The sequence below is a fragment of the Phascolarctos cinereus genome, unplaced genomic scaffold (genome assembly GCF_003287225.1).
Source record: "Phascolarctos cinereus isolate Bilbo 61053 unplaced genomic scaffold, phaCin_HiC Scaffold_2;HRSCAF=192, whole genome shotgun sequence".
Classification (NCBI taxonomy): domain Eukaryota; kingdom Metazoa; phylum Chordata; class Mammalia; order Diprotodontia; family Phascolarctidae; genus Phascolarctos; species Phascolarctos cinereus.
This window is the reverse complement of record NW_027555625.1, coordinates 304,595,317-304,656,183: the sequence shown is the minus strand read 5'-3', so window position 1 is coordinate 304,656,183 and position 60,867 is coordinate 304,595,317. Positions and strand designations below refer to the sequence as shown.

General features: G+C 42.2%; 1 protein-coding gene across 7 annotated transcripts; it reads right to left on the bottom strand.

The window, feature by feature from the left end:
• Window positions 1-23,790: 23,790 nt before the first annotated feature.
• PHF19 (PHD finger protein 19) lies at window positions 23,791-56,993 on the bottom strand. Of its 7 annotated transcripts, XM_078150168.1 has the most exons (16): window positions 56,277-56,754; window positions 54,394-54,654; window positions 49,528-49,719; window positions 47,239-47,320; window positions 44,380-44,475; window positions 41,929-42,029; window positions 40,926-41,074; window positions 39,266-39,361; window positions 38,175-38,243; window positions 37,582-37,702; window positions 36,085-36,152; window positions 31,904-32,080; window positions 31,128-31,209; window positions 29,130-29,215; window positions 28,060-28,155; window positions 23,791-27,733 (listed from the first exon to the last, which is right to left on the bottom strand). In XM_078150168.1, exons 2-16 carry the CDS (start codon window positions 54,445-54,447, stop codon window positions 27,391-27,393), a joined length of 1,812 nt encoding a protein of 603 aa, XP_078006294.1. In that variant the 5' UTR covers window positions 54,448-54,654; window positions 56,277-56,754; the 3' UTR covers window positions 23,791-27,390. The 7 variants fall into 7 exon arrangements, with proteins under 7 accessions (XP_078006294.1, XP_020846244.1, XP_020846240.1 ...); XM_020990585.2 differs by lacking the exons at window positions 54,394-54,654; window positions 56,277-56,754 and adding an exon at window positions 56,816-56,993; XM_020990581.2 differs by lacking the exon at window positions 54,394-54,654.
• Between the last annotated feature and the right edge of the window lie 3,874 nt (window positions 56,994-60,867).

Genomic DNA, 60,867 nt, shown 5'->3' with positions numbered 1-60,867 from the left:
GAGAGGGCAATGCTGAAACCAAAATAATACTTTTCAGGGATTCCTGTGGTAGATGAAGGAGGACCTTTCCCAATCTCTTCAAAATGCCCCTGCCCCTGACAGACCTCATCCTCATTTCTTACTGATCCTAGGAAGTAATGTGGGCTTTCCTGGACAGAAACCCACATCGCTAAAAAGAGAGGATATTGGTAGCAATCTAGGAGAAAAGGAAGGACATCTCTAGCAAAGAAAGAAGGGCTAGGGTTTGGCATATGGACTCCTCTCTTCCTGTGCTGGGGATAAACCAGTTATCTAGGACCTCCAGAGTTATATATGACCACTTTCTAACCTTGTGTAGCTGACATAAGGGCTCTTATGGAAAAGAGAATTTATGTTGGATTTGAAGAAGACAAATGGCCCCATCCAAATATGGACAAAATAAATACGAGCAATGCATCCAATGATAACCTTTGGTTTAGACATTGCACCTGAGAATTATGGAATTAGAGCATGGTAGAGACTGAAGGTACATTAGGGGTTAACTAGGCCAACTTTGTCACTTTACAGGTAAGAATCCTAAGGCTTAGAAAGATGGGGTGACAGATTCAGGGTTACCCAGCCAGTAAATGCAGAACTGTTACTGAAACCCAGGTCACCAGACTCCCAGGCCTGTGCTCTTTACTTTCAGGGAGGGATCTTAAATCTAGGGCCCATGGACCATAGGGAAGTTTTTGGCCATTCTAGCTTTCCTTACCCCCAGGTTTATTATTATATAATTCCTTGTACACACGAATGGGCATTCAATTAAGTGTACATGAAGAAAAACAAGGATTTAGATATTGTGTAAAACAAGTAATTTTATACATTTAAAACAAACATGAAATTTACATTTGAAACCATTACAGAGTTGTTGTTGTTTAGTTGTTTTTTCAATTCTGTCAGACTCTGCATGACCTCTTTTGGAATTTTTTTTTTTTGGTGAGGCATTTGGGGTTAAGTGACTTGCCCAGGGTCACACAGCTAGTAAGTGTCAAGTGTCAAGCATCTGAGTCCAAATCTGAACTCAGGTCCTCCTGACTCTATCTGCTTCAGCTACCTAGCTGCCCCTCTTTTGGAATTTTCTTGGCAAAGATACTGGAGTGGTTTGCTATTTCCTTCTCCAGTTCATTTTACAGGTGAGGAAACTGAGGCAAACAGGGTTAAGGTACTTGCTCAAGGTCACACAGCTAGTAAGTGTCTGAGGCCAGATTTGAACTCAGGAAGACTAATCTTCCTGACTCCAGGCCCAACATTCTATCCACTGTACCATCTAGGAGCCTGTCACAGAGTATTTGGAGCATTTAATTGCTCACCAAATGATCTGTAATTCTGATGATAACAATTGACATTTATGTAGGATCCCTTTAATACATTATTTTACTCAAACCTTAAAGCAACCTGGTGAGGTAGGTACTACAGGTATTATATCTGTTTTACAGATGAGGAAACTGAGGTGCAGAGATGAAGTCAGCTTCCCATGGTCATACAGCTAATTAAATATGAGCAGCAAAAATCTAAACCTAGGTCTTCCTGACCTTCTCTACATCTTTCCTTACCACTATGCTGCCTCAAGGTATTAGGGCATTTTTTGATTATAAAAGATGATGTTGGAATTCTAGCTCAACCTCCCTCTGAAATTCCCATGATATTAAACTCCAAAAGATACTGCCTTATTGTGAATATTGTATCAGGTTCTGCTTTAAAAAGTACATGGAGAGTATGGAGCTTTGCCAATGTAGGGTTACCAAGGTAGAAAAGGATATTAAAACCAGCTCTATGAGGAATAAACTAGTATATTAGCTTAGTGTCTCCTTTGTGAAACCGTCCCTGGGCTATCCCCAGTCTGTCTTGATCTCTTCCTCTGATCTTACAGTATTTATTGTCTGGATCATTCATTAGCCCCTTATCACATGTTGCCTTGAATTGTCATTTGCCTTTTCATACACCTTGGTCTTGACTCCCTAATTAGACTGTAAGCTCCTTGGGGGCAGGAACTGTTTTTCTTAGCTAACTTTTTTCCCCCCTAGATTCTCCAATAATGGATAGCACAAAGAAGGCACTGAATAAATACTGCTATTTAAATTATTTTCACTCCAAAGGTAAATGAAGAAGAATGGAAATTACGGATTATGGTTTGTTCTGTTAAAGTTTATATGTGTCGTGTTTTTTGTCAAGCTGTGATTTCCTAAGTCGTATTTGTGCTGAAGAAAAAAAGGCAAGGAAAAGAACTGAGAAATAGGAGGGCTTTGTTTTTCTCATCATTCCTTTCAGAACAAGTCAACTGAAATACAGGAATTTATGGTGTACAAATTTTCCATCTCTACCCACTGAGACACCCCTCTCTCTCCTACTCCATTGTCTTTTATGGATTCTGGATCCTCAAAACTTTCATCTTCTCCTTCTCTTCACTGTCTTTATTCTTCCTTCTTATTCTCTTCTTCTACCTTCCCTGGTCCTCTCTTTCGTCCCCAACACATCTTTTGGGAAAGTAAGCCTCTTGTTTTGTGTTTGAAGTGATTATGCTCAACACCGTTTAAATTGCCACATGCTTTAAAACGAAGAGCTAATGGGGCCACTCTCTTGTGAGCACCTGGCTTCAGCATCTGCAACAGCATAACCAGGGTGTTCACCTTCTGACCAAGGGAAAGGAAGAGCCAAAGGCACATTCAGCTGGGGGTGAATGGTGGCATATCCTGCCTTCATTTATATGTTATTTTTAAAAATTTACTTATATCTTTTACTTTTAAATTACTTTCATTTCTGAATATATCTTCCCTTTGCTATCAAGTAGAGGGTTACCCTTGTAACCAAAAATAAAAGAATATATTTTTATTAAAGTCTAAGAGTTTTCAACAAAGCATATTTTAGGCCTGTATAGGCTTTTCAGTGACTTTAATTTAAATTTGTTTTTTCTTGCCGTTGTTTTTTAACTTTACAATTGTAGAGATAAAAATGCTCATTACAGGATTATATCCCTTGAGTCGTATATATTTTATATGTATACAATATATATGTATACACATTCATATGTATGTGTGTGTGTATATATGTACATATGCATGCATATATATCTATTTTAGATATATTAATATATCTATATATAGTATATAAACTATATACTAATACTACTATGTATAACACATAGTAGATGACATAAACATATATATAAATAGACATGGTATTTATATAAATATATAAACAGACATGGTATTTATATAAATATATGTGTACATGTGATATAGATGTGTATGTTGGACAGATACTGGAACTGGACAATAATCTGGGCCCAGAATTGAATAGGTCTTAGGTTGTTAAGTTTAGAGCTAGGAGAGGTCTTTGAGGATATGTAGTTCAACCTCGATTTTAGAAATGAGGTAAAAGAGATGGGTCTAAATCACATCTAAGCAATTGCATGGCACTTTCATAATCCCACATTCCTTCAACTGCAAAAGTCCATCTTTTTAAAGACCAATATTTACCCAGTGATTCTCTACAGTCTAGAATCAGATGATCTATAGGCAATGAAAAGATTTGTGGTGGATATAAGCAGGCTGTAATATGCTGTCTGTGATGACACGCATAAGAAGTGGCATGGGAAACATCATGAGGAAGCAACATAGAACATGGAAAGACTTGCATGAAATAATGAAGAGTGAAATGAGCAGAACCAACACAAGAATGTATACAGTAAAAGCAATATTGTTCAAAGAATAATTATGAACAACCAAGTTATTCTGCATATTATAAACACTCAGAACAACTACAAAGGACCTATGAAGGAAGATGCTTTCCATCTCCAGAGAAAGAACTAAGAAATAGAAGTATGCATGGTATAGTTTGACATATATACACACATACATATACACATATTCATATACATATACATACACACATCTGTGTCAAATGGTGGCCTTCTCTAGTGCGGGGCGGGGGGATGGAGGAAGGGAAAAAGAAAAAGTAAGTAGCAGAGAGCAAAGGAAAACTCAGAAGGAAGCACAAAAAGCAGAGTAGTCTTTAAAATTATGTATTTATTATGTAGGCTTTTTAAAAAAAACTGAAATGGTGATTCATGGTTTCATACTGAATCCTCTTTTTGTGCCGTGCTGTGTACACAGAAATGCTTTTTTTTGTATTTAAGTTCAAAATGAATTAAAAAATTAAAAAACAATTTTAAAAGCAACATAGAATAGTGAAATACATGCTGACTTTGGAATCAGAGAACTCGCATTTGTAGCCTACTTTTACTATATTCTGCTTGTTTGACTTTGGATGAGTCCTGTGACTTCTTTGGGGCTTAGCTCTCTCATCTGTAAGATGAGGGGAGTAGACTATCTGTGTTTCCTAAGATCTCCTTCATCTCCAAATCCCATGATCCTATGACTAGAAAAGAAGGTGAGCTGCTCAAGTTCAAACAAGCAATGGAGCCTGCTCCAGTGTGTCAGCCACAGCTTAGTACATATAAGGAGCTCATTTAGTTTTTAGCCTAATGGCGCTCGGATCCATGTGGTCCCTCCTCTGATGTTTTATGGAGTTTATATAAGGTGAAAAATCAGTAGTATAGTCATAATAGTTCAGAGCCTTCAGGTAAATTCCTTCTTGTTCAGTTGTGTCTGACTCTTAGTGATCCCATATGGGGTTTTCTTGGCAAAGATACTGGAGGGGGTTGCCATTTTCTAGATTAAGGCAAATAGATTAAGTGACTTTCCCAGGATCACAGCTAGCAAGTGTCTGAAGCTGGATTTGAACTCAGGTCTTCCTGACTTTAGGCCCAGCACTCTACCCATTGAGCCACCTACTGCCTCCTAGGCAAATTCCCAATAAACGGTAAAAGAGGCTCCTTGGCATAGGTTAGGGAATAGGACTTTGAGTCAGGAAGACCTGAATTCACACCATACTCAGACACTTGTTAGCTGTGCAACTTAGGACAAATCATTTAACCTAGCTGTGCCTCATTTTCCTCATTTGTAAAATGAAAGGGATGAACTCAGTGTCCTCAGTGTCCTTCCAGTTTTTAATTCTCTGATCCTATAAACTTTAGTGTCCCAGGTCCAGATCTGTGGTCTTATGATCTGAAAACCTTAAATTTGTCAAAGCTTTACAGTTTATAATGCTATTCTGCATTATCTCATTTGACTCTCACAACAACTCTGTGGTGTATTTAAGACATTTATATCTTACAGGTAAGGAAACCGTGCCTAAGAAAGTTGTTATTTTCCCCAAGATTAATTTCGTTTTCCAAACCCCAACATTGTGGTATCACTGTTAAAAAATTAAAATAAGAGAATCTTTGATATTTTGATATTCAAGAGTCCACTGACTTCACTCATGTGGGTACTTCCTCTTCTAGTGTGGACCGGAACCCCTTCATGCTACAGTAGGAAGTCTTCATGAGTCACTGTGAATAACTTTCGGTGATGAGCATCTCCTAAGACAGGCTGGGCTATAGACAACAGGTCCCAAGTAGGGCCTATCAGATCCATGGCCTTCATGCATTCAGGGTTACCTAGACCCCACAACGAGACTCCAAAAGAGGACTCTACTTAGACTGTTTAATAAAAAGCATATTGTTCAGAAAAAGTAAACAGTCGCACTATACTTTGTTCCGGTCAGATCAAATAGGATTAAAGATCTAGAACTAGAAGGCCCCTGAGAAACTATCTAGTCTAACTGTTCCCATTTGATAGATGAGGAAACCAAGGTTCCAAAAGACTAAGTCGCTTGCCTAAAGTTACATAGGTAAGTGGTCAAATCAGGATTGGAACTCAGGTCCTGTGACTTCAAAATTCAGAGTTTTTTGTTACAGTATGCTACATCATGTGGAATATTGTGTTAGGTTCTGGGCAATATATATATGTATATATATGAACATCTATATATATTATTATATATATGTGTGTATGTGTATATACATGTATATGTATAAATATATATATATATCTACATATATATATACATATATATATACATATATATATATGTATATATATATATATATATATATACATATCAGTGTTTCCTAGGATCTCTCTCATCTCCAAATCCCATGATCCTATGACTAGAAAAGAAGGTGAGCTAGTCAAGTCAATATATATATATATATATATAAATAGATGTTTGGCCACTAAAGAAGAAGACTTTGGGGGAATTGGGTAGCTATCTTCAAATATCTAAAGTGCTTCCATGAGGTAGGGGAGGGTAAACATGTTCAGAAAGAGAATTAAAATCAACTTTTGAAAGTTAACAGAACAGAGAAAGGACTATATGGGGAGAAAAAGTAGTGTGGTTGATTGGTGGTTTCAATTTTAGTCAGGAAGCTGGGCTGGAAGTGCTGGAAGTTGGCTCTGTTTTAGGAACCTCAGGAAACATTCAGGAAATTGTCCTGGGGTGAACAACGACCAGGGAGAGAGAGAGCAGAGACTCTTGGGGAATAGGAATTGTAGGGAGTGTAGCTAAGGCTATAGGAGAGATCACCAGAAATAAGAAATATTAACATTTAACCAATTTCCAGGAAATTATTTTAACACTCCTTTCAGAATTCTACCTTTCCTGTAATTGTCTGTTTTCAACCTTGGAAGCCACTTCTGATGGTAATTTATTTTTCCATACAATTTCTTGGTTGAATGGCATTTAGCCAGATAGATTTATCTAGAGAAACTATATCCCTCATATTTAAGTGGAAGAAACTATTTAGCAGTTTTGGTAACTGGAAAGCTGTGAGGTACACTACAGTGTACTCGGTGGCAAAAGAAAAGTATTAAAGACAAAATAAAACTTTGAAAGTTACTGTTAGAAATCATCCCATGCCAAAATTTGCTGGTGATGACATATTGTAAGGATTTTAAAAACAAGATTAGGGTTATTAAAAATATCTAAACTGAAACAATCATAGATTTGGAATTAGAAGAGATCTTAGAGCTCATCTAGTACAACTCTCTTACAGAGAAGGAAACAGAGGCCCAGACAGATTAAATAACTCACCAAATATCATACAGGTAGTAAGTGGGAGACCTTAGGATGTGAATCCTGGTCTTCTGACTTCAAATCCAACATATTTTCAACTCTACCATAGAACTGGAGGCAGTTTACAGCACCTGGTTCCTAGACAATATTTGTAAGTGTGAAGAGAAGGGGGAATGGAGGCTGTGGGGGAACACCTGCCTTAAGAAGATACAAGCTACACAAAGGAGGCTATGGGGCTGAGGATACCAACAACAATAGTCTTTACAAATTTTTACCTGTTAGAACATCTTGTTCTCTAAAATTGAATCTTTTTTTGGAGGGGGTGGGGAGACAAACAGAAGTTAAGTGACTTGCCCAGAGTTACACAGCTAGTAAATGTCCGAGGCTAAATCTAAACTCAGGTCCTTCTGACTCCAGGGCCAGCGCTTTAGCCACTGTGTCACCTAGCTGCCCCTTAGATTGAGTCTTAATGAATTTTGTACCTTTTACAAAGCAATGACTTTGAGGTTCTATGAATATCTATGTTTGCTTCAAGAGATACCTCGTTTTGAAAGCAATTATTATTAAATGATAATCAAGCAATCAATTTAATAAGCAATTATTTTTCTCAGGAATTTTGCCTAATTCCTCTGTCAAGCTTTGGGGGAGATGCTAGCGCCTAGAAGAACTGCCCTATGAAACTTTAAATAAAATAAGTGCTAAGTCACATTTTTTTAAACTTGTCCTATAGTTTCATTGGTTTAAAAAACTCCCAGTGAGGAAAGTCTCTCTACCAAAGCAAATTGGTTCTTGCTCTGCAACTTATAATCTTAATTGCTGGGACACTTCGAGGTTAAGTGACTTGCCCAGCATCACAGAACCAGTATGTGCCAGAGGCAGGTCTTGAACCCAGGTCTTCCAAAAGCCAAGGCCAGTTCTCTGTCCATTACCATATGCTACCTCTTATTATAAGATACATCTATATATAACTTGTTTTACGTCTGAAATACTATTAGAATTTTAGGGTTGGGGTTTTTTGGGGGGAGGGGAGGCAATCAGGTTAAGTGATTTGCCCAGAGTCACACAGCTAGTAAGTGTCTGAGGTCAAATTTGAACTCAGGACCTTCTGACTGCGGGGCCAATGCTCTATCCGCTGTGCCACCGAGCTGCCCCACAACTTTAGCTTATAATAGTTTGGGGAAAATAGTTCACATTTTAGCTCTGATTTTTGACAAAAAATAGATAGCCTGTTATTTCACTCTTGTCAGAGAATGGTTGGGAAACGCTGGGAATTGACCCCACCCCGTTTCACTCAGGCATCTCCTGAAACATTTATGATGTAATTCCTTGGTGTATAGAGCACTGACAACTCTTACAATATTCTTCCTGACTTTCCCCTGCCCCTACACAAAATCATAAAAGTAAACACTTTAAAATTGTGTTATATTATGACTCCTCAGCCTCTTTATTGTAACTGATAATCAAAGGGGCAGTTTGATCTAGCTGCCCTTCACTTTCTTATTTATGTGTAGTCCAAGTCCCACATGACTTGGGAACTCTTGGCTACAGCAGATCGAGTACGGTTATTTTGGGTAATCAACTGTGGAACTCATGCCTCCAGGTCTGATCCAGTAAAATTTTCCATTACCAGACAAAAGACCCAAATCCAATAGCCAAAGGATTTAATTATGAAAGGAAAGAAATATAGACAGCAAGAAAGAAACTAATGAAGAAGATGATGATGATAGCTAGCATTTATCTAGCTCTTTGAGATTTGCAAAGTGCTTTACAAATATTATCTCATTTGATTTTCACAACATCTACTTGTGAGGTAAGTGCTATTATTATCCCAACTTTACAGATGAAGAAATGGAGGTTGAGAGAGATTAGGTGTCTTGCCCAGGGTCACCCAGGTGGTGTCTGAGGCAAAATTTCAATTCATTCCAACTAGGAATCATGACTCCCAGTCCAATACTCTGTCCACTATGCCACCTAGCTTCCTGTATTTATCCATTATCTGTCTTATACATATCTGTCTTATACATATACATATATCTGTCTTATACATATATACATACATACCTAGCCTACATGGATGGGAACTTGGGATAGACACCTCCCAAAGAAAATGGAAAACTGTTCATCTCAGCTTACTTTCAGTGGCTCAGTGAAAACCTGCTAATTACTTGGGGGCAAACTAGAATCTCCTGAAGGCTTTTGTTTTAACTCTAGAGTCCTGGGTTCTGGAGTATTTTGGTAATGCCACTTCTCTTGCTCCCTCAGCTCTGAGAGAACCACTTTTCTTATTTTCATCTCAAAGTCTGACTTCCCTCATACTTTTCAGGAGGTTCCCAGAATTCTCTGGATACTGAGTCTAATGCTTCTCCATCTTCCTGTGTAATACTTGTTCTTTTTCTTCTGTGCACTTTTCCCTCTCTCCTCTTCTTTTTCCCAGTTTGTGCTTCCTATCCAAGCTCTCATCTTAGTACAAGTCTTCTAGGATTCTGATCTGTACTTTCTTAAATGAACCATACCTCCCTAACAACTAGTAGCACACCGCAAGGCTTAACCTCCCCATTGTTGTTCTCTGCTCTCAGTCAAGTTCATGCTCTCACTTCATTTCTCAACACTCCCCAATGTTCAACTCTCCTTCTGCAAATGCTCTCCATCATTTGCTCCTTTTTCCCAGGAAATAAGTTCTGGTTCTTGAGAAGAGTAATCTTGGAGAGATTATTTCAGGGAACCCGGCAGATAGTGCATTCCATAGCCAGAATGGCCCTAACTATATTTACTCCTTCTTTTTTACCCTGTGTCCCACAAGCTCCATACTTGAAATTCTTCAAGTGCTGTGAGAAACCCTTTTCATTTGCTCTGCTTGACAAAGTTTTGCACCTCTAGCTAAGGAGAATCTGGCCCCTCTCTTTCCAGCTCCCAAGCAGGATGTCTCTTGCTCTCTTAGCATTTCCTACTTAGTCTTGGGGCTTGATGGGGATCCCTTGCTCGGTCTATCCTTATGCTACTCATATGAGCCAAGCCACATGCTAACCAAAATGCCAATACTTTATTTGAGTGAGAGTTTTGAGGGGCAACTATTTGGCAACTTCACTGCCTGTACCCATTCCTTGGTCGTAGTTTAAGGGCAGAGAGGAGCATTTTTGGTCAAGAGGAAGTGGAAGCAGTATCACTTCTGGACCCAAGGGATCAGTGTCTTTGAGGAACAGTATAGTTTCTGGTCTCAAGGGATCAGGGACCCTTCTTAGGTAAAGATCAGAATGCAGACCAAGAGATCAATGACCACACCTCTCCCCAGATCATACTACCTTGGAAGCACCAAACACTTCCAAATCCCCAGAACCAGCCCTGAAAACAGCAGTGTTAAAAAGCCTAAAGCTTGAGACAGTGCCCTTCCCTTGCCTCTATGCCAATAACAGAGTCCAACATTCACAGAAAGTTCCAAGTCAAGAAATAGGGTGAAAAAATGAGCAAATCACAAAAAAAGAACCTGACCATAAAAAGCTACTACAGTGCCAGGGAAGATCAAGATGCTAACTTAGTGGAAGACAATGAAGTCAAAACTGTTGCAAGTAAAGCCTTAGAGAAAAAAAAAATGAATTGGGCACAAGGCCAATAAGAATTCCTGGAAGAGCTAAAAATTATTTTCAAAAATCAAGTAAGAGTGGTAGAGAAAAATAGGTAGACAAATGAAAGCAAAGGAAGACAGTTATGAAAAAACAATTAACAGCTCAGTAAAAGAGGCACAAAAAATACTGAAGAAAATAACACCTTAAAAAACAAAATTGGCCAAATGGGGGAAAAGGTACAAAAGATCACTGAAGAAAATAATTCCTTAAAAAGCATAATTGGGCAAGTGGAAACTGATGACCCACTAAGATATCAATAAACAAAAAAACAAAATAAAAAGAATGAAAAAAATAGAAAATGTGCAATATCTCATAGGAAAAACAACTGACCTGGAAAATAGATTGAGGAGAAATAATTTAAGAATTATTTGATTACCTTAAAGCTATGATCAAAGATAGAGCATAAACATCATATTTCAAAAAATTGTCAAGAAAACTGCCCTGATATTCTAGAACTAGAGGATAAAATAGAAATGGAAAGAATTCACTGATCACCTTCTCAAAGAGATCCCAAAATGAAAACTCCTAGAAATATTATAGTGAAATTCCAGAGCTCCCAGATCAAAGATATAATACTTCAAGCAGTCAGAAAGAAACCATTCAAATACTGTGAACCAGATTTAGCAGCTACACATTAAAGGAGCAGAGGGTTTGGAATATGATGGTCCAGAAGGCAAAGGAACTAAGATTACATCCAAGAATAATTTGCCCAGCAAAACTGAGTATAATCCTTTTGGTGGAAATGGATATTTAATGAAATAAAGAACTTTTAAGCATTTCTGATGAAAAAACTAGAGCTGAATAGAAACTTTGACATTCAAATATAAGATTCAAGAGAAGCATAAAAAATGGAAATATGAAAGAACAATCATAAGGGACTCAATACGGTTAAACTGTTTACCTTTCTATATGGAGAGATGATACATGTATCTTCTAAGAACTTTATTAGGGCATTTAGAAGGATTCCACATAGAAGAGGGTACAGGAGTAAATCAATTATGTTGGGATGATGTAAAAAAAAATGGAGGGGGCAGCTAGGTGGCACAGTGGATAGAGCACTGGCCCTGGAGTCAGGAGGACCTGAGTTCAAATCTGGCCTCAGACACTTGACACTCACTAGCTCTGTGACCCTGGGCAAGTCACTTAACCCCATTGCCTAGCAAAAAGAAAAAAAGAAAGAAAAAATGGACAGGTGAGAATGATGGAAACCTTGGGAAAAGGGGGAAAGGAGAGGAAGAATGGAAAAAATTATTTCACATAAAAGGAAAAACACAAAGAAGAACTTTTACAAAGGAAGGGAAATGGGGGAGGCAAGAAAAGCTCTCTCATATCTAAATTGTTTTGAAGAGAGGAAAAATATATACATGCTTAATTGATAATAGAAATCTACCTTACCAAACAGAAAAGTAGGAGAGGAAGGAGATAAGAGAAAGGGGAGAAAAGAGAAGGCAGATAAAAGAAGGTAGTGGTCAGAAGCAAAACAGACTTTAGAGGAGGAACAGTATAAACAGAGAAAGAGAAGAAAAAAACAGAAGAAAATAGGAAGGAGGGAAATGCACAGTTGGTAATCATAGCTCTGAATGTAAGTGAGATGAACTCACCCATAAAATAGAAGTGAATAACAAAATGAATTAGGTCAAAAATGCGTTGTTTACAAGAAACACACTTGAAATAGTGAGACACAAAGAGAGTTAAAATAAGGGGATGTAGCAGAATATATTATGCTTCAGCTGAAAAAAAAGGCAGTGGTAGCACTTATGATCTCAGACAAAGCAAAAATAAAAATAGACCTAATTAAAAGGGATAAGCAGAAAAACTACAGCTTTTTTTTAAGAAACCAAAGACAATGAAATAATATCAATATGAAACATATATGCACCAAAGAGCATAGCATCCAAATTCTTAAAGGAAAAGTTAAATAAATTACAGTACGAAATAGATAGTAAAATTATACTAGTGGGGGAACCTCAACTTTCCCCTCTCAGAACTAAATAAATCTAACCATAAATAAGAAAGAAGTCAAGGAGATGAATTTTTATAGCATCTTCATTTCCAAATATATCTCCCTTTTCCCATGCAGAGACTCATCTCTTGTCAGAAAGAATAAAAAAGTTCAACAAAACCAAACAACACATTAACTGAGTTTAACAGTATCTGCAATGCACTACCCCCATCATCTCAGTGCTGCAAAGAAGGGAGGATGGCACAATTTCTTCTCTCTTCTTTGAGGCCAATCTTGACCATTATGCTTGTACACTGTTCAGTTTCCTTTTCTTCCTTCCATTTCCATTGCTATGTACTGTTTTCCTGGTTCTACTCGCTTCATTTTGCATCCATTCACATGCCTTCTTATGCTTCACTGAATCCTTCATATTCATCATTTCTCAAAATGCAGTATTGACTTCCACTCAGCTAAGAAGGGAAAGAAAAAGTCCATAATCCATAAGTGGTTTCGGATCTAAAATATTCAAATAATATCTAAAAGAAGACATATGTCTCAAAGACCGAAGTAGAAAAGTAATTTCCTAAATTTGTTATTTCTTCTTTCCATGGGGCCCTTCAATCCCTGAATTCCTCTCTATATGATTCTTTCAGACCTAATTGGCTACCATGTTTCCTCCACTAAGAATTTCCTTCTTGACCTTCCACCACTCCTCACCCCATTAACAGGAAAATGAATGATCATATTTGGTTGGATATATACATATATGCGTACACGTGTACACACATACACATGCATGTATATGTACATATACATACATGTATATACACATGTGTTTGTATATGTGTGTATACATACATGCATACACACACACCACACACACACATATATGAAACCACCATCCTCCCCATTTGGTCTTGACCACATTCACCAATTCCAGTGGCTTCCTATTACCTCTATTTGATTTTTGAAGCCCTTTATAACCTGGCCCCTTCCTAGTTTTCCAGTCTTTTTATACCTTACTCCTTTCCATACACTTTATGATCCAGTAACATGCTTCTTCTTGCTCTTCCTCGTACAAAAGCCTCCATCTCCTCACTTCATGCATTTTTCACTGGCTGTCTCCCCCTATCTAGAATGTTGCCTTTCTTCATCTCTGCCTTCTGGCTCCTTTCAAGACCCAGATAAAATCTCATCTTCTGCAAGAAGTCTTTTTCAGTCTCCCTTAATGCTGGTATCTTCCTTCCAAGATTGCCTTCAATTTACCTAGTATATATCTTGTTTGTACATAGCTGTTTGTGTGTTTTCTCCTCAATTAAATTGTAAGCTTTTTCCAAGGGGGAGTGCTTTCACATTTCTTTGTATCCCCAGGGCTTGCTGGCACATGGTCAGCACCAATAAATGTTGACTCTTCTTGACTATAGAATTGGAATAACAGAATAATTTTCTTTTTCTTCATAAATCTGTACATTAGATACACTAAATATTTATATGCAAATGTATATATGTATATGTTTGTGTGTATATCGCATCAAGGAGATAGTACGGTACAGTACAGAAAAAAAAACCAATGACTCTCCAGAAAGAAGGTAGGAAACAAGCATTTATTAAGCACTTGCTATGTGCATGGTACTGTGCTAAGTGCTAGGGAAATAAATAACAATCACAAAGACAGTGCCTGCCCTCAAGGAGCTTATATCTTCTAATTGGGGAAGAGAACACATAAAAATAAAAGGGAAAGGAGAAAGAGGAGGATGTGGGTAGGATGGAGATGGAGGTATTCAGCATGGCAGCATATTTTTGAAGTCTGGAGGGTCAGGAGCAGTGCATGGAGAGGACTTATGGTTAGAAAAAACAGGCTCAAATATAATTTCTGATAACTTTCTTCTTCCATAGTCTTGGGCAAGTTACTTAACCTCCTTGGGTCTCAATTTTACCCTCTGTTAAATGAGGGGATTAGATTGCTTGGCCTCTGGGTCTCACTGAGCTCTGTATCTCTGATACTTTGTTTCTTACTTGAAGCAAGCTTGAAAATACCTAGCTTAGGGGGCAGTTAGGTGGTGCAGTGGATAGAGCTCTGGCTTAAAGTCAGAAGGACATGAGTTCAAATGTAGCCTCAGACGTTCGACACTTACTATGTGACCCTGGGCAAGTCACTTAACTCAATTGCCTAAGCAAAAAAAAAAAAATAATAACTAGCTTATCACCTGGCTTACACCTAGATTTTACAAGAAAAACTTCCCGAACTTTGCCAGTTTTCATTACATTGTCTTCTTTACTCCCTTTTGTTTGATATTATTTCTTTCTAATTATTTTCAATCTTATTAGAATTTGGTATCTGAATGAGATTTCAAAGCATTGTAGAAGTTTAAGCAATCTCTGCACAAAACAAGGTTTAAGGAAATTGCTGTGAGCGGGGGAAAGCTATTTCACGGATGGATTTGCGCTGCATTTGTTTAGGTTGCTATTCATCTGGAACAATGGATTATGCTGAGCCCAAGAGTTCGAACAATTCCATTTTATCCAGTCATAAACTGGATAAAAGAGTTTCCAAGATGGAATTAGAGAAAAAAGCAGGTAAAACCCATCAGCAGGGAGCTTACAAATGTCAGCGTGGAGGGTCCCTGGGATCTCGGAAGTTCTCTGCCAAAGTCCTAAAAATTACTTTAAACTTTTCTTGCCCAAAGAGCCCAGGTCTGGATCCCAGATCTATCCACTTGTGTGGTCAATGTTAACCCAAACTGCCCCCGGTCTGCACTACAACTTCCTTGCTTATAACACTCTAGACTGGTGCTGTGGGAGTGTGGAGGGTGGACTCATACTTATCCTGTTCCATCTGTATCCTGACCCACAACAGCATCAATGAGGTAACAGAAAAGATAGGAGAAATAGTACAAAGAAACACGGAATGCCAGCATTTGAAAAGGCCTCAGATGTCATTTAATTCAAACTGTCCCTACAAAGGACTTCCTTGAGGAGTCATCCAACCACAGTTTGAAGGCCTCCAGCAAAGAGAAACTCACCAGGTTTTTTTTGAATAAAATTTCATTTCATTTTCATGAAGGTCTACCTTCTCTCCCTCCCACCTCCACCTTCCCAATTGAGAAAGAAAGAAAAGCTAAACCTCTTTCTCTTTGCATGTGTGTGTATATATATATATACACACACATAATACATACATGTATGTATATATGTATGTATATATACACATGTGTGTACACACACACATACACACACATATCAATCTACTCTCTGAGTTCATCACCTTTCTATCAGGAGGTGGGCAGCATATTTTATCAAGAGCACTCTGGCATTGTAGTGGGTCATTGTGTTGATCAAAATTCCCAAGTCTGTCAAAAGTGGTTTTTCTTTACATTATTGTTGCTGTTGTATAAATTGTTCTCTCAGGTCCACTTATTTTACTTTGTATCGGTTCAGACTAGTCTTTCCAGGTTTTTACGAAATCTCCTTCATCATTTCTTTAAGTACCATAGAATTCCTCACATTCACATACCATCTTTCTCAGTCATTTCCCAAGTGATGAGTATGCCATCACTTTCCAGTTCTTTGCCACCACAAAAGTAGCTGCTATGAATTTTTGTACATATAGCTGCTTTTCCTCTTTCTTTAATCTATTTGGAGTGTAGACCTAGTAGAACCCACTAGTTTCTGAGTGAATCTTTTCTACTTTCAGATAGCTCTAAAGGTGAGGAAGTTTTCTTTACATCGAATCTAAATTCAAAATCTTTCTCTCACCCTTTTACCCATTGTTCCTAGTTTGGTCATCTGAGGTCAAGCAGGAAAAATCAAATCCCTTTAGCATGTAAGAGTTCCTCAACTACTTAGAGATGGGTGCCATGGTTTCCAAAGTCTTCTCCTGGCGTTTAAACGTCTCCAGTTTCTGCATTTAATTTCAACCCAACTCAGCTCATAACTCCCTGGATTCCCTTTGCCCCATGGGCCATCTCGTGTTGGCAATCCCTCCATCTCTGCAGCCACTTCCTTCAATTAGTGAGTTCATTCTCAGAATCTCCATTTGAAGCAGTATCCGTGACAGCCATGCTCATTTCTAGTCTGGTTCAGTCACTGATTCTCTGGTCTACTTTTCTACCTTGTCCCCAAGTGGGTACCTTTCACCCTCTCCTTTTTCAGTTCCCTTTTATGCGTTGTCTTCCCCCATTAGAATGTAAGCTCCTTGAGGGTAGGACAGTCTTTTTGCTTGTACTTATATTCCCAACACTTACCACAGTGCCTGGCATATAGTGAATGCTTAATAAATTCTATCTACCCATTTATCTGGACTCTAATCTATTTACCATCCACGTTTTCTAATGTGCCTCCCTCACCCTGCCCAAGCTGAATGCAATACCCTGGATGTGGCCTGAATATGGAAGAATGCAGTTGAGTTATCGACTCCCTCTTTTTGAACACTATGGAGCTATGCTGGTGACTGACACCTTGCAGTTTGGGGCTGGTTCGTGCGCAGCTGCCTTTTGGGGAGAAGAGTTTGCTGCACATGCATGTTTTCTGGGTGGGGGGAAGGTTTTTCCTGCTAAGGCTGAGAAGGTGCACTTTTCTGCTCTTTTTATTAAAACAGCTGGAGAAAGAAGGTCTCGTTCCACTCCACTCTAGAATATGGAGGTGTGATAAAGGTTTCTGCTAAGGATCATGACCACAAAGTGCAAAGAGTTTGAGACAAAGTAAGTTGACAACATGAATGAATGGGAGTACTTTTATGTGCCAGGCACTGTGCTAATCTCTGGGGATGCAAACACAAAATATGAGTGAGCTATTTCCCGACTTCAAGGAGCTTACCACATGACATGAGGGGACAACAGACACAGGGGAGTGGTGACTAGGGAAGGATGAAGTCATAGGGATGGTGAGTGGAACATAGGATAATTGAATTACATGATTTTCCCAGAAGACATAAAATGATTTGATTACTGTTCCCAGAATAGCAAGTGGAAAGTAATATAGGAGAAAAGGAGGAAAATGGGACATGTTGAGTAGCAGGATGGCAAGAAAATGGCAAATATTTGTTGCTGAAGCTTTCTAGATGTAGTGATCTCTCACTATGAGGGACCCAAAGTGGGAACCAGAGGATATGGAGATATGGCAGGAAGACGCTTGCAAATTGGTTATATGCATCTTTGGAATGGGACAGCTTTTATTTAATTTCACAGAAAAAGGTAAAGATAAAAAGTTGTTATGAGCCCATATAGAGATGTAGAAATATATAGTTGCCCAACACCTAAGGGAAATGAACTTGGGCCTGCTTACATTAGAATGTAAGCTCCTTGAGAGCTGCGATTGTCTCTTTTGCTTAGCACAGTGCCTGACACATAGTAGGCATTTAATAAATACCAGTTGACTGACTATGAGAACAATAACGTGACATTCTGGTGAAATCTCTCCCACAATTATACACAGTCCTTTGGATTCATAGTGCTACCCCGTTGTTCAAGCTGCCTTTAGAACGTAAATGTACTTAGGGGGTTATTGAACAAGCAGTCCTCTTTTAGTGAGATTTGCTCTGAGTGGCTTTGTTCCTCAATTAGGAAACTATGCAGGAACTATGTGGAAACTGTTTTATTCTTTCTCCAAAGCACATGTTACATCAGGAAATCTCTCTTTAAATGAGCCAATCACCAAACTGGAGCTCAAGAATTCTAGAATACCAGGTCACCCAGCAGGTAATTCTTAAAGCTGGTGCCACTCAGGAAATCTCTACTCTTTGGCTAGAAAGCTGAATTCTGGGATTGTGCTGCCTAAAGATTTAAAATGTCCATTCCTGTACTCAGCAAGTTGAATTAAGGATTCAAACACTCTCTGTCAGGCCATGGGCAAGCATATGGGGGGAGGGGAATCTCCTAACCTCACTCTTCTACTCTGGAAGATAGTACTAGGGGAAAAGGCAGAGAGGAAGAATTTGAGGTACATTCACTCTTTCTTCAAAGGATATAATACATACATACATACATGCATACATACATATGTATGTGTTTGTATACCAACCAGACTGATCTACTTAAACTAGAGAGGGCTGGCTTCTTTGCCCCCCTCTATCTTTCCAAGTTCAAATCTGGCCTCAGATTTAGCTAGCTGTCACACTAGCTGTGTAACCCTGGGCAAATCAACTAACTGTGTTTGCCTCCATTTCCTCATCTATAAAATGAGCTGAAGAAGGAGATGGCAAACCATTCCAGTATCTTTGCCAACAAAACCCCAAATGGAGTCACAAGGAGTCAGACACGACTGAAAAATGACCGAACAACAACAAAAAAGAGAAAGTAAAAAACTTCCAAAGATATCAAGAAACTATAAATTCATATTTTGCTCAAAACAAAAAAAAAAGAAATTATTTTTAAAAAATCTATCCTCCAACTTTTAGTTACCAATCAGTTTTTTCTTTCTTTCTTTTTAGGCAATTGGGGTTAAGTGACTTGCCCAGGGTCACACAGCTAGTAAGTGTCAAGTGTTTGGTCTGAGGCTAGATTTGAACTCAGGTCCTCCTGACTTCAGGGTCAGTGCTCTATCCACTGTGCCACCTAGCTGCCCCATAGTTACCAATCATTTTGAAAGCAGCTCTAGTCACTGGGGTACCAATCAAAGGAGTTTTCTGTGTCCTCTCAGGAAGACATCACTGGATATACCTTCCATGAAGATGTGTCCCTCAGATGCTTCATACAAAGGGCCATTCCCTATAATCTCAAGTTGATTAGGGAATTAAGTTGATCATGGGTGCTTCTGATTAACATATATATGTTTATGTGTCTATGTACAGACACAAATGCACACATATATTATATATACACACATGAACATATATTTTATATATACATACCATTCTTCACATTTTCTCCTAGGACAAAGGTTTCCATCCCAGGGCAGCACTATAAATATCCATGGGGGAGTGTGCTACTTGACTCCCTAGTAACCCCTACTGCTTTCCTCTTGGAGGCTGGGCAGAGGGAAAGGGAACTTCAGTCTCAAGGCATAAGTTGGAAGCACTAAATATATCCAAGTGGCGAACTGACTGGTAAAGGTGAGTTCCTTTAATCTTTAAGAACCCCACATATTTTCTCCTTGGTAGTAGGGGAAGGCAGCTCAACCACAAGGTAGCACAATAAGTCTTGAAGATTGTATAGATCCTCAGAGAAGTTAGAGACTCCTTGGAGATAGGAGAGTAATCTTGTCTATTTAACTGGCTTGGGTGCAAGTCTTTATATTTTCTGTTAGGCTAGATAAAGCCTATTCTAAATCCGTTGGTTTGATAGCCTGAACATTTGCACAGGAGCTGAGGGCTTCCCTCCCTCCCCCTTTAATTGTAGAGACCTAGACATGAACCACATTCCTTTCATCAAAAATCTAACATTTTTCTCATTCCTTCTCTAGGGCCAAACTCGGACTTTATAGAACATGGCTCTGGATGGGTATATCTTATTCAAATAAAAAAAGGTAAAAGGCAGGGTGAGGTGGCATTGTTCACTAAGAAGCTATACTTACAACTCTGAGGAAATCCAGAATCCAAGCATAGAAGTATGATGGAAAGCATTTGGGTGAAGATCAATGGATGGTTAACCCATTCCTCTTCTGAATTTCCCTATTTCTGTTCAGGCCAAATTTTGGCTTGATATTAGGGAAAACCTCCCAACAAGGAGAGCTATCTGAAAGTAGAATGGGCTACCTCAGGAGTTCTTCAAGAAGAGGACTAGATGACCATTTATTAGGTATATTATAGCAGGGATTCCTTTCCCATATGGATTGGTCTCTGATGTCCCTTCCAACTTCTTTAAGCTGAGGCATGAAAGAAAATTATGAAGAGATTTTTTTTGCAAAAAAAAAAAAGCTTCATGCAAAGATCTCCTCAGTGAAAGGTAACCTGAGATTTAAAAAGACTAAAAACATACATTTCTCTTCTCATTTGTGTGTATGCATCAACACGGTTCTATGTATATCTAGCTAGACAGAGGAATCTAGAGCCTCTAGATTTTAAAGCTTGTCTTCTGGAGGATAGATTAGCTATAAGTTACATCTCAAGGAACAAAAGAGTGTTTACAATGAGAAAAAAGTAAGTAACTTCATATGAAACAGACCTCCTTAAGAAATCAACTCCCTAAGTTGTGAAATGATCCAACCATTTTGGAGAACAATTTGGAACTATGCCCAAAGGGCTATAAAAATGCGCATACCCTTTGACCCAGCAATAGCACTTCTAGGGCTATAGCCCAAAGAGATCATACAAATGGGAAAAGGACCCACATGTACAAAAATATTCATAGCAGCTCTTTTTGTGGTGGCAAAGAATTGGAAATTGAGAGGATGCCCATCAATTGGGGAATGGCTGAACAAGTTGTGGTATATGAATGTAATGGAATACTATTGTGCTATAAGAAATGATGAACAGGTCGACTTTCAGAAAAACTTGGAAACACTTGTATGGTCCGATGCTGAGTGAAGTGAGCAGAACCAAGAGAACGTTGTATACAATAACAGCCACATTGTGCGATGACTAATATTGATAAACTTAACCCTTCTCAGCAATATAAGGATCTAAGACATCCCCAGAGGCCTCATGATGGAAAATGCTATCCACATCCAAAGAAAGAACTATGGAAGCTGAATAGCTATCATTTTTTGTCCTCTTCTGTTGAGTTTTGTTTCCTCTTTCTAATGGTTCCTCCTATTGGTTTTTGTTTTTACTTACAACTTCACTAATGTGAAAATGTTTAATAGGAATGTAAATGTATAGCCTATATGAGATTGTGCGCCATCTTGGGGAGGGTGGTGGGGAGGATGGGGGAGAAAAATTTTAAACTCAAAGCATATGGAAGTGATTGTTGATAAATCAAAATAAATTAATAAAATTTAAAAGAGAAAAAAAAAGAAATCAACTCCCTAGTAAAGAAATAAAAACAAAATAGATGCTCATCAACTGGGGAATGAATAAGCAAGTTGCAGCTGGTACATGCGTGCAATGGAATGTCATTGTACTATAAGAAACAATGAATGAAGGATTCAGAGAAGAATGTGAAGACCAATATGAACTAAAACGGTAAAATAAGCAGAACCCAGGAAAATAATATACACTGACAATAAAATTGAGACTTAAACTTATATAGTTATAATGATCAAACCTGGCCCTGAACAAGAGATTTTTAAAAATGCACTTCTCTCCACCCCCCTTTTATTTTTTACGAGGGTGCACCATGGGTGTGAAATATTGCATATAATTTTAGACTTTATTGATATGTTGGTTAGTTTTGGCAAACCACTTTTCTCTCCCTCTCCCCCCCAATCTTTTTTTTTTATTCTGATAGCTCATTGGATGTATGTGGGGTGGAAGGAAGATAGGACATTTAGAAATGAAGGTAATTTTAAAAAGAAAAAGAAATCCTGCCCCTTCCCTAAGACTAGGATATTAGAAGAGAAAGTAGCTTAATGTCAAAGTTCATAACTTATGTAAACTTCTAAGAAACCCTGCCCCTGTTATTTATGGCCCAGACACTGGCAGACAGCAGCTAAATATGAAATATCAGGAATACAACTTCTGGAGGGGGTGGGAGAAGTGAAATGGGATTGGGAGGGAGGGAGGGAGAAAGAGAGAAGAGACAGAGAGGAAGAAGTCAAAGATCTGAAGCCTGGAAATCCAGGCTTTGACCAGAGGCCCTATTGAGAGAATCAGACATTCTTGGGGAAGCCCATTTCAATGCAAAGTCTAGTTTTACATTATTTTTTGCTACTCCTGGTTGCCTACCCCTCTCTTGTCTCTTTGCTGCCTTCTACCCAGACTCTTCAAGCCTTGTCTGCTCTCTTGTTCTGGGATATCCTCTCTTATCTAAATGTCACCTATCCTTCCAAGTGCAACTCAAGTGCCACCTCATTCAGGAAACGTTCCTTGATCATGGTAGCCCACAGCAATCTTGCCTTTATTGGACCAGGCCAGGATTGCATTTTAGCCCATACTTGCTCTCTAGTTCAAGTTATTAAGTGCCTACTTTGTGCAATACGTGTTGCATTTTTAAATTGTGTTACAGTGTTAAATTGGTCCATATGCATTAGCCCTATCTCCTTTGCTAGATCAAGCTCCTTTATTTACCATCTTATTTTTAACTACCTTACTATTCTTCATTCCTCCTTTGTGTATGCAGGGCTAGGTATTTTGCTTTGCTTTCTGCTCTTCCATGTTTCATTGACAGACTCACTGTATTGGGCATAGAGTGCTTAGCTAGGGGAGAGGGTGGTTAGAAAAGATAATGGGAGACTCTCATTTGGAGGAAGGATGGTACGATGGGGAGAGGCCTGCTTCTGGATTTAGAGGACCAGGGTTCAAATCCCATCTGTTTCATGTTGGGCAAGTCATTTACCTTCCTTGGCCTGTTTCTTCACTGAAAAAAATAAGATGTTTGAACTAGATGGCCTCTGAGGTCCCTTCCAACTCTAGCTCAGTGATCTTGAATCTCTCATTATTTTCTGGTCTTTAGCAGATTGCCCAAGGACAATAGTTTAGCATGTTGAAGAAAGATCTTGGTTCAGGGTCAAGAGCTCATAGATCATAGGGTCTAGAGATGGAAACAACTTTAGAGAACTTCTTCAATCCATTTATTTTACAAATGAGGAAACCAAGCCCAAAAGAGGTGAGGTGGCTTGCCCAAGGTTGGGGTTTGAACCCAAGTTTTCTGAATCTAAAGCCAATGATACTCATTCCACTATGACTCCCATTGCTCTGTGACTCCACATTTTTCTTGGGACACTCTAAGACCACGAAAATACTTCCCACCAGGTCAGGTTTTCTGCTAGATACCCTTTGCACATGTCCAACTACTAAAATAATACAGCATCCTGGGGGGTGGAGCGGGGAGGAGAGATAGATAAGTAGAGACAGACCAAAAAAAAAAAAAGACGAAAAGCAGATTTACTAACACTGGACTTCAAGTCAGACAATGTGAGTTTGTGTTTCATCTTTGACAATGACTAGCTGTGTGACCTTTGTCATTGCTTTACTCTCTGGGCCTCAGTTTTCTCATCTATAAAACTGCCTATCTCATGGGTTTGCCAGGATAGTGTTTTGTAAACCATAAACAATCAGAGAAATGGGAGGTGTTACTGGTGATGGTGTTGAGAACTTAGGTTACTGTTCCTCAGCTTCAGTGGGGCACAAGAAGCCAGTCACTTTATTTTGCTTTTGGCAGTTGTCTCCTTCAGCAAGGGGGATCCCTTGCCTAATGACTGATGTGGAAAAAAGCATGTGATTATACAAGGGGAGATTTTAATTGTACATCAAACATTAATTACAACTTTAATATAAAATGTTGGTTATTAAAAGCAGCAACTTGGAACCATAAATCTTTTTAAAAGGTGCACAACAGAGTCATTACAGGACCTATTACAACCAATGTTGAATACCATCAGTCCAGTGAGGATGCCAAAGTTGGGTCCAGCCCCTATAAAGGGCTCAGGGAGGCTTCAGTGTGTCCAAGCAAGGACCCAAGAGCCTCCCAGAGGTGGGAAGTGCACTTGCCAGTTGAGTATGGTCCTTTAGTGGGGAGACTCTCAACTACCCACATACGGTGACTTTGGGGGGCCTAAAAGTACCCAAGGCATGGGAAGATGTCTATGTTATCTGGGACAGTTGTTCAGTTTTCTCCCCAGATCACATGGCTCTTGGGATTGCCAGGGAATTGGACTAGCTAAGGACTGATGCCCATACTTCCCATGTTTTTAGCTGCCCCATTTATCCCCACAATTCAAAGGCATCCATAGCCATAAAGTATGGAGGCAATACCTTTAAAAGGTTACTGTCCTAAGGTCCCAGCTTGGCCAGTGTCCTCAGTGACAGTACAAGACCCAGGTCATTTTTTTTGGGAGATCCCCCAAACAGCAGAACTTCCAAATAACCCTACTAAACTCCTGCTTCTTCATCCCAGGTTTCTTAAAGGAACCATTAGCTCTGCCTAAGGCTGGAACCAGGGTCAACTTGATTGGGCATTTGTTTTAATTTGTGAATGCTATTCATGGGCCCACCGAGTCAAGAGGAAAAGTCCTCTACTCTAGATACTCTTCCATGGCGAGTTTCTTATGGCACAGAGACCACCTAGCAGTATCTGAGTGGACACCTACCAAGGCCTCAGAGTCATGGCTACTCAGACAACACAATTTTTCTGGTTGAATGGGAAAGTCAGCGGAGGGTTGGTACTTTTTTTTTATAGGGATGAGTAGAATAGGGAATTTAATTTGAAAGTTCTGAGGTTTGTAAGTATCCATTTAAGTCCCTCACTGGGACCAGAGATGCTCTTTCTAAGGCATGAGGATAGAAGTTAAGGCTTGCGGTCCAGCAAGGTAAAATAATGGAAATATCTTAAGACCTGCTCAAATACTTGTTTGGCCACTTAAAACTGCCATCCTTCATCCCATCCCTGATCTTGAAGTTTCCCAGGGCCAGCCCCATTTAGAGACCTAAGTCTACATCAGTGCTTCAGACCCTATTACCCATCTCCACCCCCACCTTTCCCAAACAGAATTTGGTAGAGCTGGTGAGCTTTCTACACTATGAAGAAACATGTGCATCTGGTTTCCCTTTTCTGTGGGTCGATTTTGATTATTCATAAAAGCAGCAACATCAGGAATTTCCCACTTTCTTCCGACATGGGCGATTCCTCCTCTAGGGAGAAGTGTGGGGAAGGGCCTCCAGCTTAGTTACAACTTTCCCTTTGCTCATTGTGACAGCGTTTATCTGTCTGAGGAGGCCTACTTCTTTCCCAGCCTCATTCCCCATTCCCCATCCCCTGAGCTCTCCTCTTGAGAGGATAGGAACAGTGCAAGCACTGGGCTTCCTGGAAAAATGATTGTCAGTTTCAGGGGAGGGGGATACCTCCTCTGGATGAAGCGTAGACAGCCCTATTACCACCTTTAGGCTGTTAGCTTGGCATCCGTTGGTGGATCAGTGGTAGGGTTACATACACAAACATACAATCAATCCAGAAGGCTGTAGAGTGCAGAGAGCATACTGCCTTTGATGTCAGAAGACCTGGGTTCAAATCCCAGCTCTGGTACTTGCTATTTTTGTGACTTTAGGCAAGTCCCTAAGCAGAAGATTTAGAAATAGAAAGGAGAGGTTATTGAGACCAACCTCTTCATTTTACAGAGGAAGAAAATTAAGGCTCAGAGAGATTTAGTGACTTGCCCAAGGTCACATGGATTATAAATAAGAGAAACAGGATTCAAAATTGGATCATATAGCTAAAAGCTAGAAGGAACCCGAGAGGCCATCCAGTCTCATTTTACCACTGAGGAAATTGAGGTCAAGAAAAATTAGGTGACTCATCCGAAGTCACAGAGGCAGGATTTGAATCCAGCCTCTGATTCCAGAGTCAACATTCTTTTAGATCCTTGAATTCCCAGTCTAATACTCTACCCCTGACACCACCACTCCATTTCCTTATCTGTAAAAAGTCAGGTTGAGCTAATTGCCTCATGAGGTTTCTTTGAGATCTAAAGTACCACGATCCTCGTTATAGCATCCCTATCCTTAAACACATGTACATTCAACACCCATCTCCATCTCTTAGCCTTCCTGTTCCAGGAACTGGGTGAAGGGATTGTTCCCAGGAAAGGCTGCGCTTAATGAACTCATCTGACTGCCCCCAGGAAAGGGGGAAATGGGATGTGTGTCCAGGATCCCAGGAACGGAAGAAGCTGGGTTTGGGGCACTGCCTTTGGTCAAGTTCTTGTCTTCCCTCTTTCCCCTGATCCAGGGCTCCCAACACAGAAAGCCCTCAGTGACCAAGTGATTTCTATCTCAGCTTCACAGCAAAGTTTGGGGAGAGGAGAAGGGGTTTCGGTTATGTTAAAAGGGAAATGGAGATTCTTCAAAGTTAAATGCCATTCCACTAAGATAAGAAATAAATACAATGGAAAGAAATAACCCTTTTTGTTGTTCATTCTGGGTGGGTATGGTAGGGGTGCAGCCCCTCATCCAATAGAGGAATTCCTCTGTCCTGTACATACAGTTGGGCAGTATGAGGTTGCATTTATGTCTTTGTCCTACTCATTCTCAATCTCACCTTTACCCCACCAATGGAATCCACATTCATGTTGGGTCTGGGGAGATTGGAGGTGACAGGAAAGCTGCAGGAGGGGGCTAGCAGGAGGGTCTCCTTCACACTCTAGAGAGATGAACTCCCCTCCCCCCTGCCCCCCTTTACAATTCCCCACTATGCTAAAGGCACTCTCATGCCATGAGAACCCAAGGCCAGGTCAGAGAAGGGCATGTAGCAGCTGCCCTCTGCATATATTCAGCTACTAAAATAATATAGCTTGGGGAAGGGTGGAGAAATGGGGTGGAGAGGAATAGATAAGGAAAGACAGACCAAAAAAAAAAAAAGACAAAAGCAGACTTGTATCATGGAATAGAAAGAAACACCTAGACAGGTAAGACATGTAGGTACAGAGACGAAGATGCAGAGAGAAATATGGACAGACATCAAGAAAGAGTAAAGCAGGACTAGGGAAGGAGACAAAAACACAGAAAGAGGCAGAGAATTTTAAAAAAAAAAGACACAAAAGGGAGAGAACGTGAGAAGAGAGAAGTCAGTCCAAGCTAGGAGCTCAGTTAATCACCATGGGAGCTTCTGCTCCAAAGCTTTTATCTTAGCCTTTCCAAAAGGCATGAAATTCTAGAGCTGAGCATCACTAAATTCCCATCTCCCTTGAAACCCCTGGGGATAGAGAGAAGCCCAAGAGCTTAGTAGGCCCCTGGGATAGACTTCCCTCTTCTCTCCTTTGGTTAACAAGACTCTTTAAAGACTGTCTTCCCACTCTTCCCCCACCCCCATCTCCAACATTGGGTCAATAAGGGGTAGTCCCCTCCCATTCCACCAGGTACTGGACCTTCCCTTCAGGGGTCACCCTTCGAGCAAGGACCTGGTACTTTTCACCACATGCCAGCCGCCCAGCCGCACCAAAATAGTTAGTGATGGAGGACTTGAGGTGGGAAAGGGAGGAATCGTCCTCACTGATGCTCTCAAAAGTGTGGCTATCAATGCCATCATCAGGTCTCTCAGGGCCCGAGCCCCCTTCAGCACTGCTGTCTGAGGTGCAGCGCCCACCAGGCTCTGTTGCCCGTCGCTTCGCCCCTAGGGATGTGTATGCTTTGGCTGCCAGCTTCCTCTTCCGGCTGCCCACAGTCCGCCTGTCCAGGAGGGGCAGAAGGTGATGATGGGACTTCTAACTGGGGATGGGGAGCTGGGTGGATCAAACTGGGGTGTGGAGGGATTATGAATGAGTGTTTGAGGGCCACACTATGCAGACTTACTCCACACAGAAGCCAAGCCTGCTTAACCCCTGCCCACCCCCCAAGGCTCTTAGTCCCACCCTGGGTACTTAGAGTATGAGGGATGGAAGGGACCTTACAGCATAGGATATTAGAACGTAGAGAGCACAGACTCATGGGATCAATGCTAGGGTTCAGCCAGGGCTTGGGACCATTATGTGAGAGTGGCCCCTGCTCTTGCTCACCTGGACTCATAGGACAGGCTGGTGGAAGCCGAGCCAGACGTGCTGGCAGCATCAGTGGAGTCCACATCTGAGAAAAAGGTTTGGCCTGAGCTGGCACTGAAAGAGAGAGGGGGGAGAGAGGTAATGCTGTCCTTCCAAGCAGGAGCTCAGCTCTCTCAGCTTAGCCAAACCAAGGCTGCTACAGCATGCCACAACCGAGATCACAGAACATTATACCCAGAATGGCCCTGGAAACATAATTTAGGCATCTTTAAAGGTCATCTTGTCCATCCTCTTCTTTCTACAGAGGGGGAAGCTGGAGCCTACTGAGGGGAAGTGACTAGCCTAAAATCACAAGCTAACAAGTCTTCTAACTCCCAAACCTTGTGTGCCTTCTGTAACTCCAAGTTACCTCCCTCTTCTCTATTAAAGTAGTTGCTCCATCCCACCCCTTACCTCCACCCACTGTAGAAGAATGTGGAAAGAACACTACATTTGGAAAGAGAAAGACCCAGAGTTCTAGCCTTGCCACTTGTTAGCCATGTGACCTTGGGCAAGTCCGTCATATCCCTTCTTTGTCTTCAGTTTTCTCATGTTTAGAATGAGGGCATGGGACTAGATGATCTTTCAGTTCCCGTCCAGCTTTAAATCCTCTGATCTTTAGCCCCCTGTCTTATTTTTTTTTTTGGGAGGGGGTGAGGCAATCAGAGTTAAGTGACCTGCCCAAGGTCACACAGCTAGTAAGTGTCAAGTGTCTGAGACTGGATTTGAACTCAGGTCCTCTTTACTCCAGGGCTGGTGCTCTATCCACTGTGCCACCTAGCTATCCTCTCCCTGTCTTTTTCAAGGACACTGGTAACACCTTCCTTTCCTTCCCACCTTTTTCTTTTTGGTGAGGCAATTGGGGTTAAGTGACTTGCCTAGGGTCACACAGCTATTGTCAAGTATCTGAGGCTGGATTTGAACTCAGGACCTCGTGACTCCAAAGCCAGAGCTCTAACCACTGCGCCACCTAGCTGCCCTTCCTCCCCACCTTTTTCAACCCCATGTAGTATGTCCAGATCTATGAGGTGGGGATTAGCTTCAATTACCTTTTTAAACTCTGAATTTCATCTAGAGTAAAGTCAAATATGCTGGCCAGGTGGTGATTGGTACTCCAGGCTGAGGTGAAGTCACTCTAAGGGCACAGAAGAAAGATGAAGAAAGTCACTGATCATCTGGCATATAGTCTGGACCCTTTCCCCACCCTCGTTCAGAAAGCCTTCCTCTTCTCTTCCTACCCTTTCCCCTCCAAAAGACCTGTGAGAGCCCTGAACCCCAATAATGGCATAAGCCCTAGGAGGGCAGGAAGCATATCCTCATCGTCCCTTGGATGCTCTACAACACCTAGTTTGGGGCTGGGGCTCTGGTCAAGCTACTAACGTCCATGAGTCTCAGTTCTCTCTTCTACAAAATAGGAAGAATACTGCTCCCCACCTCACAGGGTTGTTGCAGAGAAAAGCATGTTGTAAACCTTAAAGTGCTGGAGAAATGTGAGTTCTTATCCTGGCCAGTACTTAGCACTTGATTGGTTCAAGCTCCTGATGCATGGTGAAAAGAAGATTAGGTTTTGAGTCAGGAAACCTGGGTTCAAATCCTGACTCTGCCATATAGTAGCTATGTGACCTCGGGCATCACTTGCCCATCAGTTTCCTTACTTGTAATGGGCTACTATACTGGGATATTGGGATAGATCTTTTGTAAAAGTGCTATGTAAACATGGGCCTCTTAGTTGCTCTCCAAAGACCTTGATCTGCCCTTTCCCAGGTAAGCTCCACATATTTCCTCCTAGGCTGTCAGTATTACAAGGGCAGAGGCCATATCTTCTTTACCTTTATCTCTCTGCTGGAAACAGAGACCAGATTTAAGGAACAGGGTTCTGCACCTAATAGGCGGAGAATGTTTGTTAAATACACGAGGGGCTCTCAGAGCCTTCTAACCAGCAGGGTAGTGAAGGCAAAGTGCCAGATTCAGCATGGAAGTGACTTTAGAAATAATGGAGAAACTGAGGCTCAGGGGGATTGCTATATGTCACAAATAGCAGATACAGTACTTGGACCCAAGTCCAATGCCTTTTCTACTACATACCTGAAGCAGAAGGTCAGGCGCTCCTTAATATTTGCTCAACAATTCCCTCAGCACCACGACCCAAATAGCCCCTTTTAAGCCCAGAGTACTCCCAGTTCCTCCCAGCATGGGCAAACCTGGCCTATTTCTAACATCACTGTTATCTTCTCCCCACCCCACCCCAACCTAACTGTCAGTCACTTGGACCTAATAGGCCTAGGAATGCCCAGGACCACTGAACCTCCAGCTGCTCTGTCCTCTAAAATTGGCAGGGGAAGAAGATGTTCTGTTCCTTAAGTCTGGTGTCTGGTCATAGATGCCAAGGTTCAGGATGAGAAGGTAGCATTAGAGGTGACATGTTGTGAAAAGAGTACAGCAGAAAGAGCCCTGGCTTGGGTTCTAGGCCAGACTGTCAATGGCCCACTAGTCGACCTTGTATATATTATTTACCCTCTCTAGGCTCTTATTTCCTTACCTATAAAATATGGATAATAATCTCTGCCACACTTCTTAGACAAGATTTATAGCTTCCAGAAGTTACAGTTCAAATGGCCCTAAACAGTTGGACCATCGAGTCAAACTCCATTATTTTATGGATGAGGAAATCAAAGTCTAGAGAGAGGAAGAGGTCTGCTTGGGTTTATGGAGTCGGTGAGTGGCAGAGCCAGGATTTTAACTCAGGTCTTCTGACTACACATCCCTCTCCCTTCCCATCATTACACCACAAGTTTTTACAAGGATCTAATGGGGTGGTCAATGTGTAAGTGCTTACAGAAGTACACAGCACTGCATAAATGGAGGGGTCGTTATTCTCACCAAAGGTACTGGAGTTTTCTCCCAAACAGGGCAAGTTATATATGGTCACCAAAATTAGGGATTGGAGGAAGAGAAGGCATATTCTTTTTTTAAGTAAAGTTTTGCTGGTTTGTACAGACCCAGGAAAGTAAAAGTGTGGAGAGTAAGACAGACAGTGAGAAACTAACACTGGGAATAGCATCTTCCAACAAAAATTTTGATCTTTTTCTTCTAACAACTCGCCTTTTCTGCTGTTCATGAGGCACCGAACTGTGGACACAGAAAAGGGAGAAAGAGAGAGAGTGTGTCAGCCTCCCTCCTCTTCCCCATTGCCTTGGGGAAAAGGGGAAAGGAATGGGAGTCTAACATGGGGAGACTGAGCAGCTGGATATCTAAGAGAGGGGAGGCCAGGCTAGAGATTCAGCTGTTCACACCCTGGAGAGAAGTGAGTATTGGCCAGAGAGGGACAGGGGCTAGGGTCACGGAAAAGGGAAGGGATCGCAGGAAGGGGCAGGGGCTTAGGTCACGGGGGAAGGGCAGAGGGAAGGCCCGGGCTCACAAGATTTTAGCAGTGGGAAAGGACAGGGGCATGGTACCTTGGAAGGTTGGGGCTGGAGTCGTGGAGAGGCTGTGCTTATAGGGGTGAGAGAAAATGAGGACTGGCGTCAGGATTAGAAGCAAGTGGAAGATAGGGGCTAACAGGGGTCATGAGAAGGCTGGTAACACGGGGTGGAAGGGGCTAAGAAACACTTGAGATTCCATGACGTAACTAGGATGAGAAGTGAGGTCATGGTGCAAAGGGCAGAGATGGGATGGAAGAACAGGGGCTGGGGAGGGAGGGGAAGTTCAGTGTCTACTGTACTTCCCTGTCTTCTCAGGCTGGGATCTGAGGGCAGAAATGCCAAGTCACTGCTGCAGCTCCAGCCCCCTCGGCCCGTGTGGGGAGCCACCCTAGGGCACTGACCTATGCTTAGTTTGGTACTTGCTCTTCCCTCTCTTCTGTAGGTCAGAGGAAGTGCCGCCATTTTCCTTCAGAGCCACCACCTTGTCGGGCAGCAGTTTACCAGGTGGGTTGGGAGGGACCCGGATCCTTAGTCGAAAGATACATTTCTTCTTCTTGATCTCCTTGCCACAGAGAAACCTAATACAACACATGCATATCACCAAAATTTCTTAAGTACCCAGTGTGTGCAAAGCACTATGTTCTAAGGCAAGTGTGTGTGTGTGTGTGTGTGTGTGTGTGTGTATGTGGGGGGAGGAGGGGAGGAGTGTAGGCAAAAGGCCCAGGAAATGCTTCAGAACTTATCACAGCTCCTTATTTCTGAGGTCAGAGGTTAGGCTCTAACCCAGCCCCAAACACCTTCTCTATATACTCTGTGGTCCAGAGACAGACACAATATACTTATGAGCTGTGAGGAGCACGAGGCAGCCTCAAGTTCCCTGGTAACTGGGGACCCCATTGCTTTTCATTGTCCTTTCCCCATTATCCTCTCAGAAATAAAATAGAACAAACATTTATTAAACATCTGCTGTGTACACAGAACAGGGGTTCTCAACCTGGGGTCCATGAACTTGTTTTTTAAAAGGTATCTGGACAACTGTATTTCAAAAGCAATTTTATGTATTTTATTTTATGCATTTTAAAAACATCGTTCTGAGGAGTCTACAGGATTCACCCAATCTGCCCAAAAAGTCCATGACCCCAAAAAGATTATGAATCTCTGCTTTAGAATATCGTGGATAAAAGACATAAGGTTTATATAAGACATGGCCCTTGCCCTCAAGGAGCTTACAGACCAACAGGGTCAAGGACACCAAACCAGATACAATCAGCTGAGTGTACTAAAAGGGTACAAAAGAAATCCTACAGTGAAGTCTAAGGCCCAGAGAACCATGGAGGGCCTCCTGGAAGAGGTGGGATGGCATTTTGAGTTTTGAATATTTCTCCTCATTGCACCCCTCCCCTGAATCCTATCTCCCAAAACTTTGTTCTTGCTGTGCCTCACATCTGGAATCAGATTTAGAAATGGAAGGAAACTTTGGGGCCATTTAGTCTAGCTTAATTTTACAGATGAGGAAACTGAGGCCCTGAGGTTGCTCTAGGTCACCAAGGTAGGCAGTGGAAGAGTTATGGAATATGAGTCCAGCCCTCCTAACTCCAGATTCAGGGCTCTTTCCACTGTAACACACAGCTTCTCTTGAATGCCTAGACCAGGGGTAGGGAACCTGCAGCCTCCAGGCCACATGTGGCCTTCTAGGTCCTCAGGTGCAGCCTTTTGACTGAATCCAAGTGTTACAAAATAAATCCTTTCATTAAGAGGATTTGTTCTGTGAAGTTTAGCTAAGAGTTTAGTTAAGCCTTAGGCTCTGCCCTTATGGACCTTAATGTCTAATACTTTCTTCCCCTTATTCTTCATGTATCATACTTCTTTGTGTCTTTGTTACGTCTTGCATCCTGGGCCATCTCCAGTCGTCCTGATAGACATCTGGCCACTGACCCGGATAGCTCTGGAGGAGAAAGTGAGGCTGGTGACTTTGCACAGCCCTCCCTCACTCAAATCAAAGTCAATTGCAAGTCATGTCATCATCTCCCTGATGTCATGGTCCTCCTTGAGAATGAAGGAGGAACCACACATAACCACAACAATTAGAAAGGAAACTCCTTGAGGGCAGGAACTATGTAATTTCTCATCTTTGTATCCCCAGTACCTTAGACATAGTAGGTTCTTGATAGGGTTTTTTTTTTAATTGGAAAGCTACTTGAATTTGCTAAACTATCTACCTCCATAGAACTGAATCTTCCTGAAGAATTTGAGGCTAAGTAGCATTGTCTTGGGCAGCCCCAGAAACAAAGACAAGTGCTTAAGGAAACTGGGTGTTGCTGCCTTCACATTTCTGCCCACCTAATGTTGACTTTAATTTAATACATTTAGCAAGAACTTGGGCTCCATCCTGGAGAGCAGGTAAGAGAAGACAGCTGTGCCTTCAAGGAGACCAGAACACTCAGAATGTAAGGAGGTGTGCAGGGTTGGGAATAAGCATTAATATAGCACCTACTATGAACCAAGCATTGTGCTAAGTATTAAATGCAAAATGGAACAATTAAAGATACTATAAACAAAGTCATAGATTTAAGGTTGGAAGGGACCTTAGAGATCATCTAGGGGCACGTTAGTATCTACTGTACATTGTCTGGCATACCGTAGGTGCCTAAGAAATAGTAGTTGATTGAATGACCTGTGATCTCATCAGTATGGATACTTCCTTCCAACAGAATCTGATTCTCTAGCCTAACCTTGCCATTTCACAGATGAGTAAGCAAAGGCCCAGAGAGTTTAAATGACTTGCCTAATGTCTGAGATAGCTAGGGGCCATGGCTAGATTTTTAACCCAGGTTATCTGACTCCAAACCCAGTGATCTTTCCACTGGACCATGCTGCCTCCCAAAGGCTAAAAGATGTTATGCAGGTCTCAAGTACCATCTATGGTAGCTGTCATGTGGAAGAGATATTAGGCGTGGTCTGCTTGGCCCCTGGGCCAGAAGCAATGGCGGGAAGTTCCACAGACGCAGACACGGGCTTGGCATGAGGAAGTAGTAGTCATTTACAAAGGCACCTCGCTGCCTCCTGACGTAGGGATTTCCTCCTCACTAGAAGTGTCTAGTCAGAGGCTGAATGGCTCATCTCAAGTCTTGGACATGTCAGCATTAGACAGAAGGCTGGACTACACAAATTCTAAGATTCCATGATTCTAAGAATCAAGGTCTAAATGGGAAGAGAGGCAGCACGGCAAGAGAAAACTAGACTGTAAGTCAGAAGAACTGGGAACTTACTATCTGACTCAGAGCTGTTATGAACAAAGTACTTTGTAAACCTGAAAATGTATGCTTCATGATTTGGAAGGATCCTTAGTACCTAATGCACAGTGCCTGGCATACAGTAGCTGCTTAAGAAATAGTAGTTGACTGAATGACCATGATTTTATTAATATAATATGGACACTTCTTTCCAACAGCAATAATAATAATTAACAATATTTATATAGTGCTTTCAGTTTCACAAAGTGCTTTACAAATATCTTATTTGATCCTCACTATAACCCTGAAAGGTAAGTGCTATTATTATCCCTAATTTACAGATAAGGAAACTGAGGCAGACAGAAATTAAGTGACTTGCCTGGGGTAACACTGCTAAGAAGCATCTGAGCTCGGATTTTCAATTCAATCTTCCTGACTCTAGGTGTAGTGTTCTACCCACTATACATGGCTGCCAATGGAAGTCACATGCTTCTTTTCATCCTGTGTAACTCTTGTCCATGTTTTACTTGTAAATACTCTATCCAACTGGACTTGATGGGGCGCGGGGGGGGGGGAAGGAAGTGTGGCCTTTAGCTCTCCTAATATGGTTTCCAGAGAACACACAAGATGACTACTGGCTATCCCTCACTCTTGCCACACCTTTCCTGATTACGTTATCTTCCTAATGGCATTTTATGCTCTGCTTGCCTAACTCCTGGATGGTGGTAGTTCAAATTGCTCAGATTCAACATGTGTCTTTTTATTCACGGCTTTTTGGATGACCTTCAGCAGTTCTTCTCCAGAGGCTATAACATCCCATGACTTGCAGCCCTAGAGCATCGCTGGAATGGACATTAAAAAGCCAACAGTTTGTTTCAAGGAGAAGCTCGGGTCACTAAAAGCACTGCTTGATGATTCAGCCTGCTCCCTTTTAGACCTCACTCACTGTTGAGGATGTATGCACTAACAGATGGGCTGTCAGTTCAAAAAATGCTATGGAAATGTGAATTGTCATCATTGTCATCTATAAAATGAAGGGCTGGACCCCAGATGATCTCTGAGATCTCTTCTAGATCTGTTTTACCATGTTCTAGGGTCTTTTCTAGTCTCTACATTTTACTTCCTTAAGATTATTGGGGAAAGTATGGAAAGATGCTCTGCATTTATATGGGCAGAGAGGAGGGCATATTTTTTTGTAGGCAGGGAAGGCTTGGGGTGGGGAGGAGGGAAAGAACCTGATCAAAGATGCTGAGGTAGGAAGGAAGAGCACCAGGGTTGTGGGGAAATCAAACACTTGGATATGAACCCAGCCCATCTTTCTGTCTCTCCCAGTGTTGTCCCCTGCTCACCTGCTTTTGTAGCTGTTCAGTGCATTAAGGAGATGGGGTCCTCGCTCTGTCACTGGGGTGCTGGTCAGCTGAGGAAGGAATTCAATTCAACATTAAGCACCTATTATGTACCAGGTATTGCTCTAGGTGCTGGGGACACAAAGACAAAAATGGAACAATGCTGGATCTCGAGGAGAAACGTGAGCATTAGCCTTCAGCTTGAGGCACCGGCAAAGTCTCAGGCCAGGGTCAAAGTTGTATACCCTCTACTGCTTCAAGCTGTCTCCCTAAGTACCACCCCCAATCTCAACTTTTAGATAAGCATGGAGTTCCTTGAACCCCCTAAACTAGGCAGTGACTTCATTATACCTTTGGCCTAGGGGCTATGGCTGAAAATTACAGCAGTGCCTTTTGTCAGAGAGGCAGCATAAAAAAGGAGAGAAAGCCTGGATTTCAGGAGACCAGGATTTGAAGACCAGCTCTGCCACTGATACCACATAACCTTGGATAAGTCACTTTCCTCTCTTGGATCCTCAGCATCCTTATCTGTAAAAAACAAGGGGACTGGACTAAATGATCTTTCCAGATCTAGCTGTCTAGGTTGTAATGTCTCAGAGCCATGGTCTTCTCATCTGTAAAATGGGACTAATATTCTTTGCCTCATTTATGCTATACGGCTGCTTGGAGGATACAGCTGGATTGTAAAGTACTTTGGAACTGTAACATGTCAAGAAGATTTAAGTAAGATTAGGCCAACTGAGCACTGGATTCCAAGTCAAGAAACCTGGGCTGTGGCACTGGCTCAGCTGTCTATTAGCTGTGTGGACCTGGGTAAGTCACTGTACCTCTCTGAGCCTCAGGGATGGTGTGAGATCAATTGGGAGTTCCCTAATGTTTTATGACGTGTATCAAAAATCATGATGAATGAATGAAAAAGATGGAAGAGCCAAAGAAGTTTCAATCTTCATTCACCAAAACATGATATCTACAGTTTCGCCAGCAGGGAGCAGTATTGCCTAAGCTTTCTCCCAGAACCCAGCAGTCTCCAGTTAAAGCAAGCGTTCCCCTGAATGGCCCATCTTGCTTTGCCCTTCTTCCCATCCTTTCCCTTTCCCAGCTCTCTCCCAGACCACGGAGGCTCTAGCTAGGCAGAGCTAGGCTAGCAGGCCCATTTCCTGAAATTGGAACCTTTGGGTCACAAACAGTCTTTTGGGCTTTACATCTTTTTACTTCAACTTAAACATGCAATGGAAAGAAACTTGAACTGAGTCCTGGATTTGCCACGAGCTCGCTGTGTGACCTTGCAAAAGTCACTTTCCTTTGATAGGCTTCAGTTTCTGTTTCTGTAAAATGAGCTGGTTGGAGAAGATGCTCTTTAAGATCTGGCATTTTCTCTTCTTGGGCCTTTTCCAGCTTCAGCAGACTGATTCCCAGCTCTTAAGTTTTATTTCCTTCTCTATTCTCTGCCTCCATCCCAGGCACTGCTTGCTTTCTTCTTCTCACCCCCAACCCCAGTACCTTGCCAAGCTGAAGAAGATCCCAGTGGTGATTGACAAAGGCTAGGATTTCTTCAAAATCGAAGTATTTCTTTTTGCTCTGTACTCCCAAGTTATAGAGGGCAAGGTGAACCACATCCACCCTGGGGATGGAAGGAAAAGGTTTAGAACTGGCTTATCCTCTAGGCCCCTGCCCCACTCCCAAGGGAGACACTGGGAGAAATGTTCCATGCTCTAAACCCAGCTTGGTGATAGAAACGTCATAGCTGGAAGAAGGGGGTTTAATAGCTGAAGAGGGTCAAATCTGAGGCCAAGTGACAAAGAACAAATAGTATCTTTCTTTCTTCTGGGAGGGACAAAACCAATTTAATCCAGAAAGGGTCAAGACCTCTGTTCTTTTGGCCCTACTTCCTGATCCATAAATTAGTAATAATAATAATACTAGCTAGCATTTATATAGCACTATAAGGTTTACAAAGTGCTTTACAAATATTATCTTATTTTATCCTTATAACAGCCCTGGGAGGTAGGTGCTATTATTATCCCATTTTACAAGTGAGGAAACTGAGGCAGAGGACAAAAGATGAGGTCTACCCAACCACGCCCTACCCTCACCATCTTAGAGGTAGCCTCTTAATGTACTCTGGTCCCTGGTTACACACCGAGCAGAAGAACACGTAGAACCTGCAAGAAAAAAGAAGAAAAGGGGTCAGGGACAACCGAGAAAGCTCTGAATGGCAGAAGTGGGCATCTAAGAATCTGTATGACTCAGTCCTTCTCTCTGACCCGGAATGCTCTTCTTCATCTCTGCTGCCTAGCTTCCTTCAAGTCTCGGCTAAAATCCCACCTTCTGTAAGAAGCCTTTTCTAGACCTCCTTAATTGTGGTACCTTCCCTCTGAGATGAGCTTCAATTTATCCTATACATATTTGTTATGTACATAGCTGTTGGCATGTTCTCTTCCACATCACACTGTGAGTTCCTTGAGGACAGGGATTGTTTTTTCCTACTTTCTTTGTATTTCCAGCACTCAGCGTGTGCCTGGTACATAGTACACACTTAATAAATACTACTTAAGTGACCGGTTCATCGAGATCCTTCCACTCATCCCTTGCTTCATGTTCTTGAAAATCCCTGGACTGCTGAGCTTTTGATAGATGGTTTCAGGTGTGCCCAGAAATCCAGTCAGTCCTTGCCCCCACAGGCTTTTGAGACCAAGGAGGCAGGAGTTAAATTAAATGGGCTTGGTCAGAGAAAAGAGATGAGGCAGAGTGGCCTTCCTCTGGAAACTCCACCATGAATATATGCTCAAGGAGCCAAGAAATTCTACACACTCACTTAATGGCCCTCCTCAGAATCAACTCAGGCTCTACTGTTGAATGCTAACAGAAATTGGCTGTGGAATCAAGACATAGAGAAGCTAGTCCATGTTTTGTGATACAACACGTACAAATAATCACACAAATAGACAATCATATACATATACAGAGAACTAGAGATGCATATACATAGTATGGCATGGACATACACATACACATACAAAGTACAAACAGAAAGAAACACATACATGTGTGAGAAAAGCAGAGATGGTTGCATATATAGATACAACTGCCCAGAGAATGAAGTACATATAATCTTACATGAGGACACATACACCACACACAGCCTCAGTGGGGCAAGCTCAGATCACCTAAGAAAAACACGTACCTGTCTCCAAACATCATGGGCTCATTCAAGCACTGCGTACAGGCCTCATGAAACCATTGCCTACACCTATAACACTGAAGCATTCTTAGGTACCACCTAGGAAGAGAAGAAGCCCACGTCAACCTTCGCCTCCTACTTTTTCCCTCTAGGATAAGATGGGATTGGGGGGGGGGAGCAGGAAGGAAGGAAAAGCCAGGCTGTAAGGGCAGGGATAACCTTCTTCCCTTCCTCAACCCCTAAAGAAAAATCTTTTCTTGATTCCTTCCTTTCTGAGTAATACATGCCCAACCTATACTGGGAAACTTCTGTAACTGAAATTCACATCAAAGAGATATACATTTCAGGAGACAGCCAAAGCAATTTTCTTAATAGGATAATAAGCAATAATAATTACTATTACAAGCTAACACCTTACCTGGCTTTATACTTTGAAAAAGCACTTTTCTCTTCATTTCATTTTATTTTCATAATACCCCTAGGAGGTAGGTAGGGCAAGTATTGTTAACCCCATTTGATAGATAGGTAAACTGATACTCAGAGAAAGGAACTGAATTGCCTAGAGTCGCAGAATGAGTGGCAGAACAAAGACTAAAACCCGCATCTCTTCATCTTCAGTCTTTTTCATTTTTCTTCTATATAGGTCAGAATATGAGGCTGAGGTTTAAAACTGCAGTGTCTCTTGTAGGATAAGGTTTCTAAGGCTTGAATCTGAAGTCTTCCACTTATGTTCTGTGCCAGCCACTTAAAACCCTTCTACTTACCAAATGAAACAATACAAACTGATCTCATATAATGCTTTAAGATCTGTAACTCCCTTGATCTATTTTATGTCATTTGAACCTCCCAACAAGACTATGACAGGTGTTCCAGAGACTAATGATCATTATCCTCATTTTATAGAGGCTCAGATGTGACTGCCAATGGGTGCATAATTAGTGTCAGATGTAGGATTCAAACTCAGTTCTTCCTTGTTCTAGATTCCAGCATTATGTACCCTAGACACACTACCTCTTAAGTACGGGCCTCTTACACCTGTGGATGATCAATTAACGCTGATTTGATTCAATTGTTCTATTTTCTTCTTCAACAACTAGTTCTAGTTACCACATCCTTGCAGAACCAAGTTCTACAGAGATAAATCCAGTTCCCCTCCCTCTGTAACCATCAGGAAAAAAACCAACTTGGGAAAAGAGGCAGCATGGTCTGGTAGAGAACAGGACTTGGAGGTCCTGTTCTCCAAGCACCCAGAACTGGACCCAGACAGTTCCACTGTCCTTTCCCCGGCCACACCCTATTATTTTTCTGCTCCAGATGTTAGCTTTCTAGTGATGTGGTTTTCCTGTTCCTTCTGTCACAAGGTTCATAGACCTCCTGTCTCCAACCCTAGCTGCTCTTCTGTGGATAGACTCTAACTTATCAGGATTCCCAAGCCAAGGACTGGAACGATACTCTGGAGAGGGTCTGACCAGGGAAAAGAACAGTAGGACTAGCACGTCCTGGGATCACCATCATTACCCACCCCCCTCGACTCTGTATGTGGGGCCAACCCCGGTGCTCCAAGCTCAGCAGAGACATGCTTTAGGCCTGGTCATGTCCATGAGTCCCAGCTCCACCTCCCACTAACCCCAGCTGTCACCCGGGAAGGTGGCCAGGCCCTTACTCTCCAGGACCTCCGCAGTAGCAGTAACACTGCTGCTGGTTGGTCCGATGTGGGGAGTCCCAGTCTAACTCCTCAGGCTTGTAAGAGAGTACCATTTTCACTGCTTGCAAGGTCTTGGCAATAGCTCCTTTCTTCAGCGCGCCACCTTTCTGGGGAGGAGATGAGGAGAAGGCATACAAGTCATTCCAAGAGAACCCAGAACCTCCCTAGCAAGTGTATCAACAGCATACATGTGGAACAGTCAGTCAGTTGGTCAGTCAGGTGACAAAGCATTTATTAGGCTCTTACTATGTGCCAGACACTGCTAAGTGCTGGAGACACAAAGAAAGGCAGAGATCTGGTCCCTGCCATCAAAAAGCTCACATTCTAAAGGAAGAGAAAGCATGTAAACAACTGTGAACATACTATAGAAGGTAATCTCCGAGGGAAGGCACTAGCAGTTGGGGAGACCAGGAAAAACCTCCTGCAGAAGATGGGACAGTCCAGTCATCTATGGGTAACACATTCATAAGGAACTTAACAGTGCTAGGGATCTCCTGGATAAATATGTATAGACTGGTACATGGACAGAACGGATGTGGTTCAATGACTGTCAGCTGAATGGGTGACTCATTCCCCACCCAAAAGAGCTGTCTCTGCTTCCAGGGACAGATAGTCTGGGGAGTAGATCATAAGAATCAGACTTGGGGTCTGGGAACCACCAGTGTCACAGATCCATGGTGGAGGTGGGGGAAGGGTGAAGAAGAGAGAGATATTGAGAGGGACCACAGATGAGACAGACAGAAATGAAGAAAGACTGTTGAAGAGATTGGGAAAAGAGAAAATACAGAATTATAGAATGTCAGAGCTAGAGAGGACTTTAAAACATACGATGTCAGAGCTCAAAGACAGCTTGGAGATTCAGTCCACCCCCTCATTTTACAGTTAGGGAAGAAAATAAAGAGACAGCTGAAGATAGGAAATCAGAAAAGACTGATCAAAAGAGACTAGACTGAGGGCTCACCCGCACAGCCAGAGCGAAGATACAGCGGCGGCAGAACCATGGTGTTAGCAGGGGCCCTTCGGTGCTGCTTGCAATGGGGATATGGCATTGCTGATGGTAACCTATTGGGGGGCAAAGGCACACAGTGTCCCCAAGGAGCTGGAATGTAGAGGCTGAGCAGCAAATCAAGGAAACCACCATTCTGGGAGGAGAGGCTCTGGCTACTGTGATGAGCTATAGTGCAATTCTGGGGCTTCTTCAGGCTAAGCCAAAAATTATTCATCCCACCCAGCTCACACATCCCCCTGGACAGTATTCTTCCAAACTCAGGAAAATTAAGTTGATCGTTATCTCCTTCTTAGCCACACTCCCTCCAATTTGCTGCCCTCCCAAACACACACCACACACACACACACAGTACAAGCATAGATTCACACACATGTGCACATACATGCATACACATACTCATATATATATATATATGTACATATATAACCTCATATACATGTGTATATCTATATGTACACAAAGAATCACTGGACTATGTTCTGGGTGTTTTCTCCTCACTCCTCAGACCTCATGTCCTCTCCAGGCCCAGCTAAGGAAAGCCTAGCCCTTAGAAAGCTGGGACTCTGAGGGATCTAGCTATGACTTAGGTGACACTTTCTGCTTATGAGCAGGTGACCAGGGAGATGGCCAGGGAAGAACCAGCCAAGGGGCCGAGGGGAAGAAGACTGAAGAAGCTGGTCTGATCTTGGTAGCCAGGACCTCAGATCCTAGCTGGACAGCTCTCAGTTTTTTCTTCAGGAGAACCTAACTGATAATGTCATGAAAGAGCCCAGAGCTAGGGAAGGAAAAAAGGAAAGGAGGCAGAGCCAAGGCCGACTAAATAGGGTAAAGCGGGAAAATTTCTTCCCTTTTCCTTCTATCTCTTTCTCATCCATTCCTCCTCCCCAGGACTCCAGGTCTGCCATTATGGGGCCTTTAGGCAATGCCTCAAGTTCTGATCCTTTCCATCCCTATCCAAAAGTTACATTTACAGGTGCCATGATCTCCTCAGCTATGTACTCTCTCCTAGGATTAACCTGAGACAGTGTAGTACAGTAAAAAGAGAATCAGAGGACCTAGGTTTCAGCTTAGCATCGCCATATACTACCTGTATGACCTTGGACAAGTCATTTGCCCTCTCTCAGGGCCTATTTTCTCATCTATAAAACTGGAAATCTGACTTATCATCTGTTTTTGTACTACTTGAGAGCTAAGAATGGTTTTTTGTGGGTTTTGGTTTTTTGTTGTTGTTGTTTTGGTGAAGCAAGAAGGGTTAAATGACTTGCCCAGTGTCACACAGCTAGAAAGTGTCAAGTGTCTGAGGCCAGATTTGACCTCAGGTCCTCCTGACTCCAAGGCCAGAGTTCTATCCACTGTGCCACCTAGCTGCCCCTGGTTTTTATGTTTTAAAATCTCTAAAGCCATACAAAAAGAGCTGGCAAGCCAGCATTGGCCCATAGAGCATCATTTGCTGATGTTTGGCCTAAATGACCTCTACTATTCCTTTGAGCTCTAGAGCCTATGCCCTAGCTCATGCTCTGGTAGCAGTGGGTGACCTGGGGCTGAGAGATCCCCTTTCTTAAGTAACATGAGTATGTTGGCAGTGGCCTTCAATACCTTCCAAAGGAAGAGAGGATATGTGGCCAGGCTGGCAGTGGAGCTCTCAGAGAGGGAGGCCTTACCTTGGGGCCTCAGTATGGGGGCCCTGTTTGGTTTTACTCCAAATGGAGAAATGGGAGCAAATACTCAGAACTAAACATGGCAGCCTCAGTCATATGTTAGGTGATACCAGGTAGTCAAAGGAACGTTGAACCTAGTGTCAGGAATCTTGGATTGAAATCCATGACTCTGGCACTTACTTGCTATGATTTAACCTCTCTGAACATTACATTTCTTCTTTGTATAATGGGAAAATACTTGCACAACCTACTTGGCAGGACTGTTGAGAGAAAAGTGTTTTGTCCATCTGAAAGCATTATAGAAACATGACTTATTTATTATTTTGTTAGCTTTTTTCACTGCTTGTCTCCTTCCTCAGACTCTCCTACCTTCCCCTTCTGGGGTAGAGTCATCAATTGTAATGGCTCACATTTATGTAGCAATTTAAGGCTTACAGAGCTCTGTTCTCATCATAGTCTTGTGAGAGAGGTAATGCTGATATTATTGTACCCATTTTACATATAAGGAAATTGAGGTTCAAAGAAATGATCTAACTTGTCCATGATTATACATCTACTAAATGTTCCCCATTCTACCCTAGGCAACTGCCCAGCAAAGGCAAGGTCAAGGGTGAACTTCTAATCGTGGGACAAAGTTAGGAGAGAATGGCAGAGTCATAGGGACTGCTGCTTCTACCCCGAACATGGATAGATTTGACCTCAGTTTGATCTCATTGTCAGCTCTGACTCCAGCGCCGTCACTCACCAAGACCACACTTTCCACAGATGAGAATCTCATTCAGGGGTCCAGATGTTTTTCCCAGACAGATGTTGCATTTCGGCTCTTCGCCTGGAACACCAGCTAAAAGAGAAAAAAAACAGTGAAGAGTCAGGAAATGAAGGCCAAAGGCTCTCCCATCAATGTTCCAACTGGAAAGGACCTTAGAAGATAAAATGTTACAGCAAATTCAGGATGATGTTGATAAAAGGGACTTAGAGATGATTTAATCTAACCAGCACAGTACAGTAGAAAGAATGGTGGATTTAGCATCAGTCTGAGTTCTTATCCCATTCCTACCATTTACTACCTGTGTAATCTTAGGGCAAATCATTTAACCCTGCTGGACCTCAGTGTTCTCCTCTGTAAAATGGGGAGAGGGGTTAGATTAGATAGCCTCTGAGGTCCTTTCCAACTATTAAATCTGTTATCTTGATTCAGCTTAAACAATTATTCCGAGCTTATATCTCATGCAAACACTGGAATTACAAAGACAAAAATGAAACAGACCATGACCTCAAAGGGCTTAGTTTTTCACCTACAAAATGAAATGAACACAAGTGCTAGGGAATGGAAGTGACTGGTTCAAGGTCACATAACTTATAAATAGCAGAGCCAGGACTAGAAACAAGACCATCTGGCTCCAAGTAATGGCATACCCGGTTAGCTCTCACAATGGAAGAATGAATACTCATTTGTTCATCTATGGGTTTGCCTAGCCCTGAGACAAGAGGGAAGACCAGAGGAGACAGGCTCTCTGCTAGGGAGATAGGGAATTTTAGAACACCCAATGAGCTAATAATAATCTACTAAGGAAGACATGACTCAGGACTCCTTCAGGCTCTGAGGGCATTACACTATGTGTACCGACCCGCTCGTTCCTATAAATACTAAATATGAAAGCAACTCAAGGAAAATGCCCCAATTTCCTCATTATGAGGTTGAACCAGACCACCTCTAAGGTCTTTTCTATTTCTAAATCCTGTGATTCTTTGAGGGACTACTTGAGATCTGCCTCTTTGTCCCAGTGCTGCCATTTACTAGCGGGGTAACTTTGGACGAGCTTCCTTGGCAACTCTGCTTTTCTTTTAACCTCAGTTTCTTTGTTTGCATAATGAAAGAACTGTTATTATGTTTAAGATTCCCTCTCGTTCCAAAAGCTACAATCATATGAAGAGAATAACAGTTTTAGATTTTTAAAAATAGGCAAAAACTGTGGTATTGGTAGGATGGTATAGAGGGGGTTGGAATGATCAAGGGTTAGAAGAGAAGATGATTTTTTTTCTGAGTTCAGTAATATCTGTTTCTTAGGGAGAGTGAAAAGGCAATGTTCTCATGTCTGTTCAGATACTCTACTACTCACCCAGCATCTGATTGGACCTGCTAAAAACTAGCCTGTGGCTCAGGCTTAATTTGCTTTGTTTTGCTTTGCTTTGGCCCTAATTAGGTCTTATAAGCCATACAATTCCCAGGGTGATAATGAGTGGCTAGCTAGGAGCAGTATGGGTTATCACAAACAGATTTGTCTGAGGGATCAGGGCATTTGGGTTGATGATAGAATACCAGGCCTAGAGTAAGGTGGACTACTCTTCCTAAGTTCTAATCCAGCCTTAGATACTTACTAGCTGTGTGATCCTGGGCAAGTCACTTAACCCTGTTTGCCTTAGTTTCCTCATCGCAAAATGAGCTGGAGAAGGAACTGGCAAACTACTCCTGTATCTTTGTCAAGAAAAACTCAAATGGGGTCACGGAGAATTGGATATGACTGAAAAACAACTCATCACCAACAACAACATCTCTGGAACTAACTTCTTGTGTCCTTGAGCAAATCACTCTACTCTACTCTACTCTAAAATGGGAGGAATCATAGGATCTAGATCTAGAAAGAACTTCAGTGAGAATTTATTCTACGCCTACATTTCAGAAGAGGGAATCAGGAGAGAAGTGACTTGTTCAAGGTCACACATGTAGTAAGTTGTAGAACTAGAATTCAAACTCAGGTCTTGTGAATTTCACATCCAGTGCTCTTTCCACTCCACCCCTAGGACTGGAAGAGGTCATCTTTAGGATCCCTTCCTGTCCTAACATTCCTTCTTTATTCAGACATCATGCCATTCATCACCCATAGTACCTTAGGCAATAGCAGATAGAATCTGAATTAAACGATCTTTGCTACATTCTTTCTTCCCATTTCTACCACTCTAGCTTCCCAAAGGACAACTAAGTCTTCAAGCTATACGGGGTGCAGATCCTCCTTGTGGTGAACTGAATTAAATTATCAGCACTCAGCAAGTATATGATGAATGAATTAGTAGATGAATGAATGAGTGAATGAGGGATGGGCTCTATGTGTCTCAGTGAAGTTGGTCAGTTCTAGCCTAAAATAGGCAAACCCTAGAGCTGTTTCCTTTTCAACACTATTGTTCCTATGAAGCTTCCAGGTATATATACCTATTAAATGAGGAAGTCTCTCAGCCTCAGAATTCCTATCTAGGCACCCATCTTTTCTTCCTCATCTTTCTAGCACCAAATTTTTTGATAATAAAAGGATTCTTATTATCATTATTCTTATTACTATGCCATGGTAGGCCTTAGTTTCCTCATCTGGAAAATGAGAGAGGGGGTGGTGTGAATTAACTACACAAGACCCTTTCTAGCTATACCATTCTATGTTTTATGATTCTAAAACCCAGAGAGCCCAGGGATTAAACAAGGTATCAAGCTGCGAGAAAGGTAGGCAAAGAACAGATGGGAAGGCATGGAGAAGGGAAATTCTAGTGAAAATCCTAGGAAATCAATCCATAAAGGAAGTCCAAGGACTGTGACCCAAGTTTTCAGGTTACTTACCATGTTGGATATCCTTCCATAAGACCCAGTACTTGGAGTTATCTTCAAAGGTCACAAGGCAGCTTTGCTTGGAACTGCTGACCTGCGGTTAGAAAGGGGACTAGAAGTGAGGGCCTCAGCCCACCAGATTTAGCCCCAAGCAAAACTGTTAAGTACACCCAGCTGGTCTTAGGTGATCTTCTACTTTCACAGGTGGTTTGATGATGATGATGATGATGATGATGATGATGATGATGATGTCTGGATCTGTGACTTCATTGGCAGAGGGACCTTGATGTACGAAAACTTCCTCTACTAATACATATTGACCATTCTTCTTTAACTTATAGTATTAGAGACTTTTGCTTGGAGTACTGAATGATTAAATGAGGCCCATAGCTACACAGCGAGTATGAATCACAGGCAATACTTGAATCCAGATCTTCCTGATTACAAAGGCAGCTCTCTTTCTACTATGCCCTGAGCCCTCTAACAATAGTAACTTAAATTTGTTTAACTCCTTATGATGATCTCTAAAAGGGTAAGTGGCTGGCCCAATGTCAGAGAATTAGAAAGCAGCAGAGATGGTTCTAGAGTCCCAGGAGGACTCAAGTCCTCTCCTAGCTCTAGCTTTGTCCAAGTCTGCCCTCCCTAAGCGACCAGGCCTAGATAGTCCTCTTTTCCCTTTTTCCCCCTCTCTTTGAACTTATCCAGCCAAGGTCCCATCCCCTCAGGCCCATACTCCTAGGGCTCACTAGAGAAACATTCATCCAAAGGGGCATGTAGCTGCCAATGATTCAGTGTATTACCCACTAGAGAACATTTGTGTCCTAAAAGGGCTGCCTCCAATGTGTCAATCCAGATGGAAGATAAGTAGTGAAGGAATTGTGGATGATAGTTTTAATAGATTAGAGCTGGAATGACTTTATAAATAATTTGGTCTAACCTCTTTATTTCTCAGATGAAGAAATTGAAGGCAGAGAGGGAAAATATTTGCCAAGGTATTACAAGGAGTTAATGGCAGATCAACGAATCTTGTACACTTTTCAGTATTCTATGCTGTCTCTGCCACTGGTCCTTAGTAAGGCTCAATGCACAGACTAAAAAGATTACTTTAAGGACCTGGCTGAGAATTAGGACTCACCTACAAGAGCAGATGAGATTTAAGCTAGCTCTCAAAAAGTATTTCCTGATAAAGCATTTACAAAGTAAGTGAGTGTGGGGAAGAGCAAGTAGGAGTGCTTTCTATGAGAATATTTATAGACAAAACAGGCATCCAGAAATCTGAACTGGTTTATTAGAATAATAAGAATGATGGAAATGATTTTTGGGTGACCCTGCCAAGGCTATGCTGCTAAGACTCAAAAGATTTCTCAAACTTTAGATCTACAAGAGATCATGTTGTCCAACCCCCTTATTTTATAGACAAAGAAATTAAGGCCAGTAGAGGGAAAGTGGGTTGTCAGAGGGCACACAGCAGGAAAGGCTAGGCGTACAACCAGGATCTCCCAATTTGTGCTCTGGTATTTGACTACACCATACTGCATCTGCTGGGCAGATTTTTGGATTATCCCAACCTAGGGACCTTCTTCACACTCAGAATGGGTCTTTTTCTTTAGAAAGATGCATCAAGAACCCAAAGCAAACACAAAATACCTCTCAGATACGTCACCCTCGCTTGATGCAACTTCCCTGTTCATCTTTCTCACACATCCTCACCCACTGCTAAGCCACATTTTTGTCCTTTATTAAAGAAGGAGGTTGTCAGAGTATGAGTTATCTTCATTATGACTTTCTGAAGAACAGTGGACCATAAAGTCCTCCCCCTTGCATTTAAGCTTTCCTTGATCTTCCCCTAAGGGGCCTTTCCCTTCTCAGCCAAAGGTAAAAAAGTGACTATGCCAATGACTTGTAAGGAGATATCTTGCTACATTATAAAGATCCTAAGACCTACTTAGTCTTAGTTTGGACTCCTAACCTCTGCACCACTTGTGAGACCTAGGAAAAGTCATTTCACTTCCCTGGGCCTGCTGAAAAAAAAAAACAGGGTTGGATTAGATGACCTCTAATGTCCCTTCTAAGTTCTAAGTCCTATAAGCCTATAAACAACCTAGGTTTTTTCTATCTTGTTCCACTTCCAGCTATGTGGGCCCCTAAAAGATAAGAAGCAATTGTCAATAGTTTCAATAAATGAATTAATTATTTTCCCAGCAATCCTCTCCCCTTTCTGGCTTTGGAGCTCAGAATCTGATGGTGAGGGAATGGGCTATGGGCCTGGGGATCTGGAGACCTTAGTGTGCCAAGTTTTACCCTTTTAATCTTTCCAAGATAATACAGTCCATCCGTCCATCTGCACAGCACATACTGGCCCTCAGTCAGCTTGACCATCAAGTCTTTGAAGTTGTTCCTGGGCTTTGTGGGAGCACCCGCTGCCCTGGGTGGCCCACAGTCATCTTGGATTTCAGGCTCCAGAGAGAGGTTCTCCATCAGTTTTGACCACCCCTACGATTAAAAACACAAAGACACACTTTCATTCCATAATGTTTAACACAAAATTCCTTAGTCCCAGCCTTTTCTAGGGGGAAAAAAGGAGTTGGAGAATTTTCCTTGCATTCACCTTCTGAGCAGAGATTTTGGCCAGAGGCCTCGACTTCCCTCCAGGATTCACCCAGAGAGAAGAAAACTTATGGGTAATTTATGGCCCACTAGGGTCTTGATTAAGTAAGATTTTATAATGCCCCTTTTTCCTGATTTTAAAGTATATTATTTTATGAAAACCAACTATCACTTTGACAGCTGAATGGTTAATAGGTTGGAATGGGGAGAGACTTGTGTTAGAGAGATCAATGAACAGGCAAATGCAATAATCTAGACGATGAGGACCTAAATGGTGGTGGCAGCATAGGGCACTACACTTATCTCCCTGCCAGGCTATACTGATCTTCCTCTTCTCTGAGCTCTTAGAGAATTTCTAGTCCATACCATAGTCAGTCAGTCAGTCAGTCAACTAGTATAAGTACCTATTATGTGCCAGGAACTATATATTATTAAACTGTTTCCCAATACACTAGCCAGTGTTTCTTAACTTTTTGTGTCACGGACCCTTCAACAATCTGATGAAACTTATAAATTGCTTCACAGGATAACATTTTTAAACTAATAAAATAAAATATATAAGATTACTAAGGAAACCAATTATATTGAAATAGTTATAAAACAGACCCTAGCTTAAGAACCTGTGATGAATTAGACTATAAGCTCTTCAATAGCAGGGACTATGTCATCACCTTTGAATTTCCCACAGTGCCTAGCAACAGGATCTTTTATATGTGTTTGTTGACTTGACTTCCCCTGTCATCAAACACCTTTTAAAGAATCTCAATAAATATTTGTGGATGGATCGATTCACTGCCATCTGTAGGGAGATTAGATATAGGTTTCCCATGTTACCAGCAATACTGGAGAAGGGTTTTTATAGTTAACCCAATTGTTCTCGGAATCAGAGGTGCTGCAGAAATGCCTTTAGCAGGTGTCATCAGTCTTTCAGTCTTTCAAAAGTGAAAGATGACTATGATTCATCTGGGATGCTGGGTTAGAGGGAAACGGAAGAAAATATCTTACCTGGATACAACCTATCTTTCCAACCTTCTGTTAAACTACTCCCTGGAATACACCCTACCTCCTAATCAAACTGTACCATTTACTAGCAGTTCTCTGATCTTAGAGAGGAATTGTGGCAGAGCCCATAGAAAGCTGGCCTTAAAACCAGAAGACCTGTGTTCTGGTCCTTCCTCTCACACATACTGGCTGTGTAACCCTGGACAAATCACTTCGCCTCTCAGTGGGCAATTATCTGAGATTATAAATTGAAGAGAAAGTACCAATCTGCATTAAAGGAGAGTGTTCCCTATACCAAGGAAATCATAGGGCCTGTTCCAATCCTTGATTTTGTCGTGCCCTCTCTAAGATTCTGGCATTTGTGAAGGTCAGTCTTCATGCCTGGATTGTGCTCCCTCCTTACCACTACCTGCTGAAATCCTTTACATTTAAGACTTAGTTTAGGAGCTACCTCTTCCTCCTCAACTAAAAGTAATCCCTTTCTCTCCTCTTTCCTACAGCACTTGGATTACGTGATTTTGAGCAAGTCACTTAACCTTTCTGAGCCTCACTTTCCTAATCTGTAAAACGGAGATACTACAACTTGCTTCACAGGATTGCTGTGTGGAAATACTTTGGCCTTTCAATTTTAAAGGTTGACACTGTGTCAAAGACCTATAATTTCACTGAGATGAGAACTCTTCCCAGACTAGAAACCCTTCAACAGACACTTTTTAGAAGGTTGCCTGAGGCTCAGAAAGGTCAAGGTACTTGACTATGGTCATAAGAGCTAACAAGTGTCAGAGCAGAATTTGAACCCAGGTCTTTCTGACTACAAGTCTAGCACTCCATCCACTGTAACACAAGGTCTTTCTAAATATATATAAGAGCATGAGCTACCATTATCTTTTGCCTCTACCACATGCTACTTCCTCCACACCACCTTTGTACCATACTCATTGGAGTATATGTCATGTACTCACTAATGGGCTGTAAATTATTATTGCCAAGGGTTGTGTAATTTTTAATCTTTGCATTCCTATGCCTAGTGTAATGTACAAAATAAACACTTATTGAAATGGATTCAATCCGAGGACACTGTGTTCCATCTCAAAGCTCTTTCTGCACACTTTGATTTCATTTAAAAAGAGTGAGTGTGTGTGTGTGTGTGTGTGTGTGTGTGTGTGTGTGTGTAGCTAGGTGGCACAGTGAATAAAGTGTTGGCCTGGAGTGAGGAAGATTCATCTCCCTGAGTTCAAATCTGACCTCAGTCACTTACTAGCTGGGTAACCCTGGGCAAGTCACTTCACCTTGTTTGCCTCAGTTTCCTCATCTGTAAAATGAGCTGGAGAAGGAAATGGTAAACCACTCCAGTATCTTTGCCAAGAAGAGACCAATACAACTGAATAACAACAACAATATACACTCATATAAATTCGTAGTTGGTTGGTTGTCCTTCATTCTTGAAGAGGATCAAAATGACATCACTATGTTAGAGTCAAGTTACAATGTGTCTGACTGTGGCTGATCAGAGCAATATGAGCTCGGAATGCTCCACCACAGGTCGGGCACAGATAATTCATGTGCATGTCTGGGGTGGATTCTCGAAATGTGCACATCTTGGGTTTCTTTTGAGCTACTTCAATTCTGCTTTGCACAGCACCTTCTCTGATGAGGTCATGCCATATATATGTATGCATGTATATGTACATACATGTATGTATAAAATTTACTACGTGCAGAGCACTGTGCAAAGATATAAGGTTTTAGCTAAAAAAAAAAAGTCACTTGGGGCAGCTAGATGGCACAGTAGATATAGCTCAGAACCTGGAGTCAAGAAGACCCCAGGTCAAATCCAGCCTCATATGTTTACTAGCTATGTGATCCTGGACAAGTCACTTAACCTCAGTTTGGCTCAGTTTCCTAATCTGTAAAATGGGAATAATAATAGGGATATAAATAGAAGTATTTGTAAAGAGCTGCCTTGCACATTGTAGGAACTTAATAAATATTTGTTTCCTTCCCTTCCCCATCTCGCTTGCCTCATGGTATGGTTATTTAAACAGTACTTTAACATTTGTAAGGCACTTTGCACATATCTCATTTGATCCTCATAATAACACATGAAGTAAGTACTACAGGTACCATTCATATTTTACAGATGAAGAAACTGAGGCTTTTAGAGAACTGACTTGCCCACAGTCAAACAGTTAGTGTTAGAGAAAAGATCTGAAACCTAATCACCCCAACTGTAAGTCCAATGTTATATCCATCATGCCAGAAAGACACACACACACTCACTCATAAACAGACTTACATGGAGTTATAATACTCAGAAGTGCATTAAAAAGTTATAAAATGAGATACATAACAATAGCTATCACATATATCACCTACTATTTGCCAGGTACTATGCTAACATTATCTCATTTGATTCTCACCAACAACCATATGAGGGAGGTGCTTTTATTATCCCCATTTTACAATTGAGGAAATCGAGGCAAAGAGGTTAAATGACTTATCCAAATTTACACAGCTACTAAGCCTATGAGGCTGGATTTGAACTCAGGTTTTCTTGACTCTAGGCCCGGTCACCTAACCACTGAGCCACCTAGCTGCCTACCCAAGGTCTAAGTGGAAAGGTTATTATTAACGGAAAGGGGATGAGATTCAGAAACATAAAATAATTTCCATTAAATATGACTCTTTATTTCATTTACCTTCCAAATAAGAGGAGTGCATAGAACTATAGAAGCATCTTGGAAATTTAATTTCCCCCTGTGGGAAAGGGAAGAAGTATTCAGACTTGGTGAAAGGGAAAAAGAGGTAGGATGTATTGAATTCTTCAGACTGAGCAAGTAAATCACTTCATCTCTCTGTTTCAAGTTCTTCATAATTAAAAAATGATAAATAAAAGATTTGTACAACCTATATCTCGGGGCTTTTATGTGGTAAGCATCTTTATAATCTGAACAAATATAGAAAGGTAATTATTATTTAGGTTGACTAATCATCCAACCTAATTTCCACCCAACTCCCAGGATGATTGATCAACAGTTTTCAACTCTCAACTTTCCTGCTTGCCTCAGATCCCCCAAACTCAGTTCAATTCAGCATTAATTAAGTGCAAGATACAGAGGCAGCAGGAGTAGTACTGCAGAGAAAAGTGCCTCAGAATTAGGGAGACCTAGGTTCAAGTGCTACTTCTGGCACCTCCCGGCTTGGACCCCTTGGGCAAGTCACTTGACTTTAGTGCTCCAGAAACCTCTCAGACTGTAAGTTGCAGAGCATGTGCAGCCCGGCAAAGGTACAGAGTTTTTCCTCTAAGACCTAGATCGACTCCCCTCACGACTCCTCCCACTTCCAAGTCTGGAAAGCACCATGCTAGGCGCTGGGAAGACAAAGTAAAAAAAAAATAGTTCCTGCCCTCAATGAGTTGCATTCTAGAGGAGGGGCACAACAGGTACACAGATATAAAGTAATAAAAGTAAACTTCAAGACAGAGAGCAAACCAATGACTGGGGGTAGGAATCATGAAAGGTCTCCAGTAGGAGGAAGGAAACATTTTCCAGTTCTTACTCTCTTCAGTTCATTATACTCCTCTCTGAGTGAAGGTAGAGAGTGGTCACACATCACCGAAGAACTTGAAATCCCTTCACTTCCAGGATCAAAAACCAGGTGTTAGGAACAGCTGCCCAACCCCTTCCCTTCCCGTCCCCCAGTGGGACCTCGAGAATTGCTTCGTAGAGAAAAACCCCTCGTAGAGAGTTCAGGAAAATCTCACAGGGAGTCCGATCAGTTGGGGTGGGGTGGGGTGGAGTCGGTGTGTCAAACAGAACACTAGGAAGAGAGAGATTCTATACTCAGCTACCGCCCACACATTCTGTCCTGCCCCTCCAGTCCCTAGCTCCTAATAGATGATACATGCTTTGCAGGAATATTCATTGCCTTTCACCCCCAAAGTTCAGCGAACCCGTCAGACAGAAAGCGAAACTTGAGTGAGACGGTCGAGGTTGGGGATCGAGCTTCTGGCTGCTGAACCTGACTCTTCCTTCCCACAAGGAGGAGAGGATGGGAGCAGAGCGAGTAATGCCTCCTACCAAAGTAGGGGTTAAAATGTATCTCTGGCTTCTTGTTGCCCAGAATCCGAGGCAGGGATGTGACTCTTTAGGGATGGGGGCCCCTGGGTGAGGGGGAAAGAGTATGAATTACGCTTCTAACTCTCCACCTTTTGGATGGATCCGGCAGCATGAGTCAACCGGGGCCAGGGAAAGGGGTGGGGCACACTAGGTTCCCGCTCCGTTCCAGTCCGGATCCGGTGGCTCTCACTCGTCCCCGGCTCCTGCTGCAGGTTCACAAACTGACACTTCCTACCCCAGAATCCCGGCTCCCGCCTCCCTCCTCCCTCTAGGCGCCGGCAAGTGCAGCAGAGGGAACACGATTGGGAGGGGGGTGGGGAGGGAAGGACGCGCGGGCCATCCCGCAAGGTCTCCAGCCTCAGTAGGCTGGAGAGTCCTCCTATTCTACACAAACAGGAGTGTTCCCCCTCCCAGATCACACCCTGGCGTCCCCAGCCCCCAACACCTCAGTCTCTGCAGCCTCCGACTTTTCGGAGCCGGGCCCCCAAGGGCTCTGATTGGCTGATTCAAACACATTCAAAATAAAATGCATTTTTGTGGGTTACACACTCTGTCCAGTTCAAATCTGAGTCAAACTGGTGTCTGGGGCCCCCAGAGAAGAGGGAGGGAAGGGAAAAAGAGGGGAGGGACGAGATGATTCATAAAGAGAGAGGTCCCCAAAGCCCGATGCATTTCATAATTTTTATTTTTATTTATTTTTTACAAAAACAATTCTTTAAAAAGTTACGTCTCTAACTTTCCCAGAAGCAACAAAATGCTGTCCCGAGCACCTCTCTGCAATTGCCTCCGCCCCACCCCGTCCCGCGAACTCCCTCCAACTTTCCCCGCAACCCGGAGTCGTTGCCCAAGTACTGCCAACGTGCTCGAAATAACAATCGCTTTCCCCTCTCCTCCCTCCATTCCCATCCTGGTTCTGTTCGCCCACCCGAGCCCGCTAGTCTTCCGTGAGGCCGTTGGACTCGGAGACTCGGAGAAAACATTTGACAAGATTCCCACTGTGCCCTTTTATCTCTTGCTTCCACTTCTCCCCAAGAGTCGAACCCTGGCTCCCTAGTTTCCTGTGGCCGGATTGCGCTTGGAGATCCAAAAAGCAACTGCCCCCAAAAAAACCCTTAGTCCTCCTTCCCCCTTCTCCCTAAAAACAAACCCACTCTGTAATCTGTACAAATTTCCAAAAAGAGCGGCGGGAGGATGGAGGTCAAGAAGAGGAATGCCTTGCGGAAAGGAGAAGCCCCCCACACCTACCTCCCGGCAGCTCCAGCCCCTCAAGGGACCCAGGCGGGACAGAACGAGGGCGGGGCAGGGCAAGGGCGCCGTCCTTACCCCGAGGCTGCGCGTCCGTCCGGCGGTCCCACTTGGAGTCTGGCCACCAGGCGCATTGGAGGAGAGGGCTGGGGGCTGATGGAGAGGCTCCGGATTGGGAGCTGCTAGGGCTAGGGCGGGGGAGGTGAGTGGTGTGGCACCTCTACGTCTGTCCGTCCCCTCCGTCCGTCTGTCCGTCCCCTCCGTCCCTCCGTCTGTCAGTCTCTCAAGGGGCAGGGAGTACCGGCCATGTCTCAGCTGAAGAAGCTGGAGTCCGACTCAAGCCGGGGACAGAGGGATGCGGGTCGCCATCTTTTTCGCTTTTTTTTCCCGCGAATTATTTACGTTCTGCTTATGTAATTAACACGGGCATCCTCCGGCTCACCATTGGAGGCCGTCGGCCAGGAAGTGGGGCCGGGGCCCTGGGGCCGTCAAAGCCGCGCCGCCTCCCGGCCTCCCACCCGGCGGCGCCCCCACCCCTCCGGCTGGCTCCCCCGGCTGCGCTTAAAGGGGCAGCGTCCCTCCCCCGCGCCCACTCCCGCTCTTTGCCCTCCCCTTACCCTTCCTTCTATATACACACGTGCCTAGCCCGAGTGGAGAACCGCTCGGGGACTTCCTGACCACTCGTCTCCCACGAGCGCAACCACCCACGTGTGCCCTCTCTTGGCAGTGCTAGGAGCGTGAGGAGCCCTGGGGGAGACACGACCGCTACGCTCTCCTCGGACTGGCACAGTCCTCACATGTCACCTTTTATATAAGCCCCGAAGTCACTTTCCTCACTCGAGCTCTGTGATTGAAGCCGGGCAGAGGAATATTATTCCGTATTAAAGAAGAGGAGCCAGAGGCTCTCAGATAGGACAAGGGACCTGTCCAAAGTCACACGATTAGTCGTTGGAATGAACGCATGTCTTCCGACTCCAAGATTCCCACTTCTAGCTACAAACCTCTGGCACTGCCCCAGACTGTGGTTCCCACCTGCCCCTCCCATCACCGTGCCTCAGAAACTGGATCTCTGACATCTCTATCCAATCCTTCTCCCTAACACTTCACCATCCTATTCGTAGGATCTAACGAGCCCCGCAACTAATCCCTAGTGGTAGTTAAGGCATCTCCCCAGAGCAGGGACACTCATTCACTCTAGAATCCCTCCCCCCAAATCCTGCATCTGTAGTGTTGGGTGTGTACTTCCTTACAGGTGCAGGTGTGGGAGTGGAGGTGGGGGTGTGTGGAAAGGGTGAAAAGAACTGTTAAGAGCTAAGGGGATTATGGGACAGGGAGATTTAGAGTAATAGGATATCAGAACTTGAAAGGATTTGGGGGATATAGCATATAATTCAGTACACTCATTTTATAAATGTGGAAACTGAGGCCCAAATGAGGGAAGCTACTTTGATAAGAGAGTTTAATTGAGTGGAAAAGGACTGAAGTTGAAGTGGAAGATTGGGATTCTATCCTTGGTTCTGCCACTGAAATTCACTTTGTAAACCTGGGCAACTGGCCTTCCAAATGAGTGGGTTGGACTAAACGATGTTCTAAGGTACTCTCTGGCTCTAATGGCTTAAGATAGCAGAGGAGCTAGGACTAGAACCCAGGTAGTCTAGTCCCAAGTAGAGTGTTCTTTTTAATATGAAACTCACACCATAATACTTGGATATTAAGGGAACAGGAAGAGTAGGGGCCTGAGAAGAAGTAAGAGGAAGGCATAAAAGGGAGCTGAGAAGATTGTATACATAAGAAAAGTTCAAATGTTTATTGAATACATAATGAATGAAAGGCTAGGGAGTAAGGGATTCAGGGGACTCCATCCCTAACCCCATATACTAATTTGGTGGAAGGGAAAACTACCCTAGTTTATGTCTCCCTTCTTTTCCACCACCTGGCATGACCCATGAATGTCATCCAACCTAAGGTAGCAAGCTGGGGACTTTGGAATAGTGAGGAAGAGTGCTTGACCTCCGGATAGGAGACTAAGTTTAAATCATAGCTCTGACACTCCAGGGTGATTGTGTCCAAGTTACTTCTCTGTTTTAATTTCCCCATTTATAAAACAAAGAGGTTGCATTCTACAGTCACTTTATCTCAAATATTCTAAAATAATTTATATTTCCATAACACTTTAAAGTCTGAGAAACTCATTCCCCACAAATCTACCCCTCCAAGTAAGTAATACAATTATTATTATCCCCATCTGACAGATGAACAAACTGAGTCTCATAGGAATGGAAATAAATGACTTGGCCATGATCACACAACTAAAAGTGTAAATGTCATGTTATGAACCCAAGTCTTCTGAAGCCAAATCTGGCACTATTTCTACTACGTCACACTGCCTCTATGTTCTAAGCTCCCTTATACCTCTAGGACTGTTGTATGTTCCTAACATCCTATGATTCATTTCCCCCTCCCCTTTTTTGTGGATCCATTTTGTTTTGACAAAAGATACTTCCCAATGAACACCCAAACAACCTTCCCCAGCATATAACAAAATGCATTCCTCATAATATTTTAACATTAAAATTTAATTCAACAAATGTTTATTAAATACTTACTACATGCAAGGCCCTGTGCTGGATGTGAGGTTATAATGGCAAAAATGAAATTTCCTTTGTCCTCAAGGAGCTTACATTCTCCAGGTCCTGGGTTCCAAGATCCCCAGCCCGAATCTTCCATATTTCTATGATTCTCTAACCAGTCTTCTTCATCTTCTTCAGGAATACATTCACATCAAACAATATGTCATTGTCAGCAACACAAAAATAACATTGTTACAACTGGTTCCCAAAGGAGTAATAATATTTTGCTACTTACAGCAGTGTTGCCAAAATAACATGTGTCCTTAGACCTAGCAAAGCTGATGATGTGAGAATGTTACTGGCCAACATTTGCTTCTTGTTATTGGCCCGAAGTTTACATTGCTAAGCCTACCATTCTTGCATTGTGAGCTGCATGTGGCGCATGAAGTGCCCTTTCTTGATACCATTTTTTTTCCCCTTTTAACTTTTTGCATAAAGAGCTATACATCCAAAGGACAACACAGGAGAAAACTGGGTGGCCAAGACACCAAGAAGTCAATCATTACATAAATCGATTCTCTTTCCTCTTTATACAATTCCTGTTTCATAGAATGTTATTTTGCTTAGAGGATACCTGCTAAGTTGTCAAGCAGGAAAACATGAAACATAAAGTGCTTTACAAAGGCATCACAAATATAAAATGAAATAATATAATAGAAACATTTCATGTTCTCCTGCAATTCAGTGACCGCTAAATTGGCTCAGATTTCATAGGCCTAAATTTATGGGTCACTTTATTATCCTTGTCACCACTGAGGTGTTGATAGGTTTAAAAGTCTTACCACAAAATCTGGTTGTTAACACCATTTAAAAAATTCTTGGTTGCAAGGGCCAGGCATTGCTTCGTTAAAGAGCATATGGCCTTCCTCAGTACAACTAGTACATAAACACCTTTACCTGTGGCTTCTGTGGGAAAGTATGGAAAGTAAGTCCCTCAACCAATGTGGTGTATGAATCTATGAGTTGGCCTCCTACCCAATGTGAAGCTGTATTCTGAACAAAAGCTCCCTATGACCTTGGACAAACCACTTCCCTTCCACAACCTTCAGTATCCTCATCTGTAAGTATAAGGGGGTTGGACTAAATATGCTGTAAGGTCCCTCCCAATTCAATGACATTCAATAAATGTTAATTTAGCACTTAGTCCTGTAAGATCCTGTGCTATGTACTGTGGACTAGGATAGAACACAGGCCCTGGTCTTGTTCATAAGCTCTTTAAGTAATAGGAAGCAAGAGCCAGCTCAATGTATAAAAATAAGAGTGAGATAAGAGCAAAGGAGAAACCCTGAAGACTTTTGAATGGGGAAAGCTTCATAGAAGAGGGGCTTGTGAGTATGAATTTGAAGGATAAGACAACCTATATCCTTCCAATTCTACTATCCTATGTTCTGTTTCCTAACATTCTAGGTTCTAAAGTCTTTTCTAGCTCTAACATTCCATTTTAACCTGTATCTATTCATCTCCCTTCATGATATAACAGTCTGAGATTCTAGATACAAGTTGTGGTTTGAGGGGCCTTGCAAGGAACTCCCTCCAATAATATCTCCTCCATCACTTCTTTCATTTGCCTAAAATTCCCACCATTCATTTCTATAATTTAAAGCATAGAAGGCCCCTTGTTAAAATACAGACACGTTAAGAGACAGCCTGGTGTGGTGGAAAGGACATTGGACTAAGAATTCTGGCTGGGCTCTTGCCCTGACTAGAGGACTTCCTGCCATGAAACCAGTGCAGACTTACTTCCTCAGCAAGTCACTTTACCTTTCTGGGCCCCAGCTGTCTTATCTGCCAATTAAGAATCATAGTCCCTGCCCTCTGCCTATCTCACGGGGTAAGAATCAAATGGTATCGTGTCTGAAAGTTCTCTGAAAAGTAAGAAAGGATATTTATTATTATTTATTAAAAAAGTTCTCTTTGAAGCTAATTGTAAAATGTGGAAACATAAATATGCAACCCTTCTTGCCTTTCTGGTTAATGGATTTTTATTTTTCTCTCTTAAGTATTGATTAAAAAAAAGTCTGGAAAAATATTAACTTGAA

Excerpts from the sequence above, each read along its gene's own strand:
- PHF19 (XM_078150167.1), bottom strand. The coding sequence starts at position 53,708 with ATGAAGAACTTGAAACAGAGAGATGAAGTGATTTACTTGCTCAGTCTG. Across the intron at positions 47,321-49,527 it reads ATCTTGGAAAGATTAAAAGG|GTCAGCAGTTCCAAGCAAAG; the intron begins GTAAAACTTGGC and ends TTCTAACCGCAG. Across the intron at positions 39,362-40,925 it reads TACTGCGGAGGTCCTGGAGA|GTGGTACCTAAGAATGCTTC; the intron begins GTAAGGGCCTGG and ends TTCTCTTCCTAG.